The following is a 72089-nucleotide window of genomic DNA, read 5'->3' as shown; positions in this document are numbered from 1 at the left end:
ATAAAGTCCTGAGGAGAATCATGATGTCCTCTTCGATCCAGTGATGCAACACGGCAAGGAAGGACGTCTCCAGATCTGGGCAGACATAACGGCAGCCATCAATGCAGAGGGGGTGGCAGTCTGCTGTTACAAGACTGTCCATAAGCGCTCGGAGGACCTCAAATCCAGAACCCATGTCAAGGCCTTGCGCTTCCTGAGGGCCGGTGCAACCGCAGAGGTGCACCCTGCATGCAGGTTGTTCACCTACAACATGCAGGTCCTGCCAAGGTTCTACCCTGAGCTGCATGCCCACTTCTGAAGTCGAGCTGGTGAATATGCATGTGTTTCACTGCTCTATGAAGCATGTGTTTTGTGCATGTGCTTGCATGTTTGCAGTGACCCCCTTACTTTTGCAGCATGTATGTTTCAGCGACCAACATCTGCATGCAGGCCCAAGACAATGCTCCCCTTCTGGGAAATCAGAAATGTGCACATTGAAAATGTACTGTAATTTGCATTTTGTGTTATAGTACATTTTTGCAAACTGTGCACATGCAGTGTTTCTTGTATTTGAGACATGCCTGGTTGGCAAGAGTGACAGTTGAGGGAGTGTTGGCCATGTCATGTGCATGCATGCTGCTCATGTGGTTGTGGTGAAAATGGACATCACACATGCATTTGGATATTTGGCAAAGTCACATTTGGGCATTGCATTTTCCGGGACTGTAATGTGATCAGTCATGGAGCTGCTTGTGCACTCAGAGTGATGTGTCTGCATGCCATGTGAATGCGCTTGGGGCTATGGAATGCCATGTGTGTCTGTGCAATTGATGCATGTATGTGTTGCATGCGTCCAGGATGGGTTGTGGCAGAGGCATGTTGTTTGACGTGATTGTGTGCAGAGATGCCCAGGCAGGTGTCGGCATGGCCATGCTGCGAGTGGTATGTTTGGCCACTGGTGGCCATGATGCCACTGTGTGTCTTGCCCATGCTGCAATCCTGCCCTAGGCGAAAGAGGCTGTGCAGGCCACCCTGGAGGTGCCTGTGCAAAATCCTGTCCCTGGGCCATCGGATGCAGGACTGTGTGCCTGCCGGGATGCCTCCATGCAGACCAGCATCCTGTTTACAGCTGGTTTGTCCATCCCAGATCAGGTGCTGCCCCTGCTTGCTGGGCTTGCGGGGCAGACTACAGTCATTGTGCTGTACTGCGTCATGGCCTTGCTAACAGCAGGCCTGTTCCCTGGGGGACTTAATAGGCTGTTCACTGCTGCAACCACCTCTGCAGCTTTCTCCTCTGTGTACCAGTTGTCCTCTGGGGTGCCTTATGGCCCAGTTAACTTCAGGGCCTCCTGTGCACTAGTCCCACCCCATCGACCCGTCTTACATCCCTTTCCAAGGTGAGAGTCACAGGTACGGCACCTGAGGAGCTGAGGTGGTCACCGTGCCTACCCAGGCACCAACAGGGGCACAAGCAGTGAAGGGACAGCAGGCACCACAGAGTAGTGCAGGTGCCCACACCCTTGAATATAATCATCAGGTCAGAGGGCCTACCAAGGGAGCATGCACTGGGCACAGCAGCTGCAGGTGGCAACTAGGGAGGAGGCAGAATGCTGCAGGGCAGACCACTCTAAGGAGGCAGGTGGAATGTTTGAGGCAGGAGGACCATATGGGAGTACTACATACAATGTCTTCCGTGTTCAGGAACTATGAATGGCTGGTGGTGGCAGATAGGCAGCCTGGTACGGGAAGCAAGGGTGACGGTGGCCGGGGCAGAGGTTGTACTGCGTCGGGCGATAAGGTGGGGTGCCACTTGCAGGGTGGCGCAGGACACTGAAGTACAGATGCTGTCCACCCTGCAAGCCCTCCAGGAGACAACCGATGGCCACCTGATCGAGGAGGATGTGGCATGTGACTCAGCCCTGGTAGACAGCCTGGGTGAGATCACCGAGGAGGACTAGCCCGCTGCCTTTGTGTACAGTTATTTAGGTGTAAGTTGTATTTATTTATTTATTTTTTGCCCCAGACTTACATACTTTCCTTCCCTGTTTTTCTCGTATATAGTTATTTAGGCATAGGGTTGTTTTAAAATGTCATCTTTTTACTCGCAGAATTCTTGGACCTTCTTTCCCAGGTTTTGTTGTACATAGAATGCCATCTTTAATATGGTTCCATTGCATGCTTCATGCAGTTCATTTGTGTGTCTGCAACTTTGATTGTTCACATTTCAGGCAGTGCATCTCTCCATTGCAAGTCATGTGTCTTGTGGAATGCCTGTGTGTGTTGTTGTTGTTGCTGTAATGGTTGCGGGACGAAGGATGCACATGTGCCCGACATGTGGGTCCATCAGACTGCACTTTTCCTTTGCATTTACATGTGCAACATCACTGTGTGTTTGGCATCAGTGTGGTTGGGGTTGAGGGTCGTGGTGTGTCGGGTATGGTTGCAGTGAGGGGTTGATGCACGGTAGGGGTATATGCCGGCAGATTGGGTGCCTAGGGTGTAGGGAGGTAGACTTGTAGTTTTGCAGGGGTGCATTAACATGCAAGGGAGCTCGTGTGTTGTCTTTGGGGGTGCAGCCTTGACTGGCAAGGAAGCTCTCGCATTTTCACAGAGCTGCCGCCTTAGCTTACGAGGGAGCCAGTGCGTTTTTGTTGGGGGTGCAGCGTCGACTTACGAGGAAGCTTTCGTGTTTCATAGGGGTGCCGCATTAGCTTGCGAGGGTGCCTGTGCGTTTTCGTTGGGGTGCATCCTTGACCTATGAGGAAGTTCTTGTGTTTTTGTGCCGATTTACTTCTGCGCGCAGGCTTGCGCAGTGTCGTTCTCGGCACGCGTCCCTGGGATTAATGCACTCTTTTCCATGAATATGGCCACCATTGTTTAATGCTGGAATAGTTGGATGAGCTGGATCTTTTACCTTTGGTTTTGCTGCACACTGAACGTTCACTGCACTCAAGAGTAGCAGTGATAAATCAGTACAACATTTTTGTGGCACTTCGGTTAAGGTAGAGGTCTGTGACAGTCTACCTAAGAAAAACAATATATATGAGGTGCTGTTTTTCAAAGTAGCATATGCTTAGTATATGTATTTTACTTTCACATACACCCCAAATGAAATGGGGGTGCAGATCAGAGCGAAGATGCTGCGAGAAGGGACACATAGATTATTCTAGTTTTCTGGTTATTCACCCACCTTGCTGACTGCCTATGCCCATTTCCAACCACTATTTGCCTCTTTCTGCCCAAAACACATTCTCTTGTGATCTCTTGAGCTAGATCTATCAAGTTGTAACATCACACTTTTGCCTTCCAGTGTTATCTTTGAGAGTTATTGACTTAATTGAAGCTGTTGATCCTGCTGGTGTACTAAACATGTCTTAATAAAGTGTTCTTTCAGTGAAGACCTGTTAAACACAATCATTTACAAAGCCAACAATGTTGGCTTGTTTATGGACAATCCAGTCATCCTACTGTTTTCTGTCTGATGTCCGCAGTTGAATAGCTTTCCTGGGCGGTTGCCTGGAGTTCAGATGCCAAGAGACTCATAATCTACCAGCGCCCCTATTTTCCCATATTTGTCAGAGCTGGAGAGCGGGCCTGCAGGGAGGATGGGGAGAGGCACAGAACATCAAAATAGAGCTTAAACTACTTCTTCTCCACATGATATCCAATAAATCTTGGAGTCATGCACCAAATGGGCTGAGGATGCAAATAAGAAGTCCAATCCTTGCTGTAAGCAATGAATGAATGGTAAATTAAAAACAATACGCAAAAAATAGACTGCAATGATCCAGCCCACCAAAGTCCTTCAGGTAGCTTGTCTAATGACCAGTTCTTTCAGCCTGACAAGAAAATGAGGGCTTGGGTGTCAAGACATCCTGAGCAAAGACAAGAGCGGCAGCCATTATCTCAACAAAAGTTTGCAAATGGTGTACGTTTGTGTTAAGAATTAAGAGGCCGATTCATGGAATAAATAGTGCGGCGCAAGTGGGCAAAAACGTGCGAATCGCAGTGGAATTGCGAAAATCGCAGTGCAATTGCGAAAATCGTACGAAAAGCAGCGCACATCGATTCATGGAAGGGCGTGCGCGAAAAAACCATCTGATGTGCGCTAAAAAAGTCCGCGGCGCACGTTGGCGCACAGGCCATCTAACGGCATGCGCCAGGTCACAGCAAAAATCGCACAGGCCACAGTAAAAATCGCACATAGCGCGGCGCACGCTACAAAAGTAGGCGGAACACGGGGAGTAACACTCGGACTGGGGAACAACTTGCCAAAATGTGGGCGTCACGGGGGAAGTACAGGGTGCAAGTGCGCGGAACGCCCACACGCTCGCCTACAACACGTATTCATGGAATCGAATAGGGCAAAACAGTGCACGGTCAAACCAGCGCACAGGCACAAACACGACCGCCACAAGAAAGCAGGCGGTAGCGTCCCTGCGCCTGTAAAAAATGTGCGCCAAAAATGCCTGTAAAAAATGTGCGCCAAAAGGTGCACCAACAAATAGCACCTATATACAGCTATGATGAATGTCCAATACTGTGGCCCTCCAGGACAAATGACGTGCAAAGGGGTAACCACAAACACGGACACCCGCTGACTGAAAAATAACGTGTGCATGTATTTCGGGGTGCGCGGGAAGTTTCACACGCGAATTGGCTGGGCACGTGGATTCCAGGGGTGCGCGGGAAGTTCCACACGCGATTTGTCTGGGTACGTGGATTACAAGGTGCGCGGGAAGTTCCACAGGCGATTTGGCCAGGTACGTGGATTTCAGGGGTGCGCGGGAAGTTCCACACGCGACTTGGCCGGGTACGTGTATTTCAGGGGTGCGCGGGAAGTTAAACACACGATTTGGCTGGGTACGTGGATTTCAGGGGTGCGCGCAAAGTTCACACTCGATTTGGCCGGGTACGTGGATTTCAGGGGTGCGCGGGAAGTTCAACACGCGATTTTGCTGGGTACGTGGATTCCAGGGGTGCGCGGGAAGTTCAACACGCGATTTTGCTGGGTATGTGGATTCCAGGGGTGCGCGGGAAGTTCAAAACGCGATTTGGCTGGGTAGGTGGATTCCAGGGGTGCGCGGGAAGTTCAACACGCGATTTGGCTGGGTACGTGTATTTCGGTGTTGCAGGGGAATGCTACACGTGATATGGCCATGTGGGTCCCCCCAGGTGTTCCCCCTACACCCTGCACGGCCCCTGCAGGCAGCCAACACCACAGGGTACTACCCTGCACCCCTGCTCATGTCCCACAGGCAACCCATCCACCATGGCCATGCCCACCAACCAACCCACATGTCACCTTGCACCACTGATCACCAAAACATGTCTCCCACCACCCCCACCCCCCAGCCACCAGGGGCAGCCTCCACCAGGCCCCCACTCATGTCCCCCTGCACCCCCACCCCCCAGCCACCAGGGGCAGCCACCACCAGACCCCCACTCATGTCTACCACCACCCCCACCTCCCAGACACCAGGGGCAGCCTCCACCAGGCCCCAACTCATGTCTCCCACCACCCCCACCCCCCAGCAGTGCAGGGGCAGCCTCCACCAGGCCCCCACCCATGTCTACCACCACCCCCACCCCCCAGCCACCAGGGGCAGCCTCCACCAGGCCCCCACCCATGTCTACCACCACCCCCACCCCCCAGCCACCAGGGGCAGCCTCCACCAGGCCCCCACTCATGTCTCCCACCACCCCCACGCCCCAGCAGTGCAGGGGCAGCCTCCACCAGGCCCCCACCCATGTCTACCACCACCCCCACCAACCAGCAGTGCAGGGGCAGCCTCCACCAGGCCCCCACCCATGTCTACCACCACCCCCACCCCCCAGCCACCAGGGGCAGCCTCCACCAGGCCCCCAATCATGTCTACCACCACCCCCACCCCCCAGCAGTGCAGGGGCAGCCTCCACCAGGCCCCCACTCATGTCTCCCACCACCCCCACCCCCCAGCAGTGCAGGGGCAGCCTCCAACAGGCACCCACTCATGTCCCCCTGCACCCCCAGCCACCAGGGGCAGCCTCCACCAGGACCCCACACATGTCACCCACCACCCCCACACCCCAGCAGTGCAGGGGCAGCCTCCACCAGGCTCCCACTCATGTCCCCCTGCACCCCCACCCCCCAGCCACCAGGGGCAGCCTCCACCAGGCCCCCACTCATGTCCCCCTGCACCCCCACCCCCCAGCCACCAGGGGCAGCCTCCACCAGGCCCCCACTCATGGCGCCCTGCACCCCCACCCACCAGCCACCAGGGGCAGCCTCCACCAGGCCCCCACTCATGTGTACCACCACCCTCACCCCCTAGCCACCAGGGGCAGCCTCCACCAGGCTCCCACTCATGTCTCCCACCACCCCCACCCCCCAGCAGTGCAGGGGCAGCCTCCACCAGGCCCCCACCCATGTCTACCACCACCCCCACCCCCAGCAGTGCAGGGGCTGCCTCCACCAGGCCCCCACCGATGTCTACCACCACCCCCACCCCCCAGCCACCAGGGGCAGCCTCCACCAGGCCCCCACTCATGTCTCCCACCACCCCCACCCCCCAGCGGCAGCCTCCACCAGGCCCCCACCCATGTCTACCACCACCCCCACCCCCCAGCAGTGCAGGGGCAGCCTCCACAAGGTCCCCACTCATGTCTCCCACCACCCCCACCCCCCAGCCACCAGGCGTAGCCTCCACCAGGCCCCCACCCATGTCTACCACCACCCCCACCCCCCAGCAGTGCAGGGGCAGCCTCCACCAGGCCCCCACTCATGTCTCCCACCACCCCCACCCCCCAGCAGTGCAGGGGCAGCCTCCACCAGGCCCCCACTCATGTCCCCCTGCACCCCCACCCCCCAGCCGTGCAATTTGCCTGGGTACGTGTACTTCGTGGTGCGCGTGAAGTTCCACACGCGATTGTACGTGTACTTCGGGGTGCGCGTGAACTTCCACATGCGATTTGGCCGGGTACATGTATTTCAGGGGTGCGCGGGAAGTTAAACACGCGATTTGGCTGGGTATGTGGATTTCAGGGGTGCGTGCGAAGTTCACACGCGATTTGGCCGGGTACGTGGATTTCAGGGGTGCGCGGGAAGTTCAACACGCGATTTTGCTGGGTACGTGGATTCCAGGGGTGCGTGGGAAGTTTCACACGCGATTGGACTTGTGAGAGTGGGTCACATGTATTCCAGGGGTGGGCGGGAATATTTACCCGCGACTGTGCCTGTGAGAGCGTGCTACGTGTATTCCTGGTGTGGGCGGGAAGATTCACACGTTCGCCTACGACGTGCCGAAAAAGTGTCCAATCCTGACACACGTACGCCAGCATGAAGCAGGCGTACGTCGACCCGCGCAGCATAAAAGTGCGCGAAAACCACAAACAAGCTCATACGCCAGGATGAATATACCATTCCTAGCAGCAGTGGCCGTGGGTTACCCAAGGAGGAGGAGGAGGATAGTGAGGGCCCGAATTTTCACTCCCAGAACCAGCCTTTTTGGGATGCCTGATGACCAGGTGTATGGGAGGTACAGGTTTCCCCCACACATGATACTTGACCTGGTCAGTGAGTGGGAGGATGACCTCACATCACCCACCCTGTGCTCCCAAGCACTCAGCCCCCTGGAGAAGGTCCTCAATGTACTGCACTTCTTGGCCACAGGATCATTTCAGCGGATAAGTGCCATAGTGGGTGGGGTGTCACAGGCCACGCAGTCACGCTGCCTACACCAGGTCTTGAACATCATCACTGCACGCCCATCAGTCCGTAGGCACATATACCTGCCCAGGACACCTGCAGAAAGGCAGGCTGCCACCCTCGATTTCTACGGTGTGGCACAATTTCCAAAAGTGCTAGGTGCCATTGACTGCACCCATGTGGCACTACGTCCCCCCAGGGCATCTGAGCACATCTATAGGAACCGCAGGCACTGGCATTCCATCAACGTGCAGGTAGTATGTAATGCTAAGGGAATCATCACCTCAGTATATGCAAAATATCCAGGGTCCACCCACGACAGCTTCATTTACCGAATGTCTACCCTAAGCTGGGACCTCGAAGCTGGGCGGCATGGTGATACATGACTGCTTGGTGAGTATGAATGCCACTGCACATGCATGCATGTCAGATGCAGAGTAATGTCACTACCCCACTAATGATACCCATCACCTCCTCACCAGGGGACAGTGCCTACCCTCTGAGCACCCACATGATGACGCCAATTCGGAACCCCATCACGCCTCCAGAAGTAAGATACAACACAGCCCATATAGCAACCCGGGGCATAGTGGAGCGCACATTCGGAGTGCTCAAGTCACGCTTTCGCTCCCTTGACCGTTCTGGCGGGCAGCTGTTATATGCGCCCCCAGTAGTGTGCAGGATCATAGTGGCAGCATGTGTCCTGCACAATGTTGCAACACGCCGGGGCCTGGCCGTGGACATGGTGGTGCCCCCACATCCCCAACCACATGCACGCCCGCTGCGCATGGGAGGGGAGAGGGCACGGGGTGAGGCAGCCCGTACGCAGCTGGTGGCTAATTACTTCACATAGAAATCACACCCCAGTGGAGTGCACACAGGCCTGGCACATACCATCTGATTAGCAATGATGACTCGGCCTGACAATTAAGACGAACAAAGGGACTGTCAACTGTCAGAACCATATCAGCCTGAGATTGTTCATGTGGAAGTGTCACAATGTGTGCATCCCTACCTACACAAACACCACCAATGCAGTGTCATGAAAATACACTTCCATGCTGCATTAATTAATACCCACTTGCAAAATACTACATGAAAACAGTGCCATGTCACCCACCCCCTCCACGGCACGGCCACACAACACACCATGGCATGTCATGCAATGTGAGAGGAAAGAAATGAATCCCCACAACATGCCCCAAGTGTCAGCAGCTACAGTGTCCCTAATGGAAACCTGTCCACACATTAAATGCTCACAGTATTGCAGGACCTACAGCCCACATTACCAAATACTTACCAATAATACCAATCACCTACACAACCTCCAACCCACCTCAAACATGACATTACAGACTTAAAAATTAGCTAGCCTCACCACCTGATGATGACAGCCCTCCGAACACTTGCAAGTATACAGTGTTTGCGCCACGCAAGAGTGTAGGTGCACTGCTTACAACATGGACTCCAGTTCCAAGGTGGACCGCATTGTGAAGACATGAGGAATGGACCTGCAAATATGGAGGATGAGATGGATGCAGAGACACATATGAATACACCACGCAGTGTACAATACAACAACAATTTGCACTATGAATGTATAAACAGTATTGACTACAGACTGCCCACACAGCTCATGGGAGTCCAATGTCACCATGTACGTCAATGTCACTTGGGCACACCCTTTGCAAGCCCATGGAAATGGGAAGCAGGAGGGGTGTGTGTGACAAAAACCCAAGCATCTCAACCAAATCCATGACAAGCCTGCATGTGCCCATGCCCACGGGAGACACACAAGGCAACACACTGTCCCAAAAAAATAAAAAAAAAATAAAATAAAATAAAAAATAAAAATGGCCATTAATGGGCCCGGGGGGGATTGGGGACACACCAAAACCCACCTGTTTGGATCTTGCGAAAAAAAAACACCTCCATGGGCTCATGGCCCACACGGCTACCCTATTGTTGGAGTATCACTGCTGTCGCTATTCTCACCCTGTGCAGCTGCATCCGGAGGTGGTGGCATTATGGGAGGCAGCCCACGCAAGGCCCTAGTCTGCTCCTCCATGGCTGCAAGCATGCGGGTGTGGTAGGTCTTGTTCTGGAGGATGAGTGTGCGGAGGTCCCCATGCAACAACTCACGGGATGCCCGGACCTCCGCCCTAGTTGCCTGCATCTCAGCTGAGACCGTACGGGTGAGACGCTCCAGCTGCTGTTCTGTCCTTCGGTCTGTTGAAGCCTCAAGCTCAACAAGAGTTGTCCTGAGGTGAAGGAGTTCCAGCCTCAGGGCTTCCCTGTGGCCCTGGGACTCTATGGAGATGGCTTCCTGCAGAGTCGCCAGTGCCGCCCGCCTGTCCCTGTTGGACGCCAACATGTCCTCCCTGTGTGACTGGCAGATGGAGTCGGTTGCCTGCTGTAGTCGCTCCATCAGCCTCTCGGGGGGGACAATGGAAGTGGCCACCCTATCCATGGCCTGAGCCATCATCTCTGATGATGCTGCCTGTTGGGTTGCCATACCGTAAATGGATTGCTCCCATGCGGTATTGCCAGGTGGCGTTCGGCCACCACGTCGGCGGGCACCACAACTGCGCCTTGCTGTGCCGGCACTGCCTGAGGCTGCAGGACTGCATTCCCCCTCTGATCTGCTGGCCCAGGAACAGGATCAGATGTCGCGGAGTGTGACCCTGCATCCGTAACCACCAAAGGCGTACCTGCCAACACTGACATCCCCATTGAGGGTTATAACCCTGGTGCAGGTGGGTGGGACAGAACAGAATCCCTCCCAGGAACACTCACCTGCGACGGCACGTAGGTCTCATCATCCGAATCAACACCTGAGTACATCTCGGGGGAGGTGCAGCCAGAGACACCCCTTGAGAGCACGACCTGCAGCAGTTGTGGGTTCTCACCCACCACCACACCACGTCCCTCACTGGTGGTCGGTCGGCCCTCAGACCCCCCCTGGGTCTGCACCATCTCCACAACCCCAGCAGTATCAGGTGCGTCTTCCCCTGCAAAGACATAAAAGAAAACAATTGGAAACAGGCATTAGCACCATGGCACACAATGAGGGCTGAGAGGCTATAGAAACAGTACTGTCCCACATGACTAAAACACTCCCATGCATGCACCGTCACTGCGTGTGATGGGGAGGCAGATGCCACACATTGATGACACCAAGATGGAAGATGAGCACATTTGCTGCATGCTGCCTAGCAGTGGCATCACACAATGGCCAGTTATTGGCAGGTCAAATACACATGCCATCACACAGATGGCATGTACCCTAGCCATGAAGTGAAGAGGGAGAGGAGGTCACCAATTGTTCATTCAGTCCAGTTTGTTCATATGATTGATCATTTTCATTGTAATGGTTCTAATGTTTAACATGCAGCTGCCAGTCAAAAATGGTCCTATAGCACAGGGACATGTCCAAACTAATCATGTCCACGAAACAGAGCCAGTCCACTGTACCATAGCCATGTCAGACATGTGACAATAGGACTGAGAAATCCCGAGTAAATGTGGTGGTATGCAAACAATCTGCCTGAATAAGCAGAGGTAAATAAGCAACAGTGTAGTGGCAAGATGACACTCCAAGGGCAACTGGCGTGGTGTTGGGCTGGATGTCTAATGTTGGCCGAAGGGACGCTGCTATACCCAAATGCTGGTGCAAAGAATGTTTTGGAAGAGGCACATGGGTGAGCCGAACCACTCAGGCACACACACCCTCCCCTGGCACCCAAACAGAAGCCCTCCCACACACAACATGCACATGGATGACACACACATGCATGTGCACTCATCGGACAATGCCTCGTAATCTGCCACTACTCCCACGCCTTGGATCTGTTCCTCCCTGACGTAGGTCCCAGCAACCTGCTCATGTGGAGTGAGTTCTATGTCGTCTGCTGGAGACCCACCTCCAGTCACTAGAGTTGCGGCATGACTTGAGGCCAGCTTATTCTTTGCCCTGCGCTTCAGGTCATTCCAGCGCTTGTAGCAATCATTAGCTGTGCGCCTCACGATTCCAACGGCACTTATGATGTCCGCAATGGTCTGCCAGTGTACCTGACATTGTGCAGGTCTAGTCTTGGATCCTGCAACAATCACCATTTCGCGGTCATGTGCGGACACATACTCTACAAGTGCATTCAGTTCGGCCTCATTGAAGCTGGGCTTCCTTGATGGGCCGGACTGTGTAGCCGTGTCTGGGGCATCAGCCTCTACTGGACGAGCACTCTTCCTCTTCCGCTTGGAAGGTGGTGGGGATCCGGAGTGTCCTGCCCCGCTCTGGACACTAGGGGCAGGAGCGTGGGATTGCACACTCAGCATGGGAGTTGGTGCAGGCATTATCTCAAGTGTGATGGTGTCAGGGGGAATGTCAGCATGATGGACTTGGACTGACACTGTCCTGGCTGGGTGTGTGAGAGGTGGGGTGGATGGAGCCGCAGCTGCCCCTGCAGCCTCCCCAGCCTGCCTACGCGGGGCAGTAGATGACCTAGCTGCCCCTGATCCACGTGGCCTGATGACACCAACGTTCACCGGCGCACGTGGCCTAGACCTGCTGACCTGGAAGTCAGCCATGGAGTCACCCTGTGCCAGGTCTGGTTGCACAGTGGGCTGGTCCAACAAGGGCTGAGCATGGATGGTGGCAGCCACGGTAACCTCAACCAGGGGGGGGAGGGGCATGGGTGTCCCTGACTGCTCCTCCACACATGTGGGGCTAGGGGCACCCTGCAAGTCACGGCCACGTCCCCTACCAGATCCACCACGGCCACCACTTGGGGCTCGGCCACCTTTGCCACCCTTACGGCTTGTTCGCCTCCCAGCCATGGCACTGATGTTATTCTTCGTATGGGAGTTGATGTGAACTATTGTCCTGGGCAATTGGGGGTCAAAGGGCTTGGGTACCAGATGGTAATCGTACCCTAGTGCTCTAGCAAGGCTGTATGTCACCCCTGGGGAAAGATGACGGGTCACGCAACGCACAGGCAGCCCAAAAAATGTAAAAGTAAGGTGCACGCAACCCTTCCTAGACCACGTGCGTGGAAAAAAAAACCTGCACTACGCTGTGGCACCCAGGAACACAAGAATGAACGTATGCGTGTCACACGCAGCCTAGAATGACCTCTGAAGGGGTACTCGACACACGGGGCAAGCACAGATGTTAGATACGTGCACGACTCACCGTCTGCCAGGAACAAAAGCGTGAAAAATATGCGCGTGTGCGCGTTGGCAAAACCCCCGCCAAAAGAAGAATTGTACGCTGTCTGAGGCGACAGGACAACAGTAGTAGGGGAGCTGTTTGAGGAAACAGGCCCAGGGAAAAGAGGAAAAAAGAAAAAAACTGTCAGAGGTAACAGGGAGTACGAACTGGAAACGCTGTGAAGTAAATCGCGTGTGAACCGACAAGAAGTACAGATTTCACCCATTCGCTCTCCACGAAAAGCACGTACAAGGAAATGGTGTCCTACACGTACCTTTTATACACACGTCACAGACGCGCATACACGATGAGGCCATTTCCACCAATTACGCGCTTTGACACTCGGATGTGTATCTCTTCATTTTTACACGCGCCATTCTCTACGGCCATGCGCGTGACGTCACAGCTGCGCATGGTGGCCTTTGGGCCAATGAAATGAAACTGCACGTCCGAGTGTCATCGCGTGTAATCGGAGGGAAGTGAGCATACACGCGATTGGCCTGGGTACGTGTATTTCTGGGGTGCGCAGGAAGTTCCACACGCGATTGGTGGAAATCCACGTGTGCTCTGTCATCACGTGTAATGAGGGAAACACCCGCGCGCCTCACGTCACAGACGCTCTCACGCGCTAAGGGCCTTTGGTCCAATGAAATCGCATATGCGTGCTGACGTGCATACGCGCTAAGGGCCTTTCCTCGATTTACACGCAGACGTGCAGGATTTTCACGTGACAAATCACTCCGTATCAAGCTGGCCACGCATAAGCACACGGAAGACCACGCTCCTGCCCAAAACGCCAAATTACTGCCCCCCAGAGCCCCGAGCAGCCTCCCACGAGCCATCTGCTGCTGTCTGCATACCTGCCTGCCTGCTGCCACCGTGCCCTGCCATTTGGTGCCTGCACATCAGCCATCTGCAGAGGTCCGTTTGCTGTGTCCACCCCTGCTGGAACAGAGTACTCCTGACTGGGATACCATCGCTCCACAGCCCAGCCCCAGGACCCAGTTGCCCACCCACTCCTGCCTCTGGGGTTGCCATGTCGGGCACTGCACATCTGGCACCACTGGCAACCCCTGGCCAGAGAGGCAGAGGGGCACCAGCTTCAGTGCCACCGAAGTTGGTGTCCTGGTGGAGCAAGTCCTGGGGCAGTATGATGCCCTCTTCGGAAGTAAGCGCGCCAACAAGGAAGGACGGACTCGGATCTGGACGGACATCGTGACTGCCATCAACGTGGAGGGGGTGGCAGTCCGCGACTACCAACATGTCAAGAAGCGCTGGGATGACTGCAGGTCCAGGACCCTCTTGAAGGCCCGGCGCCTCGTGGAGGGGGGCCGGGGCCGCATAAGTACCATCCAGATGAGGGTCCTGGAACGCGTAGGCCCAGCGCTCCACGGCCAGATCCTTGAGAGACAGACCCGTCTGGAGTTGAGCGGTAAGTGGCCAAGCATTGCTGTGTGAGACAGGGCATGTCGCAGTGTGCTGGTTGTCTGATACCTGCCTGTATGTGTGACATAGACCATGTATGCATGTGTGTGTGCAGGGACGTCATGCACGTGAGACCAGTAATGTGTGAACCACACGGTTGGTGCATGTGTTCAATTGCAACATGGGTTGCCCTATGCGGAATGGCCACATGAAAGCATGCCAGTCTCTGTTCCTGGACATGGGTGAGGGATGGGTGCTGATGCCATGTACATATATGCTGTCCATGTCTGTGTGTCTGACCAGCGTGTCTGTGACTTGTGAATGCCTGGGATACATGACACATGTCTGTGGCAATGTTCCCGTTCACTGATGCAGCCTAGTCATCCTTGTATCCACTGTGTCGGTGGTGTACGAAGCCAGATGGATGAAACTAGGGTGAAGTGTGTGCATGTGATAGGCATGGCACATGATGCATGTGAGTTCCAAAACAACAGTGTATGTTTGAAGAATAACTTGGACATGCATGCTAATGTCCATAGCATGCGCCATGCCTGTTACTGCATGTGTTTTACCTGCACTGAGCCATGTGTTGTGGAGGGACATGATGGAAGTGATCTTTGACAGTGCCACTCATCTGCTATTGCTTCCTGTCTAGGGGACCATTGTACAGTACCCTGATGCTTGTGTTCTATGTCTCCCACTACACAGCGCCACGTGAAGAAGAGGGCGGAGACGGCTCTGTGGAGCAAAGCGGCGGGGATGCCCCCACGGCTGCAGTGGAAGGGGTGGGGGAGCCCCCACAGGGGCTTGCAATGGCGGAAGACGGGGTGGAGCCATCCAGGTTGGTAGTTTCCACAGAGGAGGAGGAGGCCGCTACTGAGGCGCACATGGGGCCTGGTGGGGGCATCCCTGCTGGTGCAAGTGTTGCAGTCCAGGGGCAGGGGCAGAAGGCAGCACAGGTCGCCGTGGAGGGGCCTGTGCATGTCACTGTCCCTGACACTGTGACTGCACCACCATGCACCAGCAAGGATGCCCCATCCCAGGCCCGTCCGCAGGTAGGGGGGATGTCCATGTCATCTGACTCTCCTCCACCTGCGTACGAGGGGACCCCTGGCCGTATGGAGAAGGTCCTGATTGGTGTCGCATTGCACACAGGTGCAATTCGTGATGAGGTGCTTGCTTCCCGGGAGGAGCATGCACGTCATCACGGAGAGCACCGTGTCGATGTGGCCCAGTTGGGAACGGCCATGGTCAGGGGTTTCCTACATGTGTCGGCCAATCTGGCGACCCTCTCCTCCTCTGTGGAGACTATGCACCAGTCGTTCTCCATGCCGTCTTCCGGCCCAGATGCCACCGGGGCCCCCTGTGGACCTACCCCGACCAATGCAGCCGGCTCGGTGGGGATCCCATCCCTGCCACAGTCGGGAGTAGGAGGTCCAGCAGGGGTGGACACACCAGCAACTGGACCCCAGCAGATGGAGGATGTGACGGCATCATCGGGCAGGGCACGTGCACAACGGCGTCGGTGGATACCATCAGCCTGGATGCCGTCGTGCTGGCACAGGCAGTTGCGTCGGAGGCAGCGGCAGGCTCGACGTGGGAGGCATCATGGCTCGGGTCCATCAACATCAGGGGTGCAGGCATCGGCTGGAGGGCAGGAGAACACTGGAATGGGAGTGGCTTCCGTGTGGGAGCGGTTGGGCCAGCGGATAGGTGCGGAGCGGCAGCAGGCAGAGGAGGAACGGCTCACAATGGTCAGGGCGGAGAACTCCATGCGGAGGGTGCTGAGGCGGGCTGAGTGCCTCGAGGGTCTGCGCAGGGAGTTGGAGCTGGACACTGCTTTACCCCTGCGAGACCTCGGGGCCAGGGAACATGCCCGCCTCCAAGCCATTGAACAGGAGTTCGATGATGCCCTGGCCCATGACAACATCCAGTGAGCCGTTGGACTAGCCCGCCGCCCATGTAAATAGTTATGTAGTTAGTGTTAGGTTTCCTTTGTTTTGCTTTTTCTTTGGACCTTTTGGACAATGGGCCACATTTTTGTATATAGTTATTTTTTATTAGGTAGTGTTGTTAGATAGGTTTAATTTCTTTTGTTGGGATCATGGACCCTGGCTTGTTCACCTGTACATAGTTATCTGTTGGATTTTCGTTTGTTTTTACCATTTACCCATGGAGCAATGGCTTTCTATTATAATTTCACATTGGATTTTCTTTTCAGACTGTGACTTTGGACACCATTCCTTTGGATTCTGATTTTTGGTTTAGCTTTTTTTCATGGACATGCTTCTTTTTACTTTTTTTAAATTCACATTTCTGTTAGTTTATGTTTGATTCAATTCTTGTTTTCTTTAATACATATTTTTAGATCAAATTTCAATGTGTAGTATCATCTCATTGGTTTCATGCATATCATGATATGGGTTTGGAGATTCACTGACACCCATTGGGTGTATGTGAGGGACATGTGTTCGTTTCCAAACTTGCAATTGCAGTTCTACATTGTTATTTCCATTTCTGAGTGGGTGGGTGCAATACTCGGGTGCAGGGGCGTTGCTAGGGGGGGCTAAGGGGGCTATAGTCCCTGATCTTTTGGTTGTAGCCCCGGATAGAATCTCAGGAGCTACAGCCAAAAGACTAGCTAGCCCCCAGTCCCAACAGTTCCGACATCAGCTTAGCCCCGGGTCTTTTCCAGACCTAGCAACTCCCCTGCTCGGGTGGGTGTTTTGCATTTGGAGGCTGACCATGGGGACCGGGGATCTAGAATGTGATGACATGTGGGCTGGGGTACATGAGTTGGACATGAGTGGGGGCCTGCTGGCAGGTGCCCCACGGTGCTGGGGAGTGGGGGTGCAGGGGAACATGAGTTGGACATGAGTGGGGGCCTGCTGGCAGGTGCCCCACGGTGCTGGGGGGTGGGGGTGCAGGGGAACATGAGTTGGACATGAGTGGGGGCCTGCTGGCAGGTGCCCCACGGTGCTGGTGGGTGGGGGTGATAGGGGACATGAGTGGGGGCCTGTTGGAGGCTGCCCCTGCACTGCTTGGGGGTAGGGGTGGTGGGAGACATGAGTAGGGGCCTGGTGGAGGCTGCCCCTGGTGGCTTGGGGGTGGGGGTGGTGGTAGACATGGGTGGGGGCCTGGTGGAGGCTCCCCCTGCACTGCTGTGGGGTGGGGGTGGTGGGAGACATGAGTGGGGGCCTGATGGTATCTGCCCCCTGGTGGCTGGGGGGTTGGTGGGAGACATGAGTGGGGGCCTGATGGTATCTGCCCCTGGTGGCTGGGGGTGGGGGTAATAGGGGACATGAGTGGGGGCCTGTTGGAGGCTGCCCCTGCACTGCTGGGGGGTGGGGGTAATAGGGGACATGAGTGGGGGCCTGGTGGAGGCTGCCCCTGCACTGCTGGGGGGTGGGGGTGGTGGGAGACATGAGTGGGGGCCTGGTGGAGGCTGCCCCTGGTGGCTGGGGGGTGGGGGTGGTGGTAGACATGAGTGGGGGCCTGTTGGAGGCTGCCCCTGCACTGCTGGTAGGTGGGGGTAATAGGGGACATGAGTGGGGGCCTGTTGGAGGCTGCCCCTGGTGGCTGGGGGGTGGGGGTGGTGGTAGACATGGGTGGAGGCTGCCCCTGCACTGTCGAGGGGTGGGGGTGGTGGGAGACATGAGTGGGGGCCTGATGGTATCTTCCCCTGGTGGCTGGGGGGTGGGGGTGGTGGTAGACATGGGTGGGGGCCTGGTGGATGCTGCCCCTGCACTGCTGGGGGGTGGGTAATAGGGGACATGAGTGGGGCCTGTTGGAGGCTGCCCCTGCACTGCTGGGGGGTGGGGGTAATAGGGGACATGAGTGGGGGCCTGGTGGAGGTTGCCCTGCACTGCTGGGGGTTGGGGGTAATAGGGGACATGAGTGGGGGCCTGTTGGAGGCTGCCCTGCACTGCTGGGGGGTGGGGGTAATAGGGGACATGAGTGGGGGCCTGTTGGAGGCTGCCCCTGCACTGCTGGCGGGTGGGGGTAACAGGGGACATGAGTGGGGGCCTGGTGGAGGCTGCCCCTGCACTGCTGGGGTTGGGGGTAATAGGGGACATGAGTGGGGGCCTGGTGGAGGCTGCCCCTGCACTGCTGGGGGGTGGGGGTGGTGGGAGACATGGGTGGGGGCCTGGTGGAGGCTGCCCCTGGTGGCTGGTGGGTGGGGGTGGTGGTAGACATGAGTGGGGGCCTGGTAGAGGCTGCCCCTGGTGGCTGGGGTGTGGGGGTGGTGGGAGACATGAGTGGGGGCCTGTTGGAGGCTGCCCCTGCACTGCTGGGGGGTGGGGGTGGTGGGAGACATGAGTGGGGGCCTGGTGGAGGCTGCCCCTGCACTGCTGGGGGGTGGGTGTAATAGGGGACATGAGTGGGGGCCTGTTGGAGGCTGCCCCTGCACTGCTGGTGGGTGGGGGTAATAGGGGACATGAGTGGGGGCCTGGTGGAGGCTGCCCCTGCACTGCTGGGGGGTGGGGTAATATGGGACATGAGTGGGGGCCTGGTGGAGGCTGCCCCTGCACTGCTGGGGGGTGGGGGTGGTGGGAGACATGAGTGGGGGCCTGGTGGAGGCTGCCCCTGCACTGCTGGGGGCTGGGGGAGGTGGGAGACATGAGTGGGGGCCTGATGGTATCTGCCCCTGGTGGCTGGGGGGTGGGGGTAATAGGGGACATGAGTGGGGGCCTGGTGGAGGCTGCCCCTGCACTGCTGGGGGTGGGGTGGTGGTAGACATGAGTGGGGGCCTGGTGGAATCTGCCCCTGGTGGCTGGGGGGTGGGGGTGGTGGTAGACATGGGTGGGGGCCTGGTGGAGGCTGCCCCAGCACTGCTGGGGGGTGGAGGTGGTGGGAGACATGGGTGGGGGCCTGGTGGAGGCTGCCCCTGCACTGCTGGGGGGTGGGGGTGGTGGGAGAAATGGGTGGGGGCCTGGTGGAGGCTGCCCCTGCACTGCTGGGGGGTGGGGGTGGTGGGAGACATGAGTGGGGGCCTGGTGGAGGCTGCCCCTGCACTGCTGGGGGGGTGGGGGTGGTGGGAGACATGAGTGGGGGCCTGATGGTATCTGCCCCTGGTGGCTGGGGGGTGGGGGTGGTGGTAGACATGGGTGGGGGGCTGGTGGAGGCTGCCCCTGCACTGCTGGGGGGTGGGGGTGGTGGGAGACATGAGTCGGGGCCTGATGGTATCTGCCCCTGGTGGCTGGGGGGTGGGGGTGGTGGGAGACATTAGTGGGGGCCTGGTGGAGGCTGCCCCTGGTGGCTGGGGTGGGAGTGGAGGTAGACATGAGTGGGGGCTTGGTGGAATCTGCCCTGGTGGCTGGGGGGTGGGGGTGGTGGTAGATATGGGTGGGGGCCTGGTGGAGGCTTGCCCCTGCTCTGCTGGGGGGTGGGGGTAATAGGGGACATGAGTGAGGGCCTGGTGGAGGCTGCCCCTGCACTGTTGGGGGGTGGGGGTGGTGGGAGACATGAGTGGGGGCCTGTTGGAGGCTGCCCCTGCACTGCTGGGGGGTGGGGGTAATAGGGGGACATGAGTGGGGGCTTTGTTGGAGGCTGCCCCTGGTGGCTGGGGGGTGGGGGTGGTGGTAGACATGGGTGGGGGCCTGGTGGAAGGCTGCCCCTGCACTGCTGGGAGGTGGGGGTGGTGGGAGACATGAGTGGGGGCCTGTTGGAGGCTGCCCCTGCACTGCTGGGGGGTGGGGTGGTGGGGAGACATGAGTGGGGGCCTGGTGGAGGCTGCCCCTTGTGGCTGGGGGGTGGGGGGTGGTGGTAGACATGAGTGGGGGCCTGTTGGAGGCTGCCCCTGCACTGCTGGTGGGTGGGGGTAATATGGGACATGAGTGGGGGCCTGGTGGAGGCTGCCCCTGCACTGCTGGGGGGTGGGGGTGGTGGGAGACATGAGTGGGGGCCTGGTGGAGGCTGCCCCTGCACTGCTGGGGGCTGGGGGTGGTGGGAGACATGAGTGGGGGCCTGATGGTATCTGCCCCTGGTGGCTGGGGGGTGGGGGTAATAGGGGACATGCGTGGGGGCCTGGTGGAGGCTGCCCCTGCACTGCTGGGGGGTGGGGGGGGTGGGAGACATGAGTGGGGGCCTGGTGGAGGCTGCCCCTGCACTGCTGGGGGGTGGGGGTGGTGGGAGACATGAGTGGGGGCCTGATGGTATCTGCCCCTGGTGGCTGGGGGGTGGGGGTGGTGGAAGACATGAGTGGGGGCCTGGTGGAGGCTGCTCCTGGTGGCTGGGGGGTGGGGTGGTGGTAGACATGAGTGGGGGCCTGGTGGAATCTGCCCCTGGTGGCTGGGGGGTGGGGGTGGTGGTAGACATGGGTGGGGGCCTGGTGGAGGCTGCCCCTGCACTGCTGGGGGGTGGAGGTGGTGGGAGACATGGGTGGGGGCCTGGTGGAGGCTGCCCCTGCACTGCTGGGGGGTGGGGGTGGTGGGAGAAATGGGTGGGGGCCTGGTGGAGGCTGCCCCTGCACTGCTGGGGGGTGGGGTGGTGGGAGACATGAGTGGGGGCCTGGTGGAGGCTGCCCCTGCACTGCTGGGGGGTGGGGGTGGTGGGAGACATGAGTGGGGGCCTGATGGTATCTGCCCCTGGTGGCTGGGGGGTGGGGTGGTGGTAGACATGGGTGGCGGGCTGGTGGAGGCTGCCCCTGCACTGCTGGGGGGTGGGGGTGGTGGGAGACATGAGTCGGGGCCTGATGGTATCTGCCCCTGGTGGCTGGGGGGTGGGGGTGGTGGGAGACATGAGTGGGGGCCTGGTGGAGGCTGCCCCTGGTGGCTGGGGGGTGGGAGTGGTGGTAGACATGAGTGGGGCTTGGTGGAATCTGCCCCTGGTGGCTGGGGGGTGGGTGGTGGTGGTAGATATGGGTGGGGGCCTGGTGGAGGCTGCCCCTGCTCTGCTGGGGGGTGGGGTAATAGGGGACATGAGTGAGGGCCTGGTGGAGGCTGCCCCTGTACTGTTGGGGGTTGGGGGTGGTGGGAGACATGAGTGGGGGCCTGTTGGAGGCTGCCCCTGCACTGCTGGGGGGGGGGGGTAATAGGGGACATGAGTGGGGGCTTGTTGGAGGCTGCCCCTGGTGGCTGGGGGGTGGGGGTGGTGGTAGACATGGGTGGGGGCCTGGTGGAGGCTGCCCCTGCACTGCTGGGAGGTGGGGGTGGTGGGAGACATGAGTGGGGGCCTGTTGGAGGCTGCCCCTGCACTGCTGGGGGGTGGGGTGGTGGGAGACATGAGTGGGGGCCTGGTGGAGGCTGCTCCTTGTGGCTGGGGGGTGGGGGTGGTGGTAGACATGAGTGGGGGCCTGTTGGAGGCTGCCCCTGCACTGCTGGGGGGTGGGGGTAATAGGGGACATGAGTGGGGGCTTGTTGGAGGCTGCCCCTGGTGGCTGGGGGGTGGGGGTGGTGGTAGGACATGGGTGGGGGCCTGGTGGAGGCTGCCCCTGCACTGCTGGGAGGTGGGGGTGGTGGGAGACATGAGTGGGGCCTGTTGGAGGCTGCCCCTGCACTGCTGGGGGGTGGGTGGTGGGAGACATGAGTGGGGGCCTGGTGGAGGCTGCCCCTTGTGGCTGGGGGGTGGGGTGGTGGTAGACATGAGTGGGGGCCTGTTGGAGGCTGCCCCTGCACTGCTGGTGGGTGGGGGTAATATGGGACATGAGTGGGGGCCTGGTGGAGGCTGCCCCTGCACTGCTGGGGGGTGGGGGTGGTGGGAGACATGAGTGGGGGCCTGGTGGAGGCTGCCCCTGCCACTGCTGGGGGCTGGGGGTGGTGGGAGACATGAGTGGGGGCCTGATGGTATCTGCCCCTGGTGGCTGGGGGGGTGGGGGTAATAGGGGACATGAGTGGGGGCCTGGTGGAGGCTGCCCCTGCACTTGCTGGGGGGTGGGGGGGGTGGGAGACATGAGTGGGGGCCTGGTGGAGGCTGCCCCTGCACTGCTGGGGGGTGGGGGGTGGTGGGAGACATGAGTGGGGGCCTGATGGTATCTGCCCCTGGTGGCTGGGGGGTGGGGTGGTGGGAGACATGAGTGGGGGCCTGGTGGAGGCTGCTCCTGGTGGCTGGGGGGTGGGGTGGTGGTAGACATGAGTGGGGGCCTGGTGGAATCTGCCCCTGGTGGCTGGGGGGTGGGGGTGGTGGTAGACATGGGTGGGGGCCTGGTGGAGGCTGCCCCTGCACTGCTGGGGGGTGGAGGTGGTGGGAGACATGGGTGGGGGCCTGGTGGAGGCTGCCCCTGCACTGCTGGGGGGTGGGGGTGGTGGGAGAAATGGGTGGGGGGCCTGGTGGAGGCTGCCCCTGCACTGCTGGGGGGTGGGGGTGGTGGGAGACATGAGTGGGGGCCTGGTGGAGGCTGCCCCTGCACTGCTGGGGGGTGGGGGTGGTGGGAGACATGAGTGGGGGCCTGATGGTATCTGCCCCTGGTGGCTGGGGGGTGGGGGTGGTGGTAGACATGGGTGGGGGGCTGGTGGAGGCTGCCCCTGCACTGCTGGGGTGTGGGGGTGGTGGGAGACATGAGTCGGGGCCTGATGGTATCTGCCCCTGGTGGCTGGGGGGGTGGGGGTGGTGGGAGACATGAGTGGGGGCCTGGTGGAGGCTGCCCCTGGTGGCTGGGGGGTGGAGTGGTGTTAGACATGAGTGGGGGCTTGGTGGAATCTGCCCCTGGTGGCTGGGGGGTGGGGGTGGTGGTAGATATGGGTGGGGGCCTGGTGGAGGCTGCCCCTGCTCTGCTGGGGGTGGGGGGTAATAGGGGAACATGAGTGAGGGCCTGGTGGAGGCTGCCCCTGCACTGTTGGGGGGTGGGGGTGGTGGGAGACATGAGTGGGGGCCTGTTGGAGGCTGCCCTGCACTGCTGGGGGGTGGGGGTGATAGGGGACATGAGTGGGGGCTTGTTGGAGGCTGCCCCTGGTGGCTGGGGGGTGGGGGTGGTGGTAGACATGGGTGGGGGCCTGGTGGAGGCTGCCCCTGCACTGCTGGGAGGTGGGGGTGGTGGGAGACATGAGTGGGGGCCTGTTGGAGGCTGCCCCTGCACTGCTGGGGGGTGGGGTGGTGGGAGACATGAGTGGGGGCCTGGTGGAGGCTGCCCCTTGTGGCTGGGGGGTGGGGGTGGTGGTAGACATGAGTGGGGCCTGTTGGAGGCTGCCCCTGCACTGCTGGTGGGTGGGGGTAATAGGGGACATGAGTGGGGGCCTGTTGGAGGCTGCCCCTGGTTGCTGGGGGGTGGGGGTGGTGGTAGACATGGGTGGGGGCCTGGTGGAGGCTGCCCCTGCACTGCTCGGGGGTGGGGGTGGTGGGAGACATGAGTGGGGGCCTGATGGTATCTGCCCCTGGTGGCTGGGGGGTGGGGTGGTGGTAGACATGGGTGGGGGCCTGGTGGAGGCTGCCCCTGCACTGCCGGGGGGTGGGGGTAATAGGGACAGGAGTGGGGGCCTGTTGGAGGCTGCCCCTGCACTGCTGGGGGGTGGGGGTAATAGGGGACATGAGTGGGGGCTCGTTGGAGGCTGCCCCTGCACTGCTGGTGGGTGGGGGTAATAGGGGAACATGAGTGGAGGCCTGGTGGAGGCTGCCCCTGCACTGCTGGGGGGTGGGGGTAATAGGGGACATGAGTGGGGGCCTGGTGGAGGCTGCCCCTGCACTGCTGGGGGGTGGGGGTGGTGGGAGACATGAGTGGGGGCCTGGTGGAGGCTGCCCCTGGTGGCTGGGGGGTGAGGGTGGTGGTAGACATGAGTGGGGGCCTGGTGGAGGCTGCCCCTGGTGGCTGGGGGGTGGGGGTTGTGGGAGACATGAGTGGGGGCCTGTTGGAGGCTGCCCCTGCACTGCTGGGGGGTGGGGGTGGTGGGAGACATGAGTGGGGGCCTGGTGGAGGCTGCCCCTGCACTGCTGGGGGGTGGGGGTGGTGGGAGACATGAGTGGGGGCCTGATGGTATCTGCCCCTGGTGGCTGGGGGGTGGGGGTGGTGGGAGACATGAGTGGGGGCCTGATGGTATCTGCCCCTGGTGGCTGGTGGGTGGGGGTAATAGGGGACATGTGTGGGGGCCTGGTGGAGGCTGCCCCTGCACTGCTGGGGGGTGGGGGTGGTGGGAGACATGAGTGGGGGCCTGATGGTATCTGCCCCTGGTGGCTGGGGGGTGGGGGTGGTGGGAGACATGAGTGGGGGCCTGGTGGAGGCTGCTCCTGGTGGCTGGGGGTGGGGGTGGTGGTAGACATGAGTGGGGGCCTGGTGGAATCTGCCCCTGGTGGCTGGGGGGTGGGGGTGGTGGTAGACATGAGTGGGGGCCTGTTGGAGGCTGCCCCTGCACTGCTGGCGGGTGGGGGTAATAGGGGACATGAGTGGGGGCCGGTTGGAGGCTGCCCCTGGTGGCTGGGGGGTGGGGGTGGTGGTAGACATGGGTGGGGGCCTGGTGGGGGCTGCCCCTGCACTGCTGGGGGGTGGGGGTGGTGGGAGACATGAGTGGGGGCCTGTTGGAGGCTGCCCCTGCACTGCTGGGTGGTGGAGGTGGTGGGAGACATGAGTGGGGGCCTGGTGGAGGCTGCCCCTGGTGGCTGGGGGGTGGGGGTGGTGGTAGACATGAGTGGGGGCCTGTTGGAGGCTGCCCCTGCACTGCTGGTGGGTGGGGGTAATAGGGGACATGAGTGGGGGCCTGTTGGAGGCTGCCCCTTGTGGCTGGGGGGGGGTGGTGGTAGACATGGGTGGGGACCTGGTGGAGGCTGCCCCTGCACTGCTGGGGGGTGGGGGTGGTGGGAGACATGAGTGGGGGCCTGATGGTATCTGCCCCTGGTGGCTGGGGGGTGGGGGTGGTGGTAGACATGGGTGGGGGCCTGGTGGAGGCTGCCCCTGCACTGCTGGGGGGTGGGGGTAATAGGGGACATGAGTGGGGGCCTGTTGGAGGCTGCCCCTGCACTGCTGGGGGTTGGGGTAATAGGGGACATGAGTGGGGGCCTGTTGGAGGCTGCCCCTGCACTGCTGGTGGGTGGGGGTAATAGGGGACATGAGTGGGGGCCTGGTGGAGGCTGCCCCTGCACTGCTGGGGGGTGGGGGTAATAGGTGACATGAGTGGGGGTCTGGTGGAGGCTGCCCCTGCACTGCTGGGGGGTGGGGGTAATAGGGGACATGAGTGGGGGCCTGGTGGAGGCTGCCCCTGCACTGCTGGGGGGTGGGGGTAATAGGGGACATGAGTGGGGGCCTGTTGGAGGCTGCCCCTGCACTGCTGGGGGTTGGGGTAATAGGGCACATGAGTGGGGGCCTGGTGGAGGCTGCCCCTGCACTGCTGGGGTGGGTGGGGGTGGTGGGAGACATGAGTGGGGGCCTGATGGAGGTTGCCCCTGGTGGCTGGGGGGTGGGGGTGGTGGTAGACATGAGTGGGGGCCTGGTGGAGGCTGCCCCTGCATTGCTGGGGGGTGGGGGTGGTGGGAGACATGAGTGGGGGCCTGATGGTATCTGCCCCTGGTGGCTGGGGGGTGGGGGTGGTGGGAGACATGAGTGGGGGACTGGTGGAGGCTGTTCCTGGTGGCTGGGGGGTGAGGGTGGTGGTAGACATGAGTGGGGGCCTGGTGGAATCTGCCCCTGGTGGCTGGGGGGTGGGGGTGGTGGTAGACATGGGTGGGGGCCTGGTGGAGGCTGCCCCTGCACTGCTGGGGGGTGGGGGTGGTGGGAGACATGAGTGGGGGCCTAGTGGAGGCTGCCCCTTGAGGCTGGGGGTGGTGGTAGACATGAGTGGGGGCCTGGTGGAATCTGCCCCTGGTGGCTGGGGGGTGGGGGTGGACATGGGTGGGGGCCTGGTGGTGGCTGCCCCTGCACTGCTGGGGGGTGGAGGTGGTGGGAGAGATGCATTGTTGATCAGTAGTGCAAGGTGACATGTGGGTTGGCTGGGGGGCATGCCCATGGTGGATGGGCTGCGTGCGGGACATGAGCAGGGGTGCAGGGTAGTCCCCCGTGGTGTGGGCTGCCTGCAGGGGCCGTGGAGGTTGTAGAGCGAACACCTGGGAGGACCCACACGGCCAATTCACGTGTAGTACTCCCCAGAACCCCTGAAATACACGTACCCTGCTGAAATCGCGTGTGTGGAACTTCCCGCGCACCCCTGAAATACACGTACCCTGCTCGCAGGGGGACAATCGCGTGTGGAACTTCCCGCGCACCCCTGAAATACACGTACCCTGCTCGCACGGGGCCAATCGCGTGTGGAACTTCCCTCGCTCCCCTGAAATACACGTACCCTGCTGTAATCGCGTGTGGAACTTCCCGCGCACCCCTGGAATACACGTACCCTGCTCGCACGGGGCCAATCGCGTGTGGAACTTTCCTCGCTCCCATGAAATACACGTACCCTGCTGTAATCGCGTGTGGAACTCCCCGCGCACCCCTGAAATACACGTACCCTGCTGGAATCGCGTGTGATACTTCCCACGAACCCCTGTTATACACGTTCCCCGCTTGGCGTTTGCTGTTTGCCAGCCCTGTGTACTGGTACAGGGTTAGCGCAGCCCTTTGCGATTATTTGGGGATTTTGAAGGCTTTTCCTTGCGCGAGGGCGTTCTTGGGGGCGTAACTGGTTCTGCTGCAGGGTCGCTGCGCCACGCTGCGCCACGGCTGGTTTTGGATGCGAAAATCCATGAATACGCTGTGCGCGGAAATCGATTTTAGCGCACGCGGCTGGCGCAGGCATTCGCACAGGCATGCTGTGCGCCAGTCGCGTGCGCCACTTTTGTACGATTTTCTATGAATTACCCTGTAAGTGTATGTCTATTCCAGTTGGTTTGCATGTGTGAGTTGGGGCTGGGCAGCAGAATATAAATAACGTTGGAATGTAAAGGTCCACCGGTTTGGGTCCACTGAATGCATGCAGCTCACCCCTAATTTTGCACGGACCTTCTGGTTGTTTTTTGAGCTATGCTCTTCAACTCTGCATTCTTTCACACTAAGCCTTGCTGTCCTGTGTTTTGTGACCGAAGCAAAGAACTTTAGAACGTCACTACCACAGAGGGTCTGCCTGGTGTTTCAGTTACCACAGCCATATGTCGATATCGCTGAAATTCTTATTAATGACTCCCAATCTGTACTAATTTCTATGGAAACCCATTTTCGTGGCTTGCGGTTGTACAGAAGTAATGAACACATATAGCAGATGGTTGGTTAGCAACAATTTGTTTTATTGTATGCATATTACCATAGTAGCATTTTAATAAGCAATAATATCACAAAGCAGTCTTTTTTATCAAGTTGAGAGTGAAAGGCCTAGTCGACTATGCTGTAATTGGAGCCTATCCTTAGAGAGATTCTTTGAAACATCTGCAAAGCCTTAAACCACTGAGCTATAAGGAAACAGCACTGCCTTTCTTCATTAAAAGCAGACAATGCATGTGAACGGTGTTCAACCATCGCAGACAGATGAAATGATAGTTTTTTTTTGTATTGAACCTGGTGGGTCACTCTCTGTGCCTGTCACTCTTTCTTATTTGGCCTTTCTCTTGAATCTCACGCCCCGGTGACTACTTTCTGGTGAACTGGTAAAGGTTTCTCTTTGCTCTAGAGAATACACTATTTGACCAACCAATAAGGTTCTGTTATGTTTTAGTAATCACGTTCAAAAGCCCCACAGCTCAGAAATCTCACTGTTATGAGCATTTACAAAATGAAGATGTTAATTCATGATTGTAGCACATGTATTAGAAAGTAGACTAATGCTAACAGTTTAATTCAATTTAACACTGACACGTGTGCTGTTATTCCTTCTCTCTGTGCTGTCATTCCTCCTTGAGCTGCAACTTCTCCCACATTGCACCTCCCTTGTGGTGTAATTTCCTCTCCCCTTACACTGTCATTGCCTCCACGTTGTGCAGTCATTCCTTCCCACTTGTGCTACCATTCCTTCCCACGTGCGCTGTCATTCCTTGCCCATTGTGATGTCGTTCCCTCCACGTTGTGCTGTCTTTCCTTCCCACAAATTGGCAGCATGTGATAGGGTTTGATCCATGTGTGGCATTAATTGAACAACACGAGATTCGAGGTTCGCAATAGTGGGCGATTGAGTTACACTACAGCTTTTTTATAAATATTAGTCAAATTGACAATGCACTTGACTATGCATGTCGGTATGAGAGGGTCGTGAACTGAGTATGATCTGATGTGTGGCACTGATTGAGTCACAGAGGGTATGTGTTGATATGTGCCCAATGCGATTGGTGCATTTTGGCATGTTTTTTATTATGAGAGACGTTTTATTTTTTGTATTTACATTTTTATTAATAGTTTAAAAGAAAACAGTCAGTATTACTTCACATTTTACATAACATAGATTAACTCCCACCCACCTTCACAGTTGTCGTATAAACAATAGTAAAATAGCAACATTACTCCAACTATATAATTGCAATCTGAAACAGTATAAAGTCACTAAGGCATAGATGTACAAATCCAAGAATCTTTCCCAAATGTGTTTATATAGGTTTCTTTTCTTATTCATTCATTCATTCATGATCACCCTCTCTATTTTTGACGTTTGCTGTAAATCTGTCAACCATGGGGGGGGCGTGGCCAGCTACAGAACGATGCGGACGTGAGCCTTTTTGCTCCCGGGCCCGCTACATACATCCTGCTTAAAACACCTGCCATCCGTGTCGAACTACATTTTTTAAACAGACCCTCGGTGAGGGGGACCGCTGCTACGAATTTTCAGGAGGAAATCGTAGCGAATAGTGCAACAGCGAGGTGACCAAAGAGCAGAGAACTCCCCGAAGCGTCCCGAGGAAGCGCTCCCAAGATGGCGCCATGCTACGTGAAGCGGATGTGAGCCTGCCTGCGTAGCAAAGATACGAGATTGTGAACCGGCGTCGGCGAAGGGGACGAGAGGTGTGGGGAGAGGACCCGGAACGTCCCCCGGCGCAGGGTGGGTGCGGGTGGACAGTAACATATGGCGGAGCATGGAGCAGAGCTGCGCGGAGGCTGACTGGGAAAGGAAGGCTGCCTCGCCTCCGACCCGGCACCCATCCCGCTGAGAGGAGTGGCGCGCTCCCCACTCATCCGCCAGGCACTCCAGGGAAGAGAAGGTGTCACGCCTGAAGAGGACGCATACTAGGACAGTCCCGGTGGAAGGGACTGCGATCACAGACGAAATTCCCTCAGGCGCCGGCCTAAACTGGGGGAGGAGGCACGGGTGGTGGCGATCAGGCTGACTCATACAAACGCCCTACACGCGGCACACGGCTGCGCCACCGCATGAAAGTAAGTGGGGAGCCTACACAAGGAAAGACTGGAGGCACCTCACACCAGCGCTACCCCTGTGCCAAGCCCTAACTGGCCCCCAGCACACACCCGACTGCAAGAGTCTCCCAAAATCGAAAGGTGAAGGTGATTATAACCCATCGGACGGCGGACACATTGGCGGCACATGGTACGCAGGAACTCCCGTGTAAAGACCTCTGACATGGGAAAAGAAAAATCCAGAAAAACGGGAACTCAGAGCAAAATTGACCAATTCACCACTGCCGCAGTGAATGCGCCGGTGGAGCAAGACCACAGTGAAACAATGGAAGAAGAAAGAGGAGCAATTTCTCTGAAAGACATTATGGCGGCGATCGCCGATTCCCGTGCCTCCATGGAACAAAAAATAGATGGAATAAGTGTGGATGTCTCGCTACTATGTAACGACCTTCAAAAGTTAACGTCCCGCAACGGTGTGGCCGAGCAGCGCATATCTGGGACGGAGGACGACTGAGGAACCTGGAGCAGCAGCTGCATAGAACTACGGCCCGCCTAAAGGTACTGGAAGCGAGAGTAGACGAAGGAGAGGGCAGATCGAGACGGGACAATGTATGCATTCTAGGCCTGCCAGAGAAGGCCGAAGGTGACTGCATGGAACTGTTCCTGGAGCAATGGCTCATCGATCTGTTCGATAAAAAGAGTTTCTCCAAATTCTTCTCGATAGAACAAGCTCACCGAGTGCCCACTGGACGTCCCCTGCCTGGGTCCCCGCCGCACAGTGGTGGCAAGGTTCCTAAATTACAGGGACCGAGATGCATTGCTGAAAATGGCACGCACGAGGGGCTCGATAACCCACAATGGCTCTCTTTCCAGACTATGCAAGAGAAGTGCAAAAGGCGAGGCAATCATTTGAGCAAATCAAGAAACAGCTGCGCTCTCTGAACATTAAATATGGTCTAATCTTCCCAGCCCAACTGAAAATCTTCCATAAAGGGACGACGGTCCACTTCACTGACCCTAAAGAGACATGAAGGTGGGCGGAACTACGCATAGATGGCGACTGGAGAACGAATTGAAAAAAACAGACCCACGCACCCTGGCAATCCTCCGGCCAGAGACCCCCCTCCGGACCATCCACCGAACTGAGATGACATTATGCCACCACTTGAGGGGGAGGGATGAGAGGGGAGACAAGGCAGCAGCAATCACCCAAGCGGCGGACCCTAGGACAGGGGTTCGGCATCGAATGGAAGCAACGCAGCAAGGTATTTGACATGGATGAGAAGACATTTAGCGGCCGTTTCGGACGCATGCACCCCCCTAGTTACTTGGGAACAGTTGTGAAAGTTGTAGGGGTTGTTAATTGTTGTCTGCGCGAACCGTTGGTGACCTCGGGCTGATGTTCGGGTGACAAATACTTCATGTTGGGGTGGCGTATGGGGAGGGGGTAGGGGAGTTTGAAGTTGCATCAGAATTTGCTTGTTTAGTTCTTTGTTTTAAGATGGCCCGTAGCTTCACTCGAGCACAGAAGTTACAGCACACTTTAGGTCAGGATCTGCCTCCCACCAGAGAGACAAGGTTCACTACAGCAGGACACACACAGCACAACCCGTCACACCCAATACCTATCCGATATGATGGAATCCAACAATAGGAGTAACACCAAGTCCATTAGGATTATGACCTGGAATGTGAACGGGCTGGGCAGTAGCATTAAGAGGCGCCTTGTTTTACAAAAACTGAATTCACATGCGCCAGACGCAGCTTTCATAATGGAAACCCACTTAGCTGGCACAAACTACAATCTCTTCAAGCGAACACATTACAGCATAGCATTGCATTCAGGCTTCTCCATGGGGGCTAGGGGAGTTCTGATCCTAATACACAAGCGATTACCTTTTAAGCTGTTATCCGTTGCACAGGACACGGGGGGCAGATTTGTACATATAACCGGGACTCTCTGGGAATGCATCATATCCATGCTAGCCATTTACACACTACCAACCTTACTTACCCCCCTAATTGATGACTTAACACCTATAATCACTGCAGATCCCTCGAATTTGGTGATAGTAGGGGGAGATTTCAATGAGGTTATGAACCTGGAGCTTGATCGCACGCACATCCGCGTGAGAAACCCCTCCACGCATACCAAATTAGCCACGTTTACGGACGCTATGGGACTGAAAGATGTGTGGAGGCATCTACACCCTGACACGAGGGAATACTCGTTCCTGTCTGGGGCACATGCCTCATTGTCAAGGCTTGACTATTTCTTTCTGCCGACATCCGAACTACACCTAGTAAGTGCAGCCCAGTTCCTACCCAGAGGCATATCAGACCACTCCCTACTCATGATGGAAATTAACACAGATAGACCGATCCCCACACCTACCTGGCGGCTAAACGGTTACTACCTGGGTTTCCCAGAACTATTAGAGCATGTGCAAAAAACCACAGAATCATACTTTGAAGTGAATAAACACTCTGTGAGAAGCCCAACTACCGTATGGGAAGCATATAAACCGGTATTGAGGGGGGAACTTATCTCCTGGATCGCGGCCCATAAGAAAAGAAAAGCTAAATCAATCCGGGAAGTGGAAATAGGAGTGCAGAGGGCAGAGGCAGCTCATATATCCCAAGGCCAACCAGAAACTCACCGGGCATTACAACTAGCACAAAAACAACTACAGAATGTTGCCCTAGATAACGCCAAACAGGCTCACACAGCAATGCGTGCCAGAGTGTACGAAACCGGGGACAAAGCGGGCAAAATACTGGCATGACTGGAGAAGCGAGATGAAGGGATCAGACATGTCAGAGCGATTAGGACACAGGGGGACACACTGTTAACGGCGGATCGGGACATCGCGCAGGGGTTCGCCTCCTACTATAGGGAGCTCTACAAAGCACCAACCTCCCCCATTGATACCGCAATCCTATCGGGAGTCACCCTTCCCTCACTAACACCCGAGCAAAGTGCTCTGCTAGACACTAACATCATGGAGGACGAGCTGTCCGCAGCCATGGCGGACCTACAACCGGGGAAAACCCCGGGACCCAATGGCTTCCTGGTAGAGGTGTGGAAAAAAATAGGTACAAACATAGTTACACCACACTTACTGAAAATGTATGAAACCTCCCACAGTGAGTGATCCCTTCCACGAGACCTGAGACAAGCCACTACAGTGGTATTACCCAAAGCAGACAAGCCTCCGGATAGATGCAGTTCATATAGACCTACTACTCTCATCAACACCGAAACCAAAATCCTAGCGAAAACACTAGCTAACTGACTCCAACCAATTATATCCTTCCTAATTCACCCGGATCAATGTGGATTTATGTCACAAAGATACACGCGCATGAACATACATCGATTACATACAGCGATAGAAAATAGGCCCATTAGCCCTGATGGCGGTAGACTTTGAAAAAGCGTTCGATTCGGTTAACTGGGAAGCGATCTGGGAGATAATGCAAAGAATGGGATTCGGGCCCCAATTCATGAGCTGGGTGAAACTACTGTATAAATCACCAATAGCAGTCACAAAAGTAAACGGTTACGTATCAAACCCCTTTGAAATAGGAAAAGGGACCAGACAAGGATTCCCACTGTCAGCCATGATATTTGCGATAGCAATCGAGCCACTCGCAATAATACTGAAAAGTAATGAGACATGGAAGGGCCTCTGCTGGTCAGAAAACTGGGAAGACAAAGTGTCCTTATATGCAGATGACTTGCTTGTATACCTGTATGATCCAGTAAGATCCTGTGCCATAGTGACTGAATTACTGCAAAAATACGGCGCCTTCAGCGGCCTGCAGGTTAACTGGGCTAAGTCCATTCTATTTCCGCTGGGGTAGGTAGAACATGCAATACCACCACAATGCCCCTACCAGGTGGAGAGGGAGCATTTCAAGTACTTGGGCATACTCGTCACAAATAACCTTAATGATTACGTCACCAGAAATTTACACCCAGTGATGACAAGACTCGCGAAGACTCCCAACACTGGTCATCCCTCCCCCTGACGCTGCTAGGCAGAGCAGCGCTCTTTAAAATGATGTCCCTGCCCCGACTCTATATATTTTACAGAATGTCCCACTTCACGTCCCCCCAAATGTATTCAGGAAAATAGATCAATCACTCCGGAAGTTGCTGTGGAACGATGCCCCCCCCCCACATAGCACTTGCCACACTCCAAATGTCCATATGGGAGGGCGGAATAGGGCTTCCCCGAATACAGACATACTACTGGGCCAGCCAATTGACAATAGTGAACGTCCAGTTGCACGGGGACAAATCCGCGCCGCATAACCGTTCATTAGAAGCTGGCGCTCCTGAAAACCCTGTCATGCATTATCTCTATAAGAAAAGGGCCCGACCAAATACTTCCAATATGCGGACACATATAACCCAAATTTGGACGGACACACACACATTCGTGAGATGGGGCAATAAGCTGTCACAAGCCCAGCCATTGTGGAATAACAGAAACCTCCTGGGTGTACACAATCTTCCCAAATGGCCGCATTGGTCTCCACATGGAAGACTTACATTGGGTGACGTTGTGAGAGAAGGCACCGTAATCCCATTCACAGAGCTGGCTCTCCATCTTGCACTTCCCCAAACCGAACGATACCATTACACTCAATTGCAACACGGACTACAGGGCAACCTCCCTGATATGACCGCATTGCCGGAATTTACCCCAATAGAAAGGAACCTTTTCCCGGAGCGAATCACCCAAAAAGTGACGTTGGTCCTATATAGTGCCATAACCTCCTTTGGCACGACAGAATTGCTAGCACTACAGACCAAATGGGAGACTGATGTGGATACAATACTACCGGAAGAATGGGTCATGGCATTGATGTTCCCTAGGGAGGTAGCCATATCGTCAAGGCTTAGGCTGATTCAGTTAAAGATACTGCACAGAGTATACTATCCTAGAGTAGCCCTCTATAAATGGGGAAGGATAAACGACCCAACTAGTCTGCGATGCAAAACAGAGGAAGGTACCTTCTTCCACATACTGAGGACGTGCACACACATTCAACAATTCTGGGGTGCATATTGTAACAAATTATCTAGAGTCATAGGCAAAGAGATTCCTAAAGACCCTAAGTTATTACTGCTGGGAATAGACGATGAAGTTGACCTGACAAGATATGAAAAGTTGTTTGTGTTCACCACTACTGCACTTATCAAAAGAAACATCGCTCAAAAATGGGGGTCGGAGATGACTCTGAGTTATGGACAATGGATGACAGACGTAGACATCTGTGTTGCAATGGAGCGCTGGGTATACACGACTAGAGGATGTCCGGCCAAGGCGCAGAAAGTATGGCAAAAGTGGGAAGACGCCCATTGAAAGGTGACTTTGCACAAGTGGACAGGAAGTGAGAATGTGGCGCCCCTCGATGTCCATGGTGCCCTCAAAGCGGGGGAATCAAATGTAGCTCCTGCAAAGGGGCAGTGAACTCAGATTCAAAATGTTGTAAGAAACGAGGGTGGGAAACAGTCAATGACCTGTATCGACAGTGTGCTTATGTTGTTTGTTTGTTTGTTTCAAAAACCAATAAAATGTGTTATCCAAAAAAAATCTGTCAACCATGCTGAAACAGAAGGCATTTGCTCACTCTTCCAATTTCTAGTATTTTTTTTTTTGCCAGAAAGCGATGCTCTGAGGAACCAACATCTTTGTGGAAAATACTGATCCGCTATCAACTCCTCCTCCCCCAGGATAATGCTTGTAAAATCATACTCTACATCAATCATCAATACTTTATTCATTGTCAATGTCACATCTTTCCAGAATTCCCTCAAATTTCTGAACTCCCATATCAATTGCTCAAATGATCCCACTCTGTTGTGTCTGCATTTCCAACAAGCCTCTGACTCTAACAGGCCCCTTTCATACTGTTATGTGGTGTCAGGACACTCTGTTCAAGATCTTGATCTGTCTTGCACTTTCTCTTAGATTTAATGATGTCAATGTGACATTCCTGCATATATTATTCCATCTGCTCACAATCATTTCAGAGTCTATCACTTCTGACCATTTGTCCCGTAGTTTCCCATTAGTTAGCTTATATTGTGCCAGGTGTTTATATATCTTTGAGGCAATGTGTCCATCCATCTTGAATTCTCGCAATCAATCCATCCACTCTTTGCACTCTTTAGGTATTCTATCCCCCACAGCTCTCTTCAGTCACGATATTCCCTGAATGTGCAATCCTTTAGCTCCTTTTCCGTAGTCAATCTGCCAAAAGTGATCCATTTTTTATCTTCAAAAAGATCACCAAGCCATTGGATACCACTTAAAAACCAATTCGGCCAAAACAACATTTTCCCTTCTTACTTAATCTCTGGGTTTAACCACAACGATGAGTTACTAGAGCAGGAGACCTCTTTATTACTTTGCTTCATAAGGCCTTTCCAACATTCCTTCAGGATCTACGTTGACGCATATGATTTGCATCCATGTGCATCTTCTGATGTCACTATTGCCCTCTGAGCCAGTGGTGTACATCTGCAAGTTACTGCATGCGTCCAAACATCCGATGAATTCTCAATGAATGGGAGCAAATGTCTTGCTCTGAAGGCCCGATGGTAGTTTGCAAAATCCGAGCCTGCCAATCCACCGTTCTCAGTCGATATTTGTAATCTCCATAGCTTCAGAGACGGTTGATGTGATAAATTCAGTGTTGCAGCAGTCAGAGACTCCTTGTGTTTGTCTAAAGTAGGAATTACATTTTGAAAATAAATCATTATTAATCTATCTCATGTGTTGTATTCTTTCTGTTTCTATATACTTCCCTCTGTGATGTAATTTCGTTCATACGCTCTGTCAGACATCTCCCTTGCACTCTCCCTCCTTCTCCCTTGTGCTGCCATTCCTTCTCCCAGCACTGTCATTCTTGCACCATCATTCCTCCCTCCTTGTGCTGTCATTGCTTGCCCCCTGGCACTGTCATTTCCTCATCGCTTTTGATGTTATTCCTTCTACCTTGTGCTGCAATTCCTCTCTACCCTTTGCTCTGACATCAAATGTGGTATAATGTCCCTATATAGTGTTACTGGCCTGGCTCACTTATGTTGGATTCTTTTTTTTTAATTACTTGTTTTAATCGGATTAGCGATTTTTACAAGACAAAGAACATGTATATTGTAAAACATAACGGTAGCAGTAAGCTATAATACTTTCAATTTTGCAGATATCAAAATGCTTGAAACTGGTCCTGCAGTTTAAACCTTAGGCGCGTTACAAATGCCATATCATATCATATCATATCATATCATGCTCCCCACTTGTCAGAATGTGTTTCATAGTTTGAGCCGTCACTCTTACCCATGCAGTCTTTTCTCCACTAATAAGTCTTTCCCACCACAACTTTTCTGCAAAAATGCGAGCGTAGGCAAAGAGAGGATTCAGGTAACTTGATCTTATAGTTTGAGTTCCAGGACAAGCCAGGTGCAAGTGTCTTATTGTTTTGATCTGATCGTCCCCCTCACAGAAGTGGCACTTGTTCGAGCTTGAAAGACCTCTGACCGCTAGGATTTCATTTGTTTCCAAAATATTGAGACATGCTCTAAGGAAAGTATTCCTTAGTGATTTATTTGGAAATGTTTTCAAGAAATCCTGTATGCGGTTTAATTTCCTTAGTTAATCCATTTTACTTTTTTACCTTTGTTGTGTTTTGGATCAGATCTTCTTCACAGGTTTGAAATTCCATCAACTTCTTTTTACAGTTTTGCTCCCACGCCTTAAGCATTTTACACTGCCCTCCTGTCGTTTCCAGTTGTATTACATTGAAAATACAAGGGCGGTTTTCCAACAAGGTTTTCCTATACAGCATCATGCTGTTTTGCTCAATTCTTGATTGGAGTGAAAGAAGGCTTAGTTCTCGTCTGATTAGAGCCAGTGAAGATGATTTTGGCAAGTTGAGAACAGTTCTCCAGAAATAGCCTTCAAGTTGAAGCCATATCTTTTTTGGTATTTGTGGCATTGCTTCCGCTCCAAATGTGATTGACGGGACAACCTTCGCTCTGTAGAAGCTAATAGCTGGAACTAATGAAAAAAGACCACATTTTGTATCCACTGCTCTAGCTTGAGAAGTGAGCTTCCTTGTCTTTTCTTGAAGGACTTGTTGCATAGCTGTTTCCGATTTAGAGCTATCCAGGGTCACTCCGAGGTACTTAAATTTGTCCAACTTTTCTATTTGAGAGCCTTCCAAAAACCATTTAAGATTTTCTTTTTTCTTTTGAGTCTTTTCCAATGACATGATTTTGGTCTTCCCTATATTAATCTCTAAGTTATTAGAGCAGATGTAATGAGCCAAGTTGTCACGTTGGCGCTGGAGGCCAATAGGTGTATGATCTATTAGTATCATGTCATCAGCATACAGAAGGCGGGTAGTTTTAGTCTGACCCATCGTAGGTGGGAATGACTGTTAGGGAGAATTCTCTGTTTAGGCTGAATTTCCTAACCTAGTGAGTCCCCCAGCAGCTTTGCTGGATTTCTGGAGTTAGTTTTTCCCATCCTGCCAAGAGTGAAACTCTTTTTCTCCCACTCTTGGACATGAATGTGTGTAATTCCTTTAAATGTCAATGTGTTCTATGGGCTATGGGGTCTTTTACTCCATAGGGTCTCATATGTTTTCCTATGTGTGTTACACCGCACCCTACGTGCCGTAACACTGGGGCGTCCTAGCGGACCTCCACCATAGACTACATACCCGGGGACTGACTACTGTCTCCCCGGGCATGTAAAGTAACCATTGGCTTTACTAGACCTAAATTTACTAACAGAACTAGTACACACCATCTTATCGTGGACGTGATAGTAGGGGTGATTCGATTACTCCTAGGTCTGTTACTCGAGGGGGCACTGTCCCATCCCCCCTCGTCGAGTTTTGGCTGGTGGCAGTGGAAACTACTTGTTATGTTCGACCCCGAACATAACCCTATGGGATTCTTCCCATTGTTGGAGATTGATACTTTTGCTCGTTAATCTCTAACAGACCATCAGTTTACTTATCTTAAATAAGTTTACCGGATGGTATTTTCTGCCAGAACTCGGTTTTTAAAATGGCATCTGTGTTCGTCTCTGTGACTCCTAAACCAAAGGTTGAGCCATTTGTTCCACTTTTGGCGGGCTTCTGTACAGAGACCCTCCAAAGTGGTGCCATTCTGTCTGGGTTACCACAGGGGTGTGGGAGGGGGTTTAGGCACCATGGACCGAGTTGCCTTGCCAACTCCGGTCGCACTCTGGTGTGATTGGCCCAAGTGGTGAGCCTCCCCGCTCACCACTTACTGTGTGTTGGTTGACAGCTAGGCTGAATGAATGGGGGTTTTCTGCATAAAAGCAGGGATTTTGGGACTGGATCTTCAGAAGTTGCCACAGGACCTAAGAATCTGACGAGGGTAACGCTGAGCCGACCTGCACGACGACACCTCCGGTGGAGCCCTGCGGAACCGACTCACCACTTCCCGACGACAGAGGAGATCTCCCTGCCGGAGAGTCTCTTCCCCTGACTGGTGGGAACAACCAGTCCCCTTTGCTTTTTCTTCACTCCAGGACGCAGTGGTCGAATTGCCCGTGCAGAGCACCTCGGCAACCAGATAGCCACTACCCCTGTACCGTGACCAAAAGGTGGTGCCTTGTGACGGAGCACTCCGCGGCTGGTCTCTTCCCTGGTGGTGCACCGGACTTCACTTTTCTTCGACGACGAGATCATCTCTACTCTGGGCAAAGACCCGACGTGCATCCACCACCAGGAACAACTGCCCCCGCCGGAGCTGTCTCTCCACAAACAAGGTACCGTGTCCGCCTGGCTTCCCTTTCTGCCGGATCGAGTGAGGTGTCTTAATCCTCGCCTTTCCATTGGGTCGCCTCCAAGCTTTCTTTAGCGTGTTTTTCTGAACTGGTCCAATCTTCCTATAACAATTTGCTACAAAGACTCGAACGCATTTCCACTAAGAGACTTTTTGGGACATATCGCCTTGCCTCTCTCCGAGTGGGCCTGGCCTCTGAACTTTATGATCTATCGTGGTTCTTGTCTTCTTGCCTTGCATTTGTCCGTGAAGTATTGAACTGTGTTGATTTCATAACCTGCTTATTTTTCTCTCCCGTCCTAACGAATACTAGAGTGCCATCTAGGTTGAAGCATACACCTCTGTCTGCATATAAGTGATGCTGGTAGAACCTAGACTTGTCAAACTATTGTTAGGGGGATTGATCCGTTTTCTTCTTAGAGTAATTGTAATTGAAACGTTTGCCGTGATAGTGCCAGAGTGTTTTCTATAGATGTGTCGTTATAAATAAATACCTTTATATCTTTACACCGAAGCCTTGTTGTGTGTTTGCTTGTCTTACTGTGTAGAATTGCCCTATATTGCATACTCCACATACTGCCTAACTCTTCTTGAGGGAAGTCTGACTGCTCAGCCACAGCTACCAAGTGAATCTGTGTGGTACAGACTGCTACCAAGTGGGTTTACTGCCAAACACCTGTAGTCCTAAATCTTTTGCAGTGGTCCCAGAGGGAACTGCACAGGTTTCTGCCTAACAATGACCTTATATATTCATCTGCGTATTTAAAGTCGTCCAGGTATGCTAAAAAAAAACCAGGAGCCAAGGGGCAACCTTGTTTAACGCCTCTTGTCGATGGTATTTCCTCGGATAGCAGACCCTGTTGGCTCAAAGGTACCCTCATTTCAGTGTTGGTGCATAACGCACGAATTGGGCGTAAAATATCAGAAGACATTGCCACAGTGTTAATTTACCCCAGAGTTTTTCACAATTGACCTGGTCAAAGGCTTGAGCCAGGTCAATGAACGCGACAAAAACCCTGGCATTTCCCCCCCCAAGATCTTGCTCTTAAGGATGCTCTTAAACATGATGTTTGCGCTGGTAACAATATTTTTCATACATCCAGTTTGAAAGGGATCAGCGCAGGGTGCAGTGCTTGCCCAAAGATGGAAACACTTCAGCAGCAGAGAACCAAACACATTGCCGATCACGTCAAGTAAAGTGATAGGATGGTAGTTTCTCGGGTCCTCCTACTTCCCTTTTTATAAATAGGGACCACGATGGATGAAGTCCAAGATGTTGGTATGGATTTGGACTCTTTGCATCTTATGAAAACACTGCTAATGAAGGAAACCCATCCCACCGAGTGGATTTTGAGGTCAATATTCGTAATGCCATCGGGTCCCTGTGCTCTCGATGGTTTCAGCTTCCGGATGACCTCTTCGATTGCATCTCTATCTCCAAGGTCAGCCCATGGTGCCTTTGTATCGCATTTCTCTGGGGTGCTAATAGATGGTGCAAGATGGAATATGGTTTTAAAGAACTTCACCCATGGCCGATCACCTTCCTTAACATCTCCTCCGAGCCCCATTGGTAAAGTAATAGACATTGACTTTTGACCCAAGACTTCTATAACTTTGTAGCTGAGAGCAACCAATATCTGTTTGTTTTAGAATGTTGCCTCTGGACCAGATGTTTAATTTTTCAAAGTTGTCGTACTTTTTGTTCAAGGGTTTTGTTGTAGATATGATTTTGAGGATTAAGTTGAAGTCTCGATTTTTGTGCTTTAGTCTTGTATGTTACAAGCAGTGGTTGGTAATCAGAGACAGTTGAATTTCCGATAGACTCGCTATCGCTTTTTGCATGATTGTAGTTTTCTTTTTATTTTATTTTTATTACTTGTTTATAATCTAATAAGATTTTTACAAGGTCCTATTCCGTTTTTGCAAAATCTTTGTAAAAAGCCATGAAAAACAGAGGTTTTTCTAGTCGAGATTTGTTGTGTTTTTCACTGGTTAGTCAAGCGAGGGAGAGCCTCTTGGTCAGCCTCTTAGTCATGCGTTGTTCGAGATGTAATCATTTTCATTGCCGCTTCCAAAAATTTTGACTGCCGCTCTGGTGTATCTAACTGTCTCATGTGAAAGACAGTAGAAAGATCCCATTTGTCCACTTGAAGCGGATTCCTACCTTGATTTTGGGAACTTTAGAATTTTCAGTACATAGAAAGGTAGGACTCAGGTTAATTGTCAACAGCTATTTTCTCTTAAAGGACTGTATCAGTTTAGTCAAAAATACAAATCTTAATATTGTCTCGTAGAAATCGAGATACACTATACACATAACATATATAATCAGACACTCTAAAATGGTACATGTATGTAACAATGACAAAAAAACATACAACAATTTCTAAAAAATAGAGATATATATATAATATCGATCTATATTCCAACCTATGCTATAAATCCTTTTAGAATCAGGGTTTCGATCCTTGTGGATCGCTCAATGTTTTCATCCAATCTAATGTTAAGTTTAAATTGGGACACCCCCTGAGTGGGATATTAAATACTACCATTCAATTTAGTATTATTTCTAAATTGGGAACTCAACATGTTTCAGTCCTCTTTATAATTGTAGGGACTTTCTTCGGGAGTAGTCAGGGAATAGTATTTAGAGTAGATTTGCCGTTGGTCTGTGATCTTCTTGTTTTGAAGGTACGTTCATTAGAAGTGCATTAACTGTTGACAAAAAACCATGAAAGAAGAATCAGATAGTATTCTTAAGACACGTAGTTTGGTGTCGAGAGAGGTTCAGGATGAAATAAATTACCTGGACTTCTTAGTGTAGGTGCTCTCTTGACTATCAGTAGAACAGTCCACAGGTGTTGGGCGTCTTTTCTTGTGGAAGAAGGATTCTTTCTCTTTATTCTGGAATAGATTAATATATATTTTTAAGAGAGTCATGTAATCAGTCTTAAGCCCATTAGATTGAGCTGAACAGTGTATTCAGGTCGAGGTGTTTGGTAGTAGGGTTCCGTAATTATATTCTATTATCAAGGTTCCCTTATTCTCGGGGAGTCTTTATAAGAAGGGAGCATCTGAACTAATAATTAATGTTAGTGGAGAAAATGCCCTCGTTATCATGCAGACTGCTTACCTTCCGTAGAGTCTGTATGGAGCTGCTGGTCAGGTAATGTAGCGGTTAGAATCTGTTTTAATGTTTCCCAGCTGGGCGGCGTTTCTGCGCAGCATATGGTGATGTCGGGAACAGACTAGTGGATACAAGAAAAATAGTCTAGATGTGGCTGATCTTGTTAAGATACATGCTCTGGTGCTGGGTATTTAACATTCCTGCTAACACTATTTTTTTGAAAATTATAGCCTTTGTCTATTATTCAGTGACTTTATCTTGAGTGTGTCTCTGATTTTAATTCATGATGTCACTGGGGCATAGATAGTGCTAGCCCCGTTGGTATAGAAAGTTTGTTACCAGTTCTTTGTTGTTTGCTCTGATATATCAAGAGGAGCAGTGGTTAAAGCACAAGCGTTTATGCTGCATTGCAGTGTGGCGGTTAGCTTACCTGTTACTTAAGCTCTAGTTCGTACGAAGTGCCCTGATCGCGCGGGTATCTCCGTGTGGATGAGATCCAATCATAAAGTCCCATTTTTGTCTTTTCTCTTTCGGGGTTAGTGATGAGGTCCTCTTGAGTGCAGGACAGGTCTTTCAATTTGCTGTCCAAGTTGCATTTCCAGATGTTTTTTTTTGGTTTTTTTTTGTTTGTCAAATCTTTTTATTAGCATGCCAATAAATACATTTCATCATAATATGATACAAGAGTTGTAGTTTCCAGCAATAACATAAACACTCAGTTCAACCACAATTAAAGGAGAATATAGTTTGAAGAATACGTTACATTCTAATACAACCCCCAAAGACACACTTAACACTTTCAGTATGTGCAAACACCAAAATTCCAAAAATATAACCACCACTCCTATCGAAGTTCACACACAAACAGAAAACAACACATAGGCCCTCATTACGACCCAGGTGGTAAGTTACCGCCTGGGTCGTACCTTTACCACCATGGCGTAAACTACGTTTACGCCATGGTGGTTGGCGGATTTACCGCCCCATTCCGAGGTCGGCGGGGCGGTAAGTCCCCAATCCCCATTTACCCTTCCCCATTCCCATTTTTGCCCCATAGGGCATAATGGGAGTGGGGAAGGCGTTAATTACGCCACCGTAAATTACGGTGGCGTAATTAACAACATGGTCCCTTAGCGCCATGGATTTTAACACCTGCTAAAAGCAGGTGTTAAATCCGCCATGGCGCTAAGGGACCTCGGAATCAGGCGGTAAGGGTCGGCGCTGTTTACGCTGCCGTAAACCCCTTACCGCCTGGGTCCTAATGAGGCCCATAGACAAACACCAAACCAACCCACTGTGAAAGAAGAAAGTGATGAAGGAACAGAAGGAAAAGAGAAAGAAGAAAAAGCGAAGAAGAAAGAGAAAAAGAAAAGAAAAGAAGAAAAAAAAAAAAGAAAGAACGTTTTTCCCATTCCTCAATATCAACCCATCAACCCCCACTTAGACATTCAATCATATAAGGTATTGAATGGCCCCCCCAACAAATTGTATTCCTCCTCCTTTTCTTTTGCCTTGAACAACTTTTTCTCATAATTAGACAGGATCCGTAGCTCCATTAACCAATCCTCCACCGAGGGTTTTTTCCTGGTTTTCCAAACCTTGAGAATCACTCTCATTGCTACTAACAAAACTATATCAATCCAGTTGTTGTATTTCATGGAAACTGCACATCTACCTCTATGTAGGAGAAGAATGATATTAACTGCTGATCTCTGCAAAAGTATATTCAAAGTCAACTGACCATGAGCATTGTGACCTGATGACACACATACCCCTCCACTCTTACATGTAAAATGTACATATAATGTATTTACTGTATATAATTTGTTACCTTTCCACCCCTGCATGTAAAGAATGTACATAATGTAATTACTGTATACAATTTATGTTACCAACAACCTGTAATATGCAACCTGTAACCAAGTTCTAAGCATTCTTGTTATTCTGTGCGCCCAGCTACCCAAGGGTTTTCGAGCGTCCTATAAATAAACAAACAAACAAACAAACAAACTCAATTCTGTCAATTACCTCGTTCCAAAAGCTATGAACCCTCGGACAGCTCCAAAAAATATGCAATAAGGTACCTCTGTCCTTCCCACATCCCCAACACAAATCATCCAATTGCAATTTCAACCTACACATCTTAACCGGAGTCCAGTATACCCTACCTAGTAATTTCTGTCTGATCAACCGTAGATTGAAGTCTACTCCTAAGGTGGCACCCACCCTAAGTATATCTTTCCAATCTTTATCTGTAAAGTTCGTATTCATTTCCACTGACCAAACCTCTCTAAATTTCCCCCAAGCCTCAACATGTCTAACATCCAAGTTCATGAAGTTCATGTAAGTACGAGCAGTATATTCTTGTCCCACAAGTAGTTGACACAAATCTGGTCTAGTTCCCATCGAGCAATTAAACATGCCCCTCTGAAGATGAATTAACGAGACCAAATCTGCATGTCGGTTTCTTTCCCTAACATTCAGACCAAATTTCCTCTGCATCCCTTCAAACGACAGCAAACGATCTCCATGAAATAAATCCCCTATAGTGAAAACACCTCTGTTAACCCAACTCTGCCAGTTAAGGCACCTATTATTAAGCTGTAGAGCCTCATTATACCACAGTGAAGCATCTTCACTAAACCCATACGACTGCTCATTCTCTCCAAACCACATCCAAAAAACCTGTCTGGTTGACAGCATTGACTTAAGTTTCAGTCTATTTGCCGACATTTTCCCCATAGTGTAAAGGCTCTTCAAATGATACGGACTGCAGATATCGTTTTCCATGCACAACCAAATAGGCCCATTGTAATCATCATCCCAGATGTTTAATGCTTTGCAGTGGCTGCTTTGGAGTTCAAGAGAGATGATCTTATATATAGCCAAGGTGTCAGGAGTTAAAATGTTCCACATAAGCTCCATTTGTTCTACTGAAGCTGCGAGAGACAGAAGACCGGGTTTGCGCCTAATGGCTGCTATTGAGGTTGACTTGGGAAGTCCCAACACTGATTTCCACACATAGCCTTCTATCTTCGTCCAGAGTGAGGATGGAATATTATGGGATGCATCCATTCCATAAATCAGGGCGGGCACCACTTTGGATTTATAGAACTGTATTGCCGTATTGTGTTAGAGAGAATTTTCCATATTTTCTGTCCACCAGCCTAATTTGACTGGTCAAAGTTTTTGTTTTGTTCCAAAGAGTTTGCATCACGTTTTCATTGCTTGTTTAGTCCACCATTATGCCCAGGTATTTGAAGTGCGTAACTACTTCTATTTTTATTTTGTTGAGTGACCAAAGGCTTTTGTCCTTTTTCCTGTTTATTTTTTTGTCAAGAATTAAGACTTTTGTCTTGGCTATATTGATTTCCAAGTTGATTTCTTTAGTATATTCATCCAGGTTAGATAGCTGGCACTGAAGACCAATTTGATTTTGGTCTAGCAGAAATAGGTTGCCCGCGTAAAGAATATGGGATGTTGGATGTTCGCCTATTTTGGGGGGAAAAGATCTCACGGATTCTTCGGAGTGTTGGTAATCCCCAATGAAAGCGATGAAAAGAGATGGAGCCATAGGGCAGCCCTGTTTTACTCCTCGCTCCGATTTGATTTCTTCTGAGAGTAGTTCCTGATGGTTCAATCGTACTCGCAATTTGGTGTCTGTGTGGAGTGCAATTACTGGTTCGAGGATTTCGGCAGGCCAATTCAATGTTCTTAGCTTGGTCCACAGTTTTTGACGATCTATTTTGTCAAATGTGTGTGACATATCAATGAATGCTAAGAACACTCTTGGGGCACCTGTCATGATGTTGCTTTTTATTATGTTGAGTAGAAGGATGTTGAAGCTGGTGCTTGCGTTTTTCAAGAAACCAGTTTGGAAGGAATCTGAGCATGGTGATGTTCTAGCCCACCTTTGAAATCTTTTCAATAGTAAGGTAAGGTGGCAAAGATTTTACCGATTATTTCCGTCAGCGCGATTGGCCTGTAGTTTACTGGATCATCTCTCTTTCCTTTTTTAAAAATTGGGACCACTACATCTCCAGACCAGGATGCGGGAATCTACTTTGTTGTCTTGCAATGGTGGAACATTTTGCTTATGAAGATCAACCACTCTTCCGGGTTCTTTTTGAGGTCGATGTTAGTGAGACCGTCTGGTCCCGGTGCTCTTGATCTTTTAAGTTTTGTGATTGTTGCTCTGATGTCTTCTACGTCTTCTACGTCTGTAAGATTGGCCCATTTACTTTCAGCCTGAAAATGTAAGCTCTTTGCGTCCGATGTTAATGGGGCAAAAAGGTTGGAGAAGTGGGATATCCAATCTGTTTCTGGGATGGCATTGATTAGCTGGTTGTTAGTTTGCTTTGCTTAAAGGAGATCTGATGTTCCTAAACTGCATCAAGGATTTCGGCATCAGAGAGCTTAACTGTCTTGTCAAACTTTCTTTTTTCCAGTTTACTGAAAAAGTCCATCAAAATTGATGCCGACAAAAATTAGAAGCTTCCACTTTGTTCGGAGCTTCCCTTTTTTCCTTTTTCCGTTTGGTAGGCAAACAGGGTTTCCTCAAGGTTGTACAGAGCAGAGAATTGTTACCTGTTTTTTGCCTTAGGTGGGAACTTCTTTTACGCCGAGGAGGGACTTCTTTTTGTTTGTAAAGACGTTGCTTGACAGGTGCTTGCAGGGGCAACTTAAAAGTGGAAATTCCCTTTCTGTCCCCCTTGAGCTCTTCTGAGGGAGATCCCACTAAACTTATATTTGGACTTATGTGCCGTCACTCAGGGAAGCCCCTTGTTCACAATTCACGGGGCTGAGTAAGGAGCTTTCCTGCAGACTTGCCTGCATTTGGATTGGCTCGACAAACTGTTTTTTTTTCCTGGTAGAGTCACCTCCTAGGACTGGGGCTTATCTGCAGGCCTCTCTTCTGGCAGCAGATCATTTCCCGTGGTATAGGTTCCAGGGGGTCAGTTCTTTTGTTCTCTTTAAACTATTCGATCATATCAACATCCTCTTGTCTAGCAAGAGGACTTGTTCGAGTGTTTGAGGGTGCCAAACATGCGTTTGGACCATCGTAGCCATCGGTCTTCCCCACCCCCTCCGCTCCCCCTTACCTGTTGGAGCCGACGGCTCCTCTCCTCCGAGGTGCGGGACAGGCTCTCCACATCTCGACAAGTGGTCAGGAGGGAAGTCGGGTGCAGAGGCGGGTAAACTGGTAAGTCAGGAGGGAGGGCAGGTGAGACCCTACGTTTTGGACTTTTAAAGGGGGCGGGCCGGCCAATGAAATGTTCAATGGATTCCGCAGCAGGTTCATGCACATATTGAGTCAGCGCCCCCTTTCTATGCGGCCTCGAGCCTCCATCCCATCCGCCTCCTCCGAGGCAGGAGTTGCGGAAGAAGCCAGCAGAAATGGAAAAGCGTGTTCTGCAAACTCTCATCTCTTAACAGGTTATCATGCCATGTTCTTTCTGCAGAGGAACGGCTGCTACTTTTTTTAAAATAAATTGAACTAATGTAGCTAAGCAAACCCCAAAGGCGTAATTTTGTCAGGGACAATTGGGGACTGGGTGGAAATGGCTATATTTCCTAACATGGGCGTGGGTGGGTAGTGGCTGGAAACCTACTCAAACGACATCTGCAGGCTGTGTGTCTCTCCCATTGGCTATCATTTGCTGAAAGTGGGTGAGCTATTTGGTCCACCAATAGCTGGGTCCTGGGTATGATTCCCCTATGCCAATAGGTGGCACCAAAACATCACCTTTTAGACAAAAGGAAACAGCCTTATTTACTCTGTGAAAGGTAAGTACAGTACCAATGAATATAGACTGAGGAGGCAGAGGCCATTTGCTCACTCAGACACCAGCAGCACTCTCCCACCTAACACTCACATAAAGTGTGCACAGGCACGTTCACACAAGGCTATTCATCAACACAGCATCCATAAAGTCACACCTCAAAACAATATGAATGCAGAGCAGATGGAGCAAATTACAACATTATGGTAATTACCAATATGGATGGGAAACAACAACAAAAACGAGACGAAGGATTTGTCTATTCTTACCAATATCAGTTCCTTGATTTTACACTTACTTTTCAAAACGTCTCTACTTCGTCATTGGACAAAAACAAGTGGTTTCCAGATATTAGTTAACAGAGTGTGGATGAGTGTGATTATGTGCCAGCTTTGGGCATTCCCTGGATGGATCCTACATGTGTTAGAGGATGCACATTACCCATACCTGGGAGAATGTTGGCAACTGAATTAAAACTCAGACCCACCTATATAATCTCCTTGTGCTAAGAAACTAAAAAAAGTTTCATGTGATTCGTTTATGAGACATTTAATGGTTTCTGTGAAGCTGGTTAGACAGTACAAGCAATAATGATGCACCGATGCTCCAAATATTTCTGAGCTTTCAGCCACATATGGTCCTTCTCCAAGAAAAGATGACATCCATCTTTGCAACATATGTTTATTAGTTGTGTAGGTCCAATAAAAGCTATTAGCAAAACCACAGAGTATGTTTTCGACTGGACCTATCCACTGAATATGAAACTTTCATTATTTTGAACATTTTATAAATCCCCTGATCTTTTACTTTGGGTTGGTTAAAAACGGGTATAATTTGTGAATGCAGTTAAGCATGGGGATTTGGGGCCGGAAGCTGGCAGTCAGGTGGACTGTAATGCAAGCCATACTGCCAGAATAACCCTGCATTTCATTTTAATCTCCTCAGCCTCATCCTGTCTTTTTAGGTTTTAGTTTTGCTACCAGAAGAGAGAGTAAATGGGTGCCAGAAAGCTGACTTGGTGGTAGGCATAACAACTGGAAATCTGTGCTGTGATCAGCCGAAACACTAAATGTTATTTCATGTTCCATTACGCTGATGTAATCCAATAGTGGCCGGTTTAACTCATTTTCTTCCATCTGTATCATGCCACAAATCTGTGTTACTGTCAAAGCTGGGGCTACTTAGTTATCTTTCTTTTCGCAGCTAGACGGAGTTGGGCTATATTTGTGCCCATTTCCTGGGCTTGTTAGGCTACATGTAGATTTCCCTTCCTGGACTGTTACCAGGTACAGCATGGAGAGCAAACCACAGCGGTCAAGGCAGGGAAGGAACAACAGTCGAGATCAGAGAGCAAGGCACAGCGCGAGGCGATGGAGGCGGAAGCAGTGGCTGAGAGCTTATATTAGCAGCAGTCAGAGTTGTTGCAAAGTGCTGTCAGCAGGGACCCTCCAACAACAACAGACTCGTGTCAGGTCAGCAGGTTGTTAATCTGCTGGGAAGACCTGAATAGGGAATGAATACTGATGCATCTCTTTTGTGCTTTCAGCACTGCCTGGGACAGGAAGGTCCTGCAGTGGTATGAGCTGTAAAGTATAATAAGCCCACTTTTAAATCGTGCTTAGTACTGGAGTTGAGTTTGCCCGCAGTATTATCCCTGTCTTTAGGAAGAGCGATGAGTATCCATCACATGCAACTACATGGTTTGGTATGCTGTAAAGCATAGGTTTAAAACCAGTATACTTAACCCATAATTCCCACAAAGTTGTTACAGTGAGTACTATGTAGGTGGGTATAAAGTTGAAAACTCTCTCTCTTTCTCTCACTCTCATACATTCTTGAAGATACTCACAAAATATGCTGGTAGGGATCGAAGAAAAATATGAACTAAAATGACCGAGATTGAAGAGAAACTAACACAGTCCAATATAAGTGAGGAAGGACAAAAACCAAAAAACAGCATAGAGACTAACTTAAAGGTTTTGAATTAGAGGAAGCAGCACAAGCTCTTGAGGGACAAGGAAAACTACGACAATGGATGAGTATATACCGTTGCTCGCCATTTTGACTATTTGAGAGCACAAACAAAACGGCATTCTCCTCATCTAAAATCAATGAAGGTGTCACTAGCGAGGAACCATCTATCTCAGAGTCAGACAATATCGGTAGCGAAAATGATCAACCCATAGTACGATTAACATTTTTTTGAAGAGATTTGACTGCTATGTCAAGATGGAAGAACCCGGCAAACAATCAAGAGGGGGAAATTACACTCGTGGACAAGGAGGAGGAGGCAAAAACAAAAACGAGGAGGGGCGGAGAGGCAGGAAACATAACCAAGAATACCCCAAGGAGGTCTCTGCACACTGGAAAATAAATAATAAAGCACTACAAGAGAGTATGAAAATGTGAGTGATTAATCTAGCTGACCATAGACTAACTTATGACCAACAGCAATTACTCAGTCTTGCACTAGACTTCTGCCCAACAGCCAGATTTGAATATGTGCATGCATGTATTGACTTTGACCTCTATGTTCGAAAAATATGACTAAAAAGGTTTTTTCAACTAACATCTATTTAAAACCACCATCTCTGGCGCAAGAAGGCAAAACTAATGTGACCATTGGAGATCTAATCACATTGACTGCCCTATTACATCTACAAAGGTTGTGACATAACTGCTGAAGAGACTGCCGTCGACTTGGGTGAAATGGGTACGAAAGGAAAAGCAAACTCAAACTAAAATCTAATTAGAACCCTCATTCAATGCCCGGCAATACCATCAAAGCTTTCCAAAGTTTGGTCATTGAAGACTTGAACGAAATCAGGAGAAAGGATGATAGGAATTATAGAGCCAACCTTTCTAACAAACATAAAAATGCTGTGAAGGAACTGAGCCAACTCACAGCGTATTATCAGACCTTCAGATAAAGGATGCAATATCTTAATAGTGAACAAGGGCTATTACATTCGATAGGCAAGCATGCAACTGAATGAAAGTATCTGTTATGAAAAACATGTCTACAATCCTATGAAATAATTGGAAATTAAAGTGCAAGCATTCCTACAGGATTGGCAAAGCAAGGGCATACTTGAAGAGGACGGTTTGAAATTTCTTTTCCAACATCCATCCACTATTCCTACTATATACTTTCTGCCGAAACTACATAAGAATATTAACGAACCACCAGGCTGACCCATTGTCACCCTGGTGGGGTTGTTACTTGAGAATATGCCTAAATACATTGATGAGACATTGCTTCCATGTGTGTCCTTCTTACCTTCCTATCTTAAAGATACACAGGATTTTATATCTAAGATAGATGACTTACTTTGGGAACCAGAATACGTTGTGGCCACATTGGATGTTGTGTCACTATATACATCTATACAACATACATTTGGAGTAAAGGCATGCAAATATTTCCTCAACACAAGGTCACTGAATTACCTCAGACATACCAAAATGGCTTTGGCAATGATTATGCTGTGCCTTAGAAACAATGTATTTCTGTTCAACAATGAATACTTCAGACAATACAAGGCACAGCCATGGGCACTAAATTGGCCCCTCATGCCAACCTCACAATGGGACACTGGGAGAAGTTTGAGGTATGGAGTAAAAAGAATGAAGCCCACACTGACACGATTGTAATGTGGCTATGTTACATTGACAATCTCTTCATAATATGAAGAGGGAGCCAAGAGGAATCGATTGATTTTGTCAAACATCTAAATGACAATTACCGTACTTTGATATTCACTGAGACACATAGTTCCAAGACGGTTGTTTTCCTTGACGTAACTGTTATTGTTTAAGGAGATTAGCTAAAAAGTGAGCTCTATCATAAGCCAGTGGATGCAAACACTCCCTTACATGCCACAATTGGCCACTCTAAGAATTTGATCTGGAGTATCCATACAGAGAGTTCATAAGAGAAATTGTTCAAATATAGAGGCTTATGATAGGGAAAGTCAAATTACAGCTTGGGGCTTCCAACACCAAGCCTATCCTAAAAAAGAGTCATTGCACAAGCATACATAAAAGCACACATCTGTGACAGAACGGCACTCCTATCAAACACCTGACATAAAAAAGAAATCATGGAAGATAAAGACGTGTCTCGCCTCATATTAACATATGGCACATCAGCTGTATCCATCAGAAACATTCACAAGCGACATCAGAAGATTCTTGTGGTGGATGCAGATTTAAATTAAGCCTTAGGGACCCTAACCAGACATGGGCTTCCATAAATGTAAATATTTCAAAGACACTTTAGTCAGCAGTTTTATGGAGAGCGAGAACAAAAGTGTGAAAAATACCTGGTTAGGTGAAGTGACAAAGGTGTTTTACAAGTGTACTAGATGCCAAATCTGTAAGTTTGCCCAACATTGTACTACACACCAGCATCCGATCCTGAATACTGTCATCAACATCAAAAGCAAGATTATTTGCAAGTCAGACTTTATGGTATATGTACTGAGATGTACTTGTAACAAGTGGTACATTGGAATAACCAAATGTAAGCTAAAGGTACACATCGTACAGCAAGTTAGAGTTATCAAAAATCAGGACGCTACATATCCCATGGCAAAACATTATGGAGAAATGCATGATGGCAAATTGGATGGTTTTTCCTCTTTTGGAATACACAGAGTTGTACTAGGACCTGGAGGTGGCGACAAGGAAAAGTTGCTTCGTCAACAAGTGACAAGATATATTATTGACTTTGAAACAAAGAATCCTACAGGACATAATGTGGACGAAGAGTTATATACCATTTTAGGTGCATTAATCATACATAGATGTATTCCATATTAATTGTTATTATAAAATCTATTATCCTTTATTTCTAGCCAAAACTTACACTCTAAACCATATTCTCCTTCCCACCCATGAACATATCCCTCCTCCATCATGTATTTGATAAACTGATGATTGGTGTTCCTCAAACTGTGAACTCACACAGTATTTTGAAATATGTATGACATATGACTGGTAGATTGGTATTATTTGAAATATTGGTATTGTTAGTGTTTTTTTTTCTTCCTATTTACTCAATTGAATTTCATTTAATTGATTTTTAATATTTGTCCACCCACAGGTATTAGAATTTGTATTCTAATGAAAAAGAGGATAGGGTAAGCACACCAGAATGAACGAATAACCAACTAAACATCTAGTCCATAACCGCTAAGCACACTCTGCTATGAATAGAGTAACAGCGTGGCATACTGGCACTAGACACCCAGGACTCTTTTCCAACTATATAGGCAATGCTGGTATGTATTGTGCACATTCAGGTATCTGTCTAATTTTGAGTTCAAATATGGCACTATAGAACATTAGGATCACTACATTTAAACATTCAAATTTTAAAGATATTGGGGGTCATCACGAGTTTGGTGGTAACCCTTAAATGTGGCGGTAACACTATTACCGCCACATTTAAGGGTCTGCCAACTCATGGGTTTGGCAGGATTTGCCCCCAGCTCTGAGTTTGGGGCAAATCTGCTGCAAATTTGCCAATTTTCAGTGCTATTACCGTGCGCTAATACCGCCACCGGTAGTAGCGCCAAAAATTAACCATTGGGCCCAACGGTGAATGGGGAATTCCTGAATGGGCCCAATGGGGAATGGGGACTTACTGTTCTGCCAAACCTATGATCCGGTAGTGCTGGGGGGTTTGGCAGTAACCCTAATAGTCCCAGTGGTAATACCAACTAGTGATGAGGCCCATTGTATGTAATTATACTAGGCACTATGCACTTTAGAGCTCATTTATGTTACTACGCAATAAGCACTTTGGAGCGTGCCTAACAACATCATAATATATGGTAGTGGGCATAATGCATTTAGGAGCAAAGATATGTTTATTTGCACTAAGCACCTTAGAGTGAGCCTTTAGATCAAACTCTGGGCACATATGCCCCAGTCACAATTTTATCCGTTATGACATTGTATGTAATTTTGCTGGACACTGCACTTTAGAGCTTAGGTAACACTACAGCGTGAGCCATACAACATTGGACGATATGCTTCAGGGGACCCAGGGACGTCATTTAGGGGTCACCAGAGGTCCCCCTTCGACCTCTGTGGTCTCCCTTGCAACCTCTGACTTAAATTAAAAACAAAAAACTTTTTTTTCTTTTCATAATGCAAGCTTCTGGGCTGTGGCCAGCACCATGTGGTTCTTTACTTCTGAAGTGGCAGGCTTTCTTGTTCATGCCCCTTTAAAAAAAGAAGAAAAATAATAACAGGAGTGCCACAAGTCTAACACTTTCAGCACTGACCCTAAATAAGAAAGAATAGGACTACCAAATAATGTTTATCTGGTAGTCTATACAATCATTGCTAGACTCATCAAAGGTTTATTTCAGGCACACTTCAGGGGGTGAGTCACTGATTTAGTCTGTTCTTAAATGCCTCAACTCAGCCTTTCATCCTTCTGAGGTCGATAAATGAGTGACAACACAGGTTGGTTGATACTGGGTGTACATTTTTTCTATATAAAGCGCTTAATAACACATCATTATCATTTGGTCCTGGACATCTGCTTGCATTCAAAGTAATTTAGTAATAGGGGCCTATATACACTGATCTTAACGATACATATGGCAATCAATTCTTGTATGAAATGTACATCACATTATAGTGATATTGTAACCATATTTTTCATAGTATACAATGCTATGTGATGCCACTTCCTGTTTTGTCAACGGGTTAAAGGTCATGTTCCATCGCTTCCCGCGATATCACTTTGGGGCAGGGTCAAATGGCATCACTTCCTATGATGTCATCAGGGGGTCATGGGTCATGTGATGTCACTTCCGCTACCCCTGGCATTTTGGTGAAATCCCGTCCCTGAGGGGAGCCAAGATATGCTTTTATGCACTACGCACGTTCTGGTAAGCCTGTATGTCCACCATGAGGCAATTTTGCCGTTATAGGGATCAGTTACTCCATAGTATGTTGCGAGGCATTATGTGCTTTAGAATTATAACAAGCTGCAGGCTATTACACACCTTTTAGTTTACATTTAAATTATGTTTGAGGCATTTAGTCCAGAAATGGGATTGTGCATTCATATGACTATGCTGCTCTTTTGCTAGCGGCACGTTCGTTGCACGTTATAGCTTTGATAAACTGTTGTACATTTAGCACTTCTGAGCAAGCCATGAGATTTAACCAAAGGCATTTACATGTTTGTACGAAACAGCGCGCTGAGGCTTATATGCTACTGTTATATGCATTCTACACAATAGCCCAAACAGAGCTCTAGCAAGATAGCTCAACTCTGCAGTAAAGTGAACAATGTGTTTGTCACTTGCACTTGCCATTACATTTCTGAAAATAGACTTTTCTCATTCTTACACCAGGCTATTTGCCACTGGATATTATTCAATATCCTTAATCCCATACAAGATTATTGCCTTTACTCATTTTAAAATATTCATACCCGGTTGGTCATAGACACTGCAATGTATGTGACAACATGACAATAATGTGAATTAGCGCGGCAATACGTCAGTGGGAGGTAAGATATGCAAAGCCATTATAGCCCGACACTGCATGCTACTACTCTTTACATAATGAAATTGCCCTCTAAATACAAGATTCAGAGATCGTGTTGCATTGTCTGTACAAAAGGTCTGGACGACTAATTGTACCTCTATTTGGAACGCACATAATGGCTGCAATATTTTACGTCTATAACTATGTGCAGGTTTACTGACTAGCAAAGCGACTGTCCAAGAAATGTACAGCAAAAATAAAAACAAATATGGCACTGTGTTCGTTCTGGGTAAAAGGCAAACCCTCCTCTCTTTCCACTTTTGCAGAATCAAGGGGTGGACACACGCAGGCAAAATCATGTGACCATGCAAGTAGGTGTTGCGAAATGTGTAATTTTTGCCGCTGCCTTCCCTGACCATTTTGTGGAGCTGCACGGATCATTTTAACATTTGCAACCTTTGAATAAAGAAGACATTTTGGGGGTAATAAATAGAATTCAGCGCACAAGTGGCGCACGCGGCTGGTGCACAGTGTGCGCGTGCGACAGTCTGCGCCAGCCGCGTGCGTCAAAATTCATTGCCGCGCACAGCTTATTCATGGATTTTAACATCCATTACCAGCCGTGACGCAGCGTGGGGCAGCGACCCTGCAGCAGCGCCAGTTACGCCCCCAACCCCTCCCCGTGCGCCATGTACAGCGCACAAATCATGTACATGGCGCACAGGCCCCCAACCACGAAAACACCTGTAAAACTCCCCGCGCACTCCTCCGAATACACGTACCGCGCTGCGCGGGGAGTTTCATACGTGATTGGCCCAGTGCGAGCGGGGTACGTGTATTACTGGGGTGCGCAGGAAGTTTCACATGTGATAGGGCCTGTGCGAGCAGGGTACGTGTATTACTGGGGTGCAAGAGGAGTTCCACATGCAATTGGCCCAGTGCGAGTGGGGTACGTGTATTACATGGGTGCGCGGGAAGTTTCACATGCGATTGGCCCAGTGCGAACGGGGTACGTGTATTACTGGGGTGCACAGGAAGTTTTACAAGCGATTGGGCCTGTGCGAGTGGGGTACGTGTATTACTGGCGTGCGCGGGAAGATTCACACGCGATTTCACTGTCAGAGCGGGGTACGTGTATCCAGTGGGGTGTGTGGGGAGTCACACACGTGAATTGGCAGTGTGGGTCCTCCCAGGTGTGCCCTCTACCCCCTCCATGGCCCCTGCAGGCAACCCACACCACAGGGGACTACTCTGCACCGCTGTATGTCCCGCAGGCAGCTGATCCACCATGGGCATGCCCCCCAGCCCGCCCACGTGTCACCTTCCACTAGTGATCACCAACTCATGTCCCCCAGCACCCCCAGCCCCCAGCAGTGAGGGGCACCTGCCAGCAGGCCCCAACTCATGTCCCCCAGCACCCCCACCCACCCAGCATTGAGGGGCACCTGCCAGCAGGCCCTGACTCATGTCCCCCAGCACCCCCACCCACCCAGCATTGACGGGCACCTGCCAGCAGGCCCTGACTCATGTCCCCCAGCTTCCCCACCCCCCAGCAGTGAGGGGCACCTGCCAGCAGGCCCGACTCATGTCCTCCAGCACCCCCACCCACCCAGCATTGAGGGGCACCTGCCAGCAGGCCCCAACTCATGTCCCCCAGCACCCCCACCCACCCAGCATTGACGGGCACCTGCCATCAGGCCCCGACTCATGTCCTCCACTACCCCCACCCCCCAGCAGTGAGGGGCACCTGCCAGCAGGCACCGACTCATGTCCCCCAGCAGCCCCACCCCCCAGCAGTGAGGGGCACCTGCCAGCAGGCACCGACTCATGTCCTCCAGCACCCCCACCCCCCAGCATTGAGGGGCACCTGCCAGCAGGCCCCGACTCATGTCTCCCAGCACCCCAGCACCCCCACCCCCCAGCAGTGAGGGGCACCTGCCAGCAGGCCCCGACTCATGTCCCCCAGCACCCCCACCCCCCAGCATTGAGTGGCACCTGCCAGCAGGCCCGGGCTCAAGTCCCCCATCACCCCCACCCCCCAGCAGTGAGGTGCACCTGCCAGCAGGCCCCGACTCATGTCCCAACAAACAACATGTCCTAACAAAACAGATCCATGTCCCTAAAACCAACCCTAATCCCCCTTGCCCCCCAATCCAAGCATGCAACCATTCAAAGAACCCACTCCCAAATTACCCATGCCAGGATAGTCGAAATGAACCACCATGCCCATGCAGGAATGCACAACGTAGCCACATAGTGGCAACACGTGACTGAGGAAATGTTCAATGAGACATGCACAAAACCAATTACAGAACACAACACCAATTCAGAAGTAATAAAAAATGTATTAAAACATAAAGAACTGACTTGGAGGAATAGTAAAATGAAAATCAATGTACAATGACCGATGTAGAAAAAAAATATTGTAAATCTAATGTAAATCCAATGAAGTTAAAAAATAATAAAAAAGTGGTCCATTGCCAATGTCCATAATAAAAACATAATCCAAATAAAAAATAATCATTGATCCATGGGATCCATGGGAATATAGAAAAAGAAAGTATGTACAAGTCTGCAACTATATACAATGTAAGTCCAAATGGTCCATGATCCACAAACAAAAGGAAACCTACAAAAAAGTCCTATGAAGAAAAAACTATATCACACAAAGTGGAGCAATGTCCATTAACTCCAAATTAAAAGAAAAACAAAGGAAACACTATCTAACTATATACAATGGCAGCAGGCAAGTCCTGCGGCTCACTCCGTGATGTCCCGGGCCAGGGCATCATCGAAGTCCATGTCGATGTCCCGGAGGCGGGCCTCTGCCCTGGCCCCGAGGTCTCGCAGGGATGCACTCATGGCCTGTTCCAACTCCCTGCGAGTTGGCTCGAGACACTATGCCCGCCTCAACACCCGACGCATGGAGAACTCCGCCCTGACCATGGTGAGCCGCGCCTCTTCCGCCCGCCGCCACCCCGCATCTATGCGTTGGCCTAACCACAGCCACATGGAAGACACTCCCATTCCAGGGTTCTCCTGCCCTCTGGCCGATGCCTGCCCCTCCGATGTCGATGGCCCCGAGCCATCATTGCTCCCACCTACAGCCTGCTGCTGTTGCTGCTGTCGATGTGCCCTATCCGATGCCTGCAGATCCTCCATCTGCTGGTCTTCAGTTGTTGGGGTGTCCACCCCTGCTGGACCTCCGACTCCTGACTGTGGCAGGGATAGGATCTCCACCAAGCTGGCTGTGTTGGCCAGGCCAGGTCCACAGGGGGCCCTGTTGTAATCTGGACCAGAAGACAGCAGGGAGAACGACTGGCGCATAGTCTCCACAGAGGAGGAGAGGTCCGCCAGAGTGAGCGACACATGTAGGAACCCACCGACCAGGGCCCCTCCCAACAGTGCCACGTCGTGACGCTGCTGTTCGTGATGGCGTGCCTGCTCCGCCCAGGAAGAATGCACGTCATCACGAATGTCACGCATGCGCAACCCGACGCCAACCAGGACAGAGCCCATACGGTCGTGGGACCCCTCGTCTGCAGGTAATGGAGAGCCATATGACCTGGCACTCCCCCCTACGTGTGGATGAGCCTGGGACGGGGCATCCCTGCTGGTGCATGGTGCTGCAGTCACAGGGTCAAGGACAGTGACATGCAGAGGCCCCTCCGTGGTGACCTGTGCTGCCTCCTGCCCCTGGCCCTGGACTCCTCCTCTGTGGAGACCACCAACCTGGATGTCTCCACACTGTCTTCCGTCATTGTAAGCTCCTGTGGGGGCTCACCCGGCCCTTCCGCTACAGCCGTAGTGGCAGACGCAGCACCAGTCCCCTCACTCTCGTATGATGGCAATTCCTGGGAGGGTGGCTGGGCCTTGCGTCGCCGCCCGGTGAAGGCATCCCCGCCGCTTGGCTCCACAGCGCTGTGTCCGCCCTCTTCTTCACTTGACGCTGCGTAGAGGGAGACATAGAACACAAACATCAGGGTACAGTACAATATTCCCCTAGACAGGAAGCAATAACAAATGAGTGGCACTGTCAAATGTCACTTCCATCCTGTCCCTCCACAACTCATGGGTGAATGCACGCAACACACATGCAGAAACAGTCCTGGCACTTTCATTCAACATCAGCTTCCATATACAAGGGCCTATGTTAACCAAAATGTTGCCTTCAAAATCACATGCATCATCGCTCACACTGATCCCATGCACACACATCACTAGAGGGTCATGCATCATGGCTTGTACACCACAGATACAGTGGATAGACACAGTGGATACAACGGTGACAGCAATGTATGGGTGAATCTACACATCATCACGGACATGTGTCATACATCCATGGAGTTTCAAAGTCACAAACACACTTCTCAGACACACACACATGTGCACCATACATGTACATGACAGCAGCACCCATCCCTCACACCCCCTCCATGTCCAAGAACAGAGACTGGCATGCTTTAATGTGTGCATTTCGCATACAGCTCCCCATGTTGCATTGGAACACATGCACCATCCATGTGGTTCACACATTACTGGTCTCCACATGCATGACCATGATGTCCCTGCACACACACATCCATACATGGCCTATGTCACACATACAGGCAAGTATCAGACTACCAGCACACTGCAACATGCCCTGTCTCACACAGCAATGCTTGGCCACTTACTGCTCAACTCCAGATGGGACTGCCTCCAAAGGATCTGGGCGTGGAGCGCTGGGGCTATGTGTTCCAGGACCCTCATCTGGATGTTGCTCATGCTGCCCCAGGCCCCCTCCGCGAGGCGCCGGGCCTTGTAGAGGGTCCTGGACCTCAAGTCCTCCCAGCGCTTCTTGACGTGCTTGATGTCGCGCGTTGCCACCCCCTCCACGTTGATGGCAACCACTGCGTCCTCCCAGATCCTCGACCGTCCTTCCTTGTTGGCGCGTGATGTTCTGAAGAGGGCATCATAATGCCCCAGGACATGCTCCACCAGGGCACCAACTTCCTTCACACTGAAGCTGGTGGCCCTCTGCTTCTCTGACTGGGGGTCGCCAGTGGTCTCCTGACTGGGGGTCGCCAGTGGTCTCAGATGGCGTTTGCCCTGACATGGCGAACCCTGAGGTAGGCGTGGGTGGGCAACTGGGTCCTGGGGCTGGGCTGTGGAGCGATGGTATCCCAGTCGGAAGTCTTCTGTTCCAGCAGGGGTGGACACAGCAACTGGACCCCTGCAGATGCTGACGTGCAGGCACCAAATAGCAGGGCACATGGGCAGCAGGCAGGCAGGCAGCAGCAGATGGCTGGTGGGAGCGTGCTCGTGGCTCTTCGGGGCTGGAAAATGGCCTTTTGGGCAGGAGCGTGGTCTTCCGTGTGTTTTCGCGTGGCCAGCTTGATACGGAGTGATTTGGCACGTGAAAAAATTGCACGTCAGCGTGTAATTCAAGGAAAGGCCCATAGCGCGTAAGCGCGTCTGTGATGTAGCGCGCACAGGAGTTTCCCTCGTGACGTGGGCATAGTGGTTCAGTGCGTGCAGGAAAAAACTGCACGTCTGCTTGTGAATGCGTGTAATCCGAGTAAAGGGGCTATGCGCGATGCGCACGGGCGTTTCCCTCAGCACGGGTTAAAGGTGAGCGGGGCCAGCAGTTCGCTGTACGTGCCTTTCGTGGAGACCGACGTGTGTTGCTACTTCGTGTTGTTTCGCGCACCAACACAACTTCCAGCGGATCAAGGACGTATCTCTTCTTTTGGCGGGGGTATTGGCTATGCGTGTTTTTCATTATCACGCTAGTCAGATATTTTTCTCACTGCGGGTGCCACTGTGCATCGCACCCGTTTTTGAGGTCATAGAAGCCTGAGTGTCCCACGCGTACGCGTTTTTCGTGTTACTGGGTGCCACCGCGTACTGCGGGAGGTTGATTCCACGCACGTAGGCTGCAGGGTTGCGTGCATGGTTTTACTGCAGTTTTGGGGTGCCTGAGCGTTGCGTGACCCGTCACTACATCACCAGGGTCACATACAGTCTTGCAGGTGCAGGGTGGCTGTTAACATCTTGCATCCCACCCCCTTCAACCCAATTGCCCAGGACAAATGTGGTATACACCTCCCATTGGCACTCCTCCATCTGTGCCGGTACTACTCCATCTGTGCCATGGTTGGGAGACCACCAAAGGTGAGGGGCGCCTCAGCTGGGCGTCCTCCTCATGGCGGGCCTGGTCAGGGACATGGCAGGGGTGACCAGGGAGTAGGGGGACTCCAGGGTGTCCAGGGTGGCCGCAGAGGGGGAAGAGGCAGGGGTGCACCACTTAAGCACGATGTTGTGCCATGTGTCGGTGCAGTCATGCCACTACGCCCTGTGGTTCCGGGAGATGCAGCTTCTGCATCTGGCACTGGCGCCCGTGTGACCCGGCAGTCTGTTTCATCGACTGCCACGGGCCCAAGGGTAGTGGTAGCTGTGGGTGCAGCTGTGGACACCACCACCCAGGCTCAGGGTCTGCCAGCGCAGGCTGCGTTGGCACTTGAAGAGACCTTGGAAGATTTCCAACAGGCCAGGAGGAAAACCGTAGGTGCACGCAGGGCTGCCCTGACCAAGACATGTGTCCCTGGGGCAGTAATGTCATCTGCTGCCCCGAACAGCCGGGTGTTGGCAAGTGCAGGGGCAGATGCAGCCAACAACACCCCGGTTATGAGTCTGCCAACCAGGACAGTTGCGGTCAATGACCCTGCCACAGCGGATGTTGCTGCACAGGGTCCATTAGAGGGTACCCAGCTGTCACTGACGCAAGTCAGGCCTTTGATCGTCCCTCCACCTGCCAATCCCTTAGCTCAATCCATCAGTGCTACTGGCCTTAGTGATCAGGGTGGCATTTGCCAGCCAGGGTCTGCGCCACAGTCCAAGAGGAGGAAGGTTGCACCTGCAGCACAGGCTGGGACCCCACACACAGCCACGACCTCCTGAATGTCGAGGAAGAAGCCTTTCTACAACCAGGAAATGTACTTCCTCGTGGACTACGTGCGGGACCACAGCCATGACATGCTAGTGGGTCCTAATTGTCAGAGTACGGCTGCCCACCGTGATACCCACTGGAAGCAAGTTGCGGAACATGTGAGTGCATTCGGCCATGAGGTGTGCATGCCGCAAGAGTGCAAAAAGCGTTGGAATGACCTCAAACGCAGCGCTAAGGCTAAGCGTGCCTCAAATTACAACTTGACTCTGGTGACTGGCAGTGGGCTTGCACTTGAGGAGGAAGACCTCACTCCGCATGAGTCACTTGTTGCAGAGTTCATACCATCTGAATCGGTCGGAGTGGGAGAGATGCCGGACTTTGATGCCCAGTCCAGTGAGTGTTGCTGCGTGTTTGTTGTGGACATGTGTGTTTTACTTGTGTGATGTGTTGTGCATGACAGCCACTACATGTCACGTGTACATGGTTCTGATGTGCAAGTAATGCAATGATTCCCTGATGCATGTCTGCTCTGCTGGATGGTGGACATGTGGAGCGGATGGGGTCTGTCTGCATCACCATTATTGCACCCTACTCACATGCTGGTCACCAGGATGCCCCTCAAGTCCATGTTCCAGCTCACTGGCCCTTCTGCATGTAGCGTGGGGTGACCTTCCTCTCAGCCCAGGGACTATGTCATAGCATGACTGACGTGCATGTGTCCTCTGCCTGCATGTGGGTACTCCATGTAGGCATGCTCCCTTGCCCCTCCACCCCCCCTGCACCCCAATTCCACCTTAGCACTGGTATCCTTTGAATTTGCCGTTGAGTACTTCCCTGTTCATGCGTCATGTGTACATGCTAACTTCCAGCAGCCAATCTGCCAGACATATGCTGTGTGGTACATCTTTTGTACTTTATGAAGGGTGTCTCACTTGGACTGTGCAGAGGTCAGATGCCCCACAGGGTCATGAGTGCCCATTCATGCTCCATGTGTATTCCACTCATGCCCCTATGTGTCCTTGACTGGATGATCATTGGAGTAGGAGTCCAGGGGGACCTACATTGCATGGCATTTCATCAGCCTTCCCATGTCCACTGTGGCTCAGTCCTGCATCACACACATGTTTAGGGTGTGACAGTCTGTGTGGGTCACAGGCCTCATCCTGTTTAATGGCCAATGACTCTGTCCAACTGGTGTAGTGTCTTCTTCACTGGTGGGTGTAATCCGGAGGTTTCATCATGTGTCCTGCTTACTGTCCCATCATCATTTGCTGTGTTGTCACTTGACTCACATTATGCAGTTGATGCTAGTCTACACTGTCTGTCAACACACAGGTCTATGGTCAGCCTTTTGATACCATGCTAGGCATCCCTGCATTTGCACCTGGGGAGAGGGGTGGTTTGCTTGTAGCCATGCTAGCCATTGAATGCACATTGCACGTGATGGCTGAAGTTGACCTTGCACTGCCTTCATATTTTCAGATACACATCATGAAGTACTTGTACATGTTGACAGTGAGTAACGTACAAATTTGCTGTTCTGCATTGACCCACTTCTGTGCAATCGGACACCATTCTACATGCCTAATCACAGAAGCAGTGTCAAGTTGACGCAGCATGCATGGCAGGTTCTCTTTTGTGTGTGACAGGTCTGCTTGATGTGTTTGGTGTCTGTGTGATGTCTGTGTGTGTGTGTGTGTTGTGTGCTTCTAACATGTGTAGTGACCTTTTTTCTCTCTACTTTTCAGATGATAACGCAATGGAGCCAGAGGATGGTGTTGTCATGCCAGGCACAGGGTTGTTATCACTACAGCAACCCGGCACAAGTGGGGGTCGTGGGGTGGTAGGCCACGAAAACCCACATGTGCTACAGTCCATCTTGTCTCTGCCTGGCAATGAGTCCAGCCCTGATGACCACTCTGACGTCCATGTCTAGTTGGATGAGCATCAGGTCCATATGTCAGGGGTGAGTGATTCTGATGTGGGCACTCCTCTGTCCACGACACCTGCACTGAGGAGTCAGACAGTCTCCGGATGCATGGTCACCCTCCACACCAGTCACTGATGTGCCTGGGCCATCACGTTGACGGGGGCATGTAGTCCTGCAGCCGCAGGCGGTGCCAACACAACGAGGACACCCAGTCCTAGGGTCCCGCAGGGGTCAAGCCCAGCAACGCGGTCACCGCACACAACTGCTGTATACTGAATGGGAGCAAGACATGACTGCCAATTCTGAATGCCAGGGGGCAGCAATGGACAACATCGCTGTGAGCATGGAGCGTGTGGCCCAATCCGTGCTCCCCCCTGCTAGGCAGGTGCTTCTTCAGCAGCAGGCGGCACGGTCCACAGCCCGCTCGCTCAGGCTGGGCATGGCGGCCTCAGACAGGGCACGCTAGGCTGAGATGGTGTCGTTGCTTCGAGCAATTGCTGCTCATGCAGAGGCACACAAGGAGGCCCTGAGGGAGGAGTATGCTTCCCTCAGATCCACTCTGGGTGTCATTATGATGTCCCAAGGGGAGCGGGCAGAGGAGAGGTTTGCGCAGCTTGAGCGTACCATCTCGGCTGAGCTACATGCTTGCCGGGAGGTGCAACAGTTGTCCAGCCAGGCCTTGCAGGAGGAACTCTGTTTTACATGTGTTATCTTGCAAGAGGAAGCACGCGTATCACGTGAGGTCCTGCATGCAGACCTACGTGTGATCACCGCCCAGAACCAGGCTCACCCGTCTGGCAGGCTTGCTGCCGACGATGGGCAAGCTGTGGCTAGGCGTGGTCAAGTTCCTGTGCCACATCCTCCTTTCCAGGAAGAGCCAGACTCGGACGACAATCTATCTCCCACATAGGTCGGGCTGTGCAGGCGTTGAGCCCATGGAGTTTTTTTTTTTTTCCTCAACATCATTGCATGTGGGTGTTGAGCAGCACCCTGTACCTCTCCCCTCCTGGGTGCCCCCCCCCAGGTCGTATGTGGCCATTTTTGATTTTGTTTATTTAGTTAAGTTTCTATTTGATAGTTTAATTAGTAATGTAGGTTTTTCATAGTTAGTGTAATTAGTTAATATAGATTAAAATTACTTGTTTATTGTGCTTTCATGTAACGGTGTGGTGCTTTGTGGCTTTTGAAAGCATCCACTGTCTGTTCCAGCTGGGCCCTTCAAGCTTGTCTTGTGTATGTGTTTGCAGCTTGGGGTCCTTGACTCACATATGCCACTCCTGCTTCCCTTATCCAGGGGCTCACAAAGATGGTTCGGTGTAACAGCCTATTAGACACGGGGCTTGGACTGTCATATCTGTGGCATGTCTGCTGCTGTCAAACTTGTGTTAACACCCCTAGTGTGGATGATAGGGGTGTTATTGACCACTGTTCTTCTTTCGCTAGATGGGGGATTTCATGATTCATGTGTACATTCATTGCTATGCATTGTGTAGTATGTTTCTTATCTTTACTGTACATGTGCTTGTTGCAATTCATGCCATAGATAGTGTGTTCCACACTTTGCCTGTGAAAGACGGACTGATGGTTTGATTTCCGATTTACGTCTCTGTCATGATCTCTGCTTCCAAAAGATCAGGACTTGCCCGACTTCCTTGGAAGCAGACCCATAACCCCGGTTCCGAGTGCCAGCCAGTCCCAATTGGGACCTTTTGGACCCTGTCCTGGCGCCAGTGGCACCAAGCTCATAAAGATGCCCAGTCCCAGCGCTGGAAGCGCTGGGCTCATAATGCTTGGGTGGACTTACCTGCAGCAGACCATGCTGCTTACTTACCTGCCAGTTGAACCCCTGATCCTCTTCTGTTTGGGACTACTTTTCCTGTTGGGTGGGGCAGGAGCCACTCCCTAGGTTCAGAATACTGGAACTCTTCTGGAAAGCAGGAACTCTTTTCTTACCTAGGCGTGGCTCTGGAAGGAGACACCTAAGCACTACAGGAGGCTATTTAAACCACACCCGATGGATGAATCTTGCTTTGTGTTATTCTGCATTCTCTGCAGCAGAACGCTCATCGTGTCTTCTGCTTCTGATCCTGGGCCTAAGGGAACAAAGGCTTACCATCCTGGAATCCAGTCTTCAGCAGCACATGTAAAGACAAAGAAAGAACAGGTTAGCACTACGGTCTTCAGTGGCAGCGCATCTCCTGGTCCATCGGCTGTCACCAACGCCTCGCGCTGCATTCCGGCATCTGAAAGACAAAGGCTTACCTACTCTTCGCATGCTCCGGAGGTCTTCGCACTGCATTCCGGCATCTGAAAGACAAAAGCTTACCAGCTCTTCGCACGCTCCGGAGGCCTTCGGCGCTGCATCCCGCATCTGAAAGACAAAAGAAGGTGCGTTTGAAGACATTGGGCAACTTTATTACTCACGTGCCATTACTCCTTCCCACGCCGAATCCAGTGGGTATTCCAGCACCCTTCAGCTTCTCTAAAGCTCCGAACTTGTACCTGCAAGATAAAAGGGACAGTTAGTGCGCATCGTGAAGCAGGCTACAAGCGCTTACTTACGTGCTTCCAGGCGCTTCTATTCCTCACGCGGGTTCGATCCTCAACTCTCATCAGCCCGCCATCCGCCATCGCCGGAACCCTGCAAAACCAGAGATATCATTACAAAAGACTTTTAAGACATTTGAAGTGCCCAGAACTTACCGTTCGTGCAGTTAACGACGGACAGCAGTCCTCTGAGGTCAAGAGGCCTGCACCCTTATCCAGTGAAGAAACTGGTTACGGCACCCTGCCCCGAGGCAGATGGAGAGCTCGGCGTTCACTTACCTAAGGTGAGGGCGTTAACCTTTGGGGTTCTACAGGAGAAGAGAAAGGGAAGAGGAGAGAGGCTCCCAATAACCCCAGTTCATTAATCCCATATTTTCTATCTGCAGACATCTTACTCTTCGAGTCAGACATACAGTGCACAGAGGTCCAGCCCAAAGAGCCAACCGTGTGTTACACATCACCTTTGAAGATACGGCATTCACCCAGTCAAGACCGGCGCCTCTGCGGGAATCAGGTGAGCGTTACAGAACACAAAGCCTACCGCAAAACTCCCACCCAGGCGCTATGGAAACCTCGGATACCGACCAGCTAGCCCAGTTACTTGGGGAACTAAGAGCAGAAGTGCATGCAGCCCGTCAGGAGACGAATGCTCTAAATAGGGAACTGATTATTTCCAAGGAGCGAACAGACGATCTCGCTAGACAATTGCTACAGTTACAAGCCGGACAAACTCCGTTACCCGCATCAGGGGCAAATCTTCCTTCAACATCCTCTACGAACCCAGTGCAGATCAACCTACCTGGGAATGTGCCTCTGGCTCCGCCCGAACGATTTTCTGGTGACCCAAAGGGGTTTGCAGTATTTATTAATCAGTGCCGGTTGCACTTCTTATGCCGGCCAGCAGCCTTTCCAACAGATCAAGCTAAGGTAGCTTTCGTGCTTTCGTACCTTAGTGGCAATGCGGCAGACTGGTCGATCCCTCTAGTTAATCAAGATGATCCGGTTCTCCATGATTTTCAAGCTTTTCAGCTCAGTATGGAAAAACTGTTTGCAAGACATTCACAGGGGCAGGCCTTGGACAATGAGCTCCTTTCATTGCGACAGGGTAATCAAGACCTTTTGGCTTATATTGCGTCTTTCAACAGACTGATAGTGGAAACTCGATGGCCTGAGGACAAAAGGATTACGCTGTTTTATAGAGGTCTACGTGGAGAGCTCAAAGATGTGTTAGCCCAAGTAGTGAATTCCCCTGCAAGACTGTTCGGACTATATTGACTTAGTCGTTCAAATTGACCACAGACTGCAGAACAGGAAGGCCGATCGTTCCAAGTTTGATGCTCGAGTATTTTCCAAACTACCAACTCCTTCCAAAGGAGTAGACTCCGGGGAACCCATGCAAATAGGGGGCCTGAAAGTACCACTAACACAAAAGGAGCGGGAAAGGAGAAAACAGCTGCAATTATGCCTCTATTGTGGAAACTCGGGGCACTTTCTTCGAGACTGTTCGGTGAAACCAGCCAAGAAGGCAGTAGGAGCTGCAGTTACCAGGGTCACAAACTCTGAGCAGGGAAACGACCTCGCCCGACAAGAATAGAGGTCCTCTTGCCGAGCGTTAAAACCAGTTCAGTGACCTTGCATTTCGTGATACCTATGGTCCTCATTAGCCCTGAACATCCGGATCGATTACATGCGATTGAAGCTTACGTCGACAGCGGTGCCATCTGCAATTATGTGGATCATGAAATGGTTTTGAGGATGAATCTGACTCTTTGTCCAAAGGCTGTAAAGGACGTCATTACTACGGTGGATGGTACGGAGATAGCCTCCGGACCAGTAACGCATACCACCCAAGAAGTGACGCTAGTAAGTCAAGATGGACACCATGAGAAGATCGTGTTCGATGTGATCAAGGCCCCTCAGTTCCAGATTATTCTAGGAATTCCTTGGTTAGAGAAGCACAATCCTCAGATCGATTGGCGAGCAAGAACGGTTCAGTTTCCATAATATGTCTCTACTTGTCACCCTCGACCTGGTGTTGCACTGGCAGCAATTTCCTCGGAGGCTCCCCAGTTACCTCCTGAATACCTAGAATTCCAAGATGTTTTCTGGAAGGATCAGGCTAACTCTCTACCTCCTCATAGGTCTTATGACTGCCAGATAGACCTGATACCTGGATCTACTCCTCCTTGTAATAGAATTTATGCCCTCACCGAGCCTGAGAATCTTCACCTCCGACAATACCTGGATCAATACCTAGCGAATGGGTTTATTAGTCCTTCCAAGTCCCCTGCTTCCTCAGCTTTGTTCATCGTTCCAAAAAAAGAAGGGGACCTTAGAACTTGTATAGATTATCGCGCCCTGAACCAGATCACCGTTAAGAATAGATATCCATTACCTTTGATCCCTGAACTCCTGGACCAAGTCAGAAAAGCATGCATATATACAAAGCTGGATCTTAGAGGAGCCTACCACTTGGTACGAGTAAAAGAGGGCGATGAATGGAAGACGGCCTTCCGCACCAAGTATGGGCTATTTGAATATCAGGTCATGCCCTTCGGACTTTGCAATGCCCCGGCCGCCTTTCAATATTTTATGAACGATGTCCTCAGAGAGCTCATAGATGTGTGTGTTGTTGTTTACATTGACGACATCCTCGTTTATTCTTCATCGGAAACTGAACATCGGAAACACGTGAAAATGGTCCTCGAGAGATTGCGTCAACACAAACTTTTCGCTAAGTTGGAAAAATGTGTTTTCAACGTGACTGAAGTTGAATTCTTGGGATTCATATTATCACCTAGCGGAGTGCGTATGGATTCAAAGAAGGTCGATGCAATTCTCAAATGGCCATCGCCATCCTCCGTAAAAGGTGTTCAAAGCATGTTAGGCTTCGCTAACTTTTACCGCAGGTTTATCCCCGAATTCTCTCGAATAGTCCAGCCCATCACCGCCTTGTTAAAGAAAAACAAACAATTTGAATGGTCTACCGAGGCGGAACAAGCTTTCCAGAATTTGAAGACTAGATTTATCTCTGCACCAATCTTAAAACATCCTCGCCCAGAACTCCCCTACATCGTTGAAACTGATGCTTCGAGCCTTGCCATGGGGGCAGTTCTATCACAAAAGGACCCAGTAACCAATCAGTTGCATCCCGTGGCATTTTGGTCCTGCAAATTCTCGCCTCTTGAAATCAATTACACTATTACTGATAAGGAACTTCTAGCTATCAAGTCCGCCTTTAAGGCTTGGCGGCATTATCTTCTGGGGGCCCGACACACCGTTACTGTGATTACAGATCAGCGAAACCTGCAATATTTGAAAACCGCAAAAGCTGAATCCTCTAGGCAACTCCGTTGGGCACTATTCTTTGCCGAGTTTGACTTCATAATTACCTATCGACCTGGTACAAAAAACGGTAAAGCTGATGCCCTTTCTCGGATGGGAGTGGAAGAACATTTGATCAATCCTAAACCTGTACCTATCATTCCCGAACAAAGAATTCTAGGTGTAATCGCCACACAATCCATAGAGGAAGTTAAGGATAAAGCCAGGCTACTGGTAACTCCAGCAGACATACAGAATTGGCATCTGCAGGGAAAGGACTTTACGGTGAAGGACAACCTATTATATTTCCAAGAACGGTTATACCTGCCCAGCACAGATTTACAGAAAAAGGTAATCTCTTGTTATCACGATTCTTTAATGGAAGGACATCCCGGTATGACCAAGACCTCGGAAAAGATCAAGCGCTACTTCTGGTGGCCGTCTTGGAAAAAAGATATCAGAGACTTTATAATGTCCTGTGGAGTATGCGCCCAAAACAAGAGTCAAAAGGAAAAACCAGCCGGCCTCTTACGCCCTATTGACATCCCGCCTCGCCGTTGGCATACGCTTTCTATGGACTTCATCACCGATCTACCTCCATGCTCCGGATACAATACGATCCTAGTAATCGTGGACCTATTCTCCAAGATGGCGCATTTCATTCCACTCAAAGGCTTACCAACAGCAGCAACTCTGGCCCAAAGATTTCTCGAAAACATCGTCCGACTGCACGGTTTTCCTTCAGTTCTAATTTCGGATCGAGGTAGTCAATTTATTTCTCATTTTTGGCGAAGTTGCTGTCGGTCGGCTCAAATTGATGTGAGACTTTCGACCAGCCACCACCCTCAAACCGACGGACAAAACGAGAGGACCAATCAAACTCTGGAACAGTATTTGCGCTGCATGCTACAACAAACTGAAAAAACTTGGAAAGATATCCTTTGGATAGCCGAATATGCCTACAATAACTCTGTCCACTCGGGAACTGGGAAGACCCCGTTTTTTCTTTTATACGGTAGTCACCCTCGAACCTCGGAGTTGGATCCACTCCAAGATCTTGGAACACCAGCAGTAGAACACCTGCATTCTACAATCACCCAAGCCTTTAAGGAAGCCGTTTCCCACCTTCAAAGGGCTAAAGAACAATACAAGAAAGGAGCAGACCAACATCGGAAGGAAGCCCCCCAATATCAAGTAGGAGATAAAGTCTGGTTATCCACCAAATATCTACCTCTAAAAGTACCACGCACATTCAACCCAAGATACCTTGGTCCCTATTCCATCACTACCATAGTAAATCCAGTAGCGGTCAAGTTGGACTTGCCCCCTCACATGAAGATACATCCGGTCTTCCACGTCTCTCTATTAAAACCCGTGCAACCTCAAACCCGACTAACTACATCTCCAAAACCTATTCTAGTTGATGGAGAACTCGAGTTTGAAGTCAAAAGCATCCTGGATTCCAAGATCTCCAAATCTAAACTATTTTACCTGATTGACTGGAAAGGCTACGGTCCCCAAGAAAGATCCTGGGAACCTGCAGAATATGTCCACGCGCCTCGTCTAATCAAAAGATTTCATCGAACATTTCCTAACAAGCCCAA

The sequence above is a fragment of the Ambystoma mexicanum genome, chromosome 6q (assembly GCF_040938575.1).
Source record: "Ambystoma mexicanum isolate Mex_15411 chromosome 6q, UKY_AmexF1_1, whole genome shotgun sequence".
NCBI lineage: Eukaryota > Metazoa > Chordata > Amphibia > Caudata > Ambystomatidae > Ambystoma > Ambystoma mexicanum.
This window is presented reverse-complemented; position numbering follows the sequence as displayed.